At 40.6% G+C, this 72089-nt stretch overlaps 3 long non-coding RNA genes across 3 annotated transcripts; all 3 read right to left on the minus strand.

The window, feature by feature from the left end:
* Positions 1-38440: 38440 nt before the first annotated feature.
* LOC111270684 (uncharacterized) lies at positions 38441-44472 on the minus strand. Its single transcript, XR_002686407.2, has 5 exons — positions 44267-44472; positions 43642-43852; positions 40208-40324; positions 39116-39576; positions 38441-38715 (listed from the first exon to the last, which is right to left on the minus strand). It is a non-coding gene; the product is annotated as an uncharacterized LOC111270684 (long non-coding RNA).
* A 7817-nt stretch (positions 44473-52289) lies between these two features.
* Positions 52290-55804, minus strand: LOC111270685 (uncharacterized). The gene is made up of 3 exons (XR_002686408.2): positions 55731-55804; positions 55360-55456; positions 52290-55061 (listed from the first exon to the last, which is right to left on the minus strand). It is a non-coding gene; the product is annotated as an uncharacterized LOC111270685 (long non-coding RNA).
* A 7501-nt stretch (positions 55805-63305) lies between these two features.
* On the minus strand, positions 63306-66906 carry LOC111270686 (uncharacterized). The gene is made up of 2 exons (XR_002686409.1): positions 65737-66906; positions 63306-64273 (listed from the first exon to the last, which is right to left on the minus strand). It is a non-coding gene; the product is annotated as an uncharacterized LOC111270686 (long non-coding RNA).
* Between the last annotated feature and the right edge of the window lie 5183 nt (positions 66907-72089).

Below are 72089 nucleotides of genomic sequence, written 5' to 3' on the forward strand. Positions count from 1 at the left end.
TATCTAAGCGATGACTGCAGTTCTTCATCAGCAGTGAAGTACGTGGTCCACTTTAGGTATAGTAGAAGAGTGCCAGGTTTCACTTTATCTGCTAATAATATCAGTGACTAGCGCAGAAGTACCGAAATAATTTCGGCATACGGCAGATGGGTCGGAAACTAGTCTGACAACTGTTTAGCAACATAAATCTACATTTGAACTAACTATTTGACATACTCGAAGTATCAAACATAGATAGTAACTCTGATTGAACAAAGCATTTGGGTTGTTACTTATATTTGTCGTAGAAAATAAATGAGAGTACACATTTTAAGGTTTCCTAGGTGTACATAAATCCTTTGTATAAAGAAGCAATTTTCATTAGGCAGGCGCTTGGACGATGATTCTTCTATATGCGTTCGGGATTTTGCGATGCTTGACATGTACAGATAATGCTGCCATTGTTTAAGAAAATTTATGCCTTACTGCTGTAAGAGCAATGCCCATAAACAATACTTGTGGGTTGTGTTATACATTATATCTATAGATCGGTCCAAGGTACCCTAAAAGGATCTCTGCGTAATGCCTGCTGCTGCTATATACTTTGCGGGATTTGTACGTGAGAAATAGAGAACCCGTTCCAAATACAGCGGCAAACGTCTGCATGTTTGGGATAATCGTCACCATTGATATATAAGTGACACCACATTGATCGATCTGCCCGTTCCGAAGTTCAATGATCCGATCCCTCCTATTAGTTGTTGCTTAAATCGGTACGCGCCTATTTGCTTTTTAGTTGACTTTCTGCGACAACCGTTGCAACAACCACTAAGGTGACGAAATTTCGTAGCGAACTGGGATATACAGACATCTGCCTTAGGAACCCTCTAAAATCTATATGCATAAAATTTGTTACTTTTTCATATAGACACAAGTCGATCCTCTCATTTACCGCATACGTTTTGTTATCCGCAGGAAGAATCTCTTCTTCGTAGCATAATGTTGTTGCTGTGGTAGTAATAATAATAATTAACATTATTATTACAGGCATGTATGTGATATTTTCGCCGAACCCGAGTATACACGCTCCCATTTTCGTCCTTGACGAAGGAAAAAAGCACCAATTTTCATTTATTGTCATAACCATGGACTCAGCCCTTAGCCGTCGCAAAAAAATCAACTGTACGATGACAGAAAAGTTTCTCTGATTGCTGATAAGTTATCTAAGCCAATGATAGCCAATTACGTAATGTGCGCAACTTGCGTTCTGTTACCCGCCGAGTTCCGTATAGCAGGAACTGTATGAAATCGTTCGTCGTTGGTCGTGCCAAGGACGCCTTACGTGACTAGCACTGCATCAATTACTCACATAGAGTGCAAAACAAGCTTTTTATACGTATCCTAATTTTGGGCCAAGGTCAGAACCGCTGTGCGAAATTTTCGTCGACTTAAACACTGATGCGGGTGCAGCTGGGTCAAGCAACGTGACGATGACGATGTCGCTCTGGACTAACCCGGATATCTGGGGCGTGAAATTTGTTGTTACAATTGGATGTCTTTTTGACATATCCTCTCTTAATTTCTGTCATTGTGTATGTCTGCAATTTGGCTTACCCGATATGGGCAAGCTTTAATCCAAGGATAGACGAATAGCATCGAGGAAACATGCGGACAATCCTTCCACCATTACGATATTACCGATATTGTGATGATAAAAAATAGTCAATAAACCTGTGCTCGTAGCTTGCTAGGTATTTTTCGGCGATTTTTTCAACTACGCCGAAACATTTCATTTTTGATTTCGTTAATTTACGTACTTTTATGGATACGCGTAAAGCTTACTCTTGTCAACTGATTGGAACAAAATAGGTCCATTAGATATGATAGTGCTGAAAGACTAACCATAAAATGACAGGTTTTAACAGTAGACAATGTATATATATATATATATATATATATTATAAACGCGTTTCTTAGTTTGTTTCAACTACTAAATAACATATGTTAATAAATAGCTCAGCTGTTTGTTATACTGTATCGGCTTGATTAAAGTCGGCCAGCAGTTACTACTGAAGACTAGAGCTTCTACGAAAAAAAATGATGCACCGGATCTTTCATTGGACATTTGATAAATAGTGAGAAAAAGTTTTGTCCCAGATTTATCGTAGATGCAAATCGTCTTCTCTTGCCAGTAGTAAGCCCAATTACCCGTAATTTGTTTCTAGGCTGTTGTTAAAAGATCAAAGATCATGTAAACTAGATTCGTTTCGGACGCTACCAGAAGCCAAGTAACATTGTTCTCCAGCCCCCGTCAGGCGAGAGTTCATCGCCCTGTATGCTTCCTAAGATAATAACTAGGTAAGTAGGAAATGGCATATTGCAGATTCGAAAATCCGCATTGCTTTAGTTTCGCAGACATGCAGCGCAAGTCTAACAGCTGGAATAGGCGCTCCATCGTGTAGTTCAACCCATAGACGCATAAAGAATTGTTTGTATCGGTTGTCCAACAGGTGCGACGAGCCTGTACCACTTGCTCGTTTCGAAGTTCGTAATAGGAAATGAAAAAGAAGTAATACAAAAGTCTTCGTCGGCGTTGACAAGTACGTGGTAAATGATCTTGCGTCTATTAGTCAGTAGGAGATGGCAAACAAGCTATCGTGTTTGGTATAATGTGACTTTATGATGATTCTATGACGAGACTGATACCATAATATGGCATATGTATAGAATTACTCCTACTAGAACCTACAAAATCATCAGATGCTAGCGCTTCTTATTGGCACGTACGACCAACAATTATTAGACGGAATTAATTAAGATATTTAATTTAGTTATTGTACAGGCGGAGTTACTTAGGAGAAAGCGGCAATCCTATTATATTTTTTAATATGTATTAAATCTGGCGACAAAAAATGTTCACTACTCTTGGAAATTATGAGAAAATTTGAAATAACGTAAGTGTTCGCAGGCGCTACGAACCTCGACAATGATTACCTGTAAACGTATTACAAAAATCATTATAGCATAATTGTGTAAGTTATGAATGATAATTTCAAGTTAAGCGTATAACGAAATAAATTTGCATAAATAAAATAAATGACTTCTTGCGGTGAATAATACAATTAATTCATAGAAAAATAGAATGTAAATTCTTTCGGAAAGTAGTAGTAGTAGGCCAATTCAGGCGATAGATAGTAAATTATCTTATACCTGGAAAATATATTAGGCCTGGAGGATAAACTGTCTGATTCTACAATTAGGAGATCAAGCCAATGTAATTGGTTTTGAACGTCTTTCCCGTTAGGAAAAGTCACCGCCGAGACCTTAAAAACATTAGTGTTTACAGTACATCTTGATAGCATAAGTGAATGTTGCTTAAACTTACTAAAAAATAATATCTTTTCGTGAATTCCGCTGATGTTCAGACGCATAGGTAAGATCGCATGAATAATCACTTCCACACATATATATATATATATATATATATATATATATATATATATATATTGCAAAGCATTGATAGCACTTGTCTACTATTGTGCTGTCGTACTGGTATTCGTAAAGAAGGACCACCAGCTCATACGTTGTGCATCACGAGATCGTACTTGGCCGCAAGTGGCACAAAGTGCCGACTTCAATCTAAGAATACATAGCGTAACGTCCTTAGCTGAGACTGTCAATAGTCTTTGGTTTTCAAGCAGCGTACGCGGTTAAATCAGGCTAACGTGAAGGGCATTTCTATTCTGTCCCTTGTTGATACAAAATGATTTCAGCTTTTCTGCGTATTACAGGTACATTGCGCTCTAATTGACTAATTGGGACGTATGATAATGGTTTGTGTCAAGCTGCCACTCGTGCTTCCAAATCACGGATTTCCAAATATTTATTGGAGGCTGTACGTTTCAAGGTGTAGAATCCTTTCGACGTTGAACGCTAAAAGGGAGATTAGGCAGGCACGTGTCAGCATCCATCAATATTCGTCAGTCTACTAACATATTCTGAAAACTGGATGTGTAGTAAGCAAAGCTGCTTCAACCTTCAGCGGTACAAACAAATCGCATACTCAGCGTCTGCCTTATATAAAATGGAAACTTTTTTTTTTATTCGGACATTGTTTTCGTGTTGGACAAAATAATCCCCTAGGCTTTAAGTCGTTCAGATACAGAATGCGTAATCTAACCCGCTCAACCAATCCTATATAGCAATGTTAACCCTAAGGTAATCACTGAAAACCTATAGGTTGATCTGCGCACTGCCGTAAATAAACCCACTAACTAACAGTCGATACGTTTTGGAACACATTAGGAACTGGCTTTTTCACCGAAGCCAAAACTAGCTTACCCATCTGGTCGGCGCCTCGATGTTCGTATTGAGACGGAGAGGAGACCGACTGCTATCAGCCTACGCAATACTTATCCAGCTAACAGAATGGTACCACTTGTAAAAAAAGCGAGACCAATAAATGCCCCCATTGACCATGTCAAAGAACTATTAGACAGATATGTGTTGGTCGATCTGCGTGTGTATCGAAATAGCAGATTCTCCGGAATAGTTGCTACATCAAAATTGTGCGAACGTGATTCTAGCTATGTATTTATAATAATAATTCAAAGACTACACACTGTCAATGTGTACATGTCTGCCTTTAGTAGAAATAGCATTGACCGCCTTATCGACAACAATAGGGATCCTGCCTAATGCCATAATAAAACGAAGAAACATATGAATTAAATTAGCCAAATATGTGTATTATATTCGAGTGTATTCTTATTCTGGTGGGCAGTGAGCCTCGTTTGAAGAAGGACTCAAACAAAGAAGTGACAGCTCTCCTTCACTGGAAGTGTGAAGCACTTCATCTCGGCGAAAACGCGCGAAAACTAAATGCACGCGGTGCGTGATGATACACATTTCAACGGCACGGTATTGCAGTCTCAAGGGCCTATTTTGATATGTCTCTCTCATTGTTGTTAATCCAGACACGCAATTTAGCGAGAACAAAACTATCAATTAGACAACAAAAAGCTATCGGTTGAACAAAAATTCATTCTGCAGTTGACATTGGTACCGACAGGTGGTAATATCGTGACCGCGTTCCAATGTAAAACATAAAACCGGAATTGTCAAATGTTGCCCTTCAGTTTGTGTTGCCTGTGTATGTTAACGAAAGTCAACTTCATACAGAAACAGTTATTAATATATAAGTTATATTACACCTACATGGGGTTATTATTTTTGCAGAGAAAAGTTTTATAAATAAAATAATATAAAAATCTCACTGATTTTCTTCTAGCATCGGTAGTAATACGATCACAAGGACAATTACTAAATATTAACACCTAGATCAATCAATACATAAACAAACAAAAAATTTCAGCTATTTCAAGCAATATCCTTGCTTTCAAACTCTAGCTTGCATCAACTCGATCGTGTGATACGGCAGCAGAGTATCATGTGGCAGATAGATTAGTTAAGACTTGAGACCTCCACGGAATCATTCAAACTCAAGCAAAGAATGAGTAAAATGTGTACTAAGCTTTTTTGATGCTTGCATCAGTGGCTGGTTCGACGCCTAGGAATGGCAATAAATTACGATACAGGGCAAGCCTCAAACCCTTCAACTTACATTTGCTGAAGCATAAAGTTGCCACTGTCGTATTCTAAACATCCGGGGGCTCAACCCCTCCCCTTCAATTTCGAACATTTCGTATACCTCTAGATAGCTAGCTAGCTAGCTAGCTAGTTAGTCGATAACGCTTAAGAATTTATTAAAACATCAAAATCAAGCTTTTCATAAATTAAAGGAACGCATTAGCTTTCTATTCGAGTAGGCCTCGTTTCAGACTGGATTGTCCTAAAATCAGCGATGATTTTAACAGTACATTACGATATCTTTTGTGCCATCTTTAAGTGTGACTGTTAATTACTTAATTAGAAATTCGATATAGGTATATTTTAAAGGAGCCCCAAAAATACAATTTGTATCTTTCATGATAAGTTAGTGGAAAACTTTATTTCGACATAGCTTTTAAGATTATTTTTCATGTATAGTGTTTTAAAAGTTCCAAGGAAAGCAGCATATTGTTCAACTTGCATTATTACGGCTATGCTATGCAGGATACGATCCACAGTCCGATGAACTTGTTTGACTGACTGGATGTTTTTTCAGAATTTACTCTGTCGCAATACCGCTTGTCAGTTTAAGGCTCGTTTATTAATATTATTATGATTCTTGGCATTTATCATTCTGTGTCAAACTAAAATTCCTAAGCTTGCCTCGTTAAAGATCAATATTGTACGGGGCTAAGTTACTCCTCACCAGGCGAACCCCTGAGATCTCCGACTACGTTCCTATTTTCCTTCTCAGAAAATTCGCTCCTTTAACCCAAGGACCTCTAGCAGAGCAACCATGTGTGGCCAGAGATCCTGGGAACCAGCCTTGAGGTTCGACGTTAATTAAAGCATCAAGCCTTAATTAAATTCGAAGGCATTCTATATGAACTAGCCTTGCGTTCCGTCGTTATCAAAATTGAGTCGACACGCGTCGGGGTTTAGAACTCATTCTCACGAAAGGTGGGTCACATTTTTGGTGTTCGTGAGCGAAACCAAAAACAGCAAGCAGGAAGTTACGAAAACACAGTATACTTCCTGTAAAACACTACAGGGAGTACACTCAAAACTTGAATATAGTTCTTGATGGAGTGATAGGTCCCAGCGAGCGAAGGATAGTACCAAGTAGCATCAATACCCTACTAAAGAAGTTGGAATTTGTAACAAAAAATCACGGCATGAAAATGACTGCCTCGTGACCTACTTTTCTTCCAAATCTGTTAACTCATTAAACGTAACTGTTAGTAGCTGGCTAAATAATGAGGAATTATAATCAATCGCGTTTATATTTTCAGCTTCATTTCATTGAAAGTTCCCTAAAGAATTCCATAATAAGAGAAAAGCTTGAAGTATGTACGTGTTGGAAAAATTCCAACAACCTCAAAGGACTAAGTGCCTGAACAAGGCACACAGCGTCATGAGCAAGTGCTTTTTTCGACGCAGACAAGTTCCTTCGCTAAATACGAGAAGTAATTGATTTTTAGTTGGGTCATTAGTTGATATAACGGCAAGTTTTTTTAAAAAGCAATCGTTGATTATCGTATCTACGCATGCTTTGTACCAACAATCAATAGCCACTCACGTTTCAAAGATTTCATTAAACGGATATTTCGAAGACTACTCTCGCGACAGGGTCTGCCCACTGCGATCGCCAAACTTAACAAGTTTTTTATAATATCGAATAAAATATATTATTTACAGAAGTCGTTTTGACCTCTGTGAGTTTCTGTCAGCTTTTTGCCTGACGTACTGATTATTTACATCAAACTTGCACCTACTTAAGGCCACAATGCTCTATTGAATACAAGTATAACCATTCTATTATACGTGGAAGTACTGCGTCCTAGGGACACAGAAGTGGTATGGGTTCGAATATCTCAAGATAGGCATAATTTGACCCCCTGAATTGCTCGTACTGATCCCCCCTCCTACTTACACAGGGCCTTAACGCAATGTCTAAACAACGTCGTATTAAAGTCTGTTGTAGAAGGGATAGCTGAGAAAGCAATGGAGAAACTCGTACTACATCAGTGCACCCACAGCGCAAGGAGCTTTTTCACTCCGTCCCTTTATTGTAGTCAACATGCGTCACTCCGTCGACGATCTTTGCCCCACGGATCTCCTATTCCTGTGTCCCTTTGCATTGTTCCCCTCCCCCTTCCCGCCCGTTTCGCGTCTATGACACACCGCTTGCAACTTGTACAACAGTTACAGGTATGAATAGCGGCTTGTTGTTACCGCTGAGTCAATAGAACGAGCGGTGTTAGTATCACGATACAGTAGAATTTACAGCAGACATTATCACGGCAGTGCCTCGTGTCTTAAAGGCTTTCAAGGGACAATATCAATTCCATTTAACTTACTCCCACGCAACCAGCTGCGTTGATTAGACCTGGAGCCAAGCGAACCCTTAGGAAACGAAGCGGGCGAGCAAAACAGGACTGCTGAACTGCAACATTTGAGATTTCGAATATTCTTCTCTGCTAGCTGGGGCTGGGCATCGCTTGCCTGAGACGCCGCAGTGGCCTAGGGAAGGGCTGCGGATCAAGTGTTTTCTACTCATCGATCATCGCTAGTGGTTCGATCGCTGATGTCGTTATCATGATGGCGCACAGATGCCCTCTATAGCTTCACATGGAAGTCTCTCATGCAGACAGACCTGGGCAACCTGCCTTGAGTTGTTCTAGCTCACTTTCCTTTGTTCAGCACAACAGCGGCAAGAACTATAGCTGTCTGTGTTGATTAGTAGTACCTATGACAGGTAGTATCCACTGTATACAAGGAGACGAAAAATCAAACGCACTCCATTCGCAGTAGAATTAAAAAAATGTATTTTTTTTAACGTTGCCATTTTATGAACAAAATTATGAATCTAGCTGTTGAATGCTCTAACGGATAAACTCAGAGTCTTGTTTATTTAACACATAGTTAAACTACGCCTATTATCTAAAACGAGTTTTATATACATATATATGTGTGTGTAGCTAGCGTTTCCGTACTGAGTGACAACCTGTGAAGCATCCAAATAGAAAAGCTGTGTAGAAAACTGGGCGTCAAGTGATCCCATGCGGATCGTTAGAGAGAACAACGGCGCTTGAGTTCGTATATTTATAGGTCCTATGAGTACCTGTATATACAATATGCCTAATTACTGCATAGCCAAGGAGTGACAGTTACTTGGTCCTCATATCAATAGTGGTTTGAGCAATCTGAATAATAAACATCCTGAATCTTCCTACATTTGCGTAGTAACTTAAATTTTCTGCCAAGCTACACTATGAATTAGAGACGGAATAATCAATTTGAATCTTCTAGAATTTTACTGCTATCCATAACAGAACGACCATATCTACCTACAGGTTTTACCTGAGTAAAAGTGGAAAGGTAGAGGAACTAACGATAGCTACTGCACGACTACTGCTGTTTCGAAGGCAACACAGTCGATAATTTCAATTGCTTAGTTAGGTATCTTATCATAGTTAGAAAGCATTACAGAGTTCTATAGTGTTTCGTTTTCGGTTTGCGCGACGCACACGTTTTTTGCCGCTGAAGCGTCCACCAGTGTCTTTCTTGATAAATATATGGCTATCCATCACGAATCATTCATATCGTTTCCACTCTAGTGATTCTAAAATAATTGAATCATATATTTATGCTATTAATGAAATTTCAATATAAATGTGTTTGTTTTTTACCATGATGATGTGGTTTGCCGCAAAGTTGAAATAGTGTATCTTGCAATGTTTTTCTGTTTGTAAGCTCTCCACATGGGGTCGAACATGCGAAGTTGCTTACCGTAGTTGCTCAGGAAATCTATTAAACAATATGTTTATGAGATAAAATCTAAAAATAACTGTAAAGGTGGAGATTTGGTTAACCAAAAGCACTTCGCGAGTCACAAAGGCTATCTGAAAAATTTGCAGAGGACAGCGGGCAGGCTAGGTACGTCGCTAAATGCTTTGCACGCCGATAGATTCTTGTGCGGTGTGGGTTAGGTCGTCAATGAAATAGATGTATGAAGCTGCCCGACATCCATCACCTCGTCAGATTTTGCTTTGTGGCACTTCGTTCCACTTAAATCGTGCACAAAGATCAATATCATCGTTAATGTGTTTCGTTTAGTTTTTTTTTTTTGTAGCAAGAAGTAAGCATTCGCAAATGTCCCCCTTCATCGCGCGTTAAAAGTTTCTGTTATTTATTACTGATGCTCTACTATCCGATTTCTACAGTTTCTGCATTAGTACAGGTTATTTATGTAGAATACTTGTAAAGAAAATTATGTAGAACAATAATGTAGAAGCGAAGTAAATCTAGGTTTGCAAAAGCCGCCAATGATATGAAACATGAAATCTATGGGGCACATATTGCAGTGTATGATCGATCCGTTCCATACAATAATTTTAAAAATCAATGGTTTATTTGTGGCTAAAACGGCGAAGTTTCGTTTAAAATAGTTAGGTAAAAGCATACTTAATTAACTTTTTATTTTTTAGTTAAATTTCTTTACCGCCCTTAAAGATAGCAGTTTTGCTACACTGACATATAATTATTAGTGTCCATGATAGAACAATCTTGCAATAAGGCACCCCACAAAAACAATATAAACTCAGTTATGTAATATATATATTGTTATATATGTTAGAAGGTCGGGTAACTAATCAGGCTTCCCATGTGAACAGACTATCTGTATTTCCCATCAACCATGATAAACTGCAAAGGGAAATGTATTGTTTCTTTTATATTTGCCACTATAATGCCATAATAAACTATCAATTAGAAACAGACAAATCGTGCCGCTACCGAGAGATGACATATGCGAATCTAATGTGTTAAGTGGTTTTGGGGGCGGCAGCTGACCGTTTTGATCGACAGGATTAACGGTATATAAAACGCTATAACAGCAGCAGATGCAGAACATGAAGCCTTCCGTTGAGGACAGCTTCGCTGTCTTTTTGTCCTTTTGATTTCCCGTCCAAGCTGACCCCTTCGACGAGCTCTTTCACGCCTGTGAGACCCTTTACGCTCCTTTTTTCGCGTGCGGTTCCGGTTCAATTACATTTCAGCTAGCCATACGGAAAAAAGGTGCCATCAATAAAAAGTGCATTACAAAGCGTTTACTAGAACACCGAGTCCGGGATCATGTAGTATGAAGTAATACCATGTTACTTAGTGTAAGCAAGAACAGACATTTTTATTTGCACCTTTGGGCTCGGTTTGTTCAGACTTCCCTCGTCCAGGGACGCGTTTACGTTTTAACCTAAAAAACAGATACAGATATATCTATTTCTATGTTCTAGGATTTTGCTTGGGGTGCGGGGCTGTATGACGAAGGAGAGTGAGTGTCTGTCATCCGGGCTTCTTAGAAAGTTTGCACCAGCACTAAAAATCTATATTAATTCTTTGACGATTTTGCTCGCTTTGTCTTAATATCGCAGCATGAATTTCAATGGAACAAATTGTATTTTTCCTACGCCAAGCAATAGGCAGACTTGAATGATGTTGGCATCGTTTACGGCATGCCGGTCGACGATATTGTAGCAATCTGTAGGGAGGCTGTAACACTGAGCCTCGCAACTCTGCCTGGTCCATTCAACGAATTAACAAAATGTCCACGCATCGAATTAGAAATCGTAACTTAACAGAATTTATATAGAATTTCCTTCAGATAATAAAATTGATTTAACTAGAAGATGACTCAACAGTGGTGTGCAGACCTGATGTAGAAAATCGTAACCCAACATTGAACATTTCGACTCAACAACCCTAAAAACTTGTTGTTGCCCTATGTCTAGTACAAATGAATTCAAATCTAGAAGCGTAGTTGTGGCAATGCCATTGGCTAGAGGATCAGATCGCCATCCACGAAAGAACGCGCCGAGTACAAGATCAGGCAATTAGACAGTACTTTGTTCTTATAGAAACACATTTATAAACCACTGCAGCTAACGACGTTTAGACTAATTTTTAGCAATGTTCAGTTTTGCCAATATTCGAATTAGGAGGCAGATCCAGAGATGAAAATGAAAGATTCCTATATCCTATTATTAAAGAAATTAACCGGATATCTCCAAAAGAAAAGAGGGTACAGCTTCAATTAGGCGTGAAAGTCCTTGCTTGTATCAAATACTGTATATAGATGTTTTTATGAAAGGGTAACGATTTTTGGTGCCTCGTAACATTGGACGATAGAACGGACAATGTTAGCGCTCCAGAAATACTATTGTTCGTATTAGCTATTTTTTTTTGTTTTTACGTTAGTTTTACTGAGAACGCCAGCCATCATTTTTTTGAACGGGAGTTTCTATACCGATGATGAGTTCTACATTACAGGAAGATGACACGGTTTAGCTACCATCGTCTATTGGGCCCTACACATTTGCCTATAGGGACGTTTACACAGAGGGCACCATGTCTAGACGAACTTAATGAGAATAAACTCCGGCGAACTTAACGATCATGCGAAGTTGTCCTGTGGGAACAAGTTAATGCAAGGTCAATTATAGATTTACCAAGAATTGGGTCGAGAACGCCAAATATTATAACAACTGCAAAGACCTGGATCGCCACAAGATCATCTAATAGCCGCATAGAATATGTATTTTACCGTACGGCATAACTTTACATTTGGAACTACTCCAATATGTAGTGATAATTTTATAAACACACTTTAATTTCGTCTTGATGCCGCTTTTAAATGTGTCCATAATGACATTGTAACAGGTCTCGACCCATTTTACTTAGGCTCCTCTTGATTTTAAGGACAATGATCTACCCGAATATTAAAAAGATAAATAAAAAAAAAACATTTCACTAGACATAATAAATTAGCACACATGGTTCCATAGAAAATGATGATTTCGAAATTCCTATAAGACGCACTATCGCTGGTCAGTCCTTTAACTGAACTCAACATAGTTTGTTGTTTGCGTCTTTATTTTGAAGTCACTCAGATGTGTGGAGAAAAATATAAATAGCAATAAAGACATAAGTGTTTAACGACAATTGGTTCAATCATTCGGGACTGCATTCGTTGAGCTATTAGTATCAAACTATAAAAAAAAAAACTTGGTAAAGAGATGGTATTTCTTCTCTGACATTTAATTTCTCTCATTTCTGGTAAACCAGATCTTGCGGCCTACGTATATCCAGATCGGTCTTATTTTCCAAATCATAACATCCGCTATAATCTTGCTAAGGTAAAACTTTCAGTAGATTTAGATAATACGACATAAATAATACCAATTCACCTCAACATGTTGCCTGAAGGAGGACGGTTCTAATATCCTAATGTAAACAAAAATGAGTGCTAGGCCAAATATAGCTATAGGATAGACAATTCACAATCGTTGAAAGTTTAGTACACTACGATATTTTATCGTTTGTCAAAACCAGTAACATCAAAGCCTCTTATCTACTTTGTAGGTCCTTTCCGCTATGCCTCAGGCTTTCTCGTGACGAACTGGGTACAACTACCTTAGTGTTTCTTACCGTTTCTAATGCTATAATCTGTTAACAACATATGTCAGCTTTGCGCTTTACGTTTAAGGGCCTCGTGAAATTCTGAGGTATGACCTAAAACTAAATCACTCCCATGTCGATAAACATTTGCCCAGGTGCTTTTATGTAAGTAGCGATAGTTGATTCTATAATAAGAGTTCGTATTCTTGAGTAAAAACATATACAAGCAAGCTTGCATTTAGATGCTATAACTAAGCAAAAACATGATCGTTTAAAATACACTTAGATTAGTTTTTTCGTACGTTTTCACCACCAGTAATGATTGGCGGGTGTGACCTCTTGAAACTGGCGATAGCATAGCGCTGAGGACGTGCAGGTCATGCAGCTTCATTAGGACGACAAGTTATTAGAATCAATCGAATGCTTAAAGTTTAGAAAACTGCATGAGAGGCTGATTGCTTGTCGGTCTCCTATTGGCCGTCTCCCGTTCTGCCTGCTGCTAGTGGATGGCCCACGGACACCTGTCTTCATCAATTGTCAACCAAGTTCTCATTGAGAACCGAAGGAAGGGTACAAGATGTCGACATTGACTATAGACATCCAGATTGGAATGGTTGATTAGACGAAAGCAACAAAGACGTAAATAGAAAAGCAGCGTAGCGAGCAAGAAAATAAAATGTAAAATTCTATATATTTATCACGGCCGCTAGTTCTAAAAAGCAGGTCATCCTCACTTTGTCCTATTTGGTGACATCGGCCAACACAAACAGCCATGCCTATATGCTTGTCGATCGAAAATATGAACGAATGATACGTTAATTCTGACATGTATGCACTGCTCGGCGTCTGTCGTATTTGATAATAGCGTTATCAAATAATTATTCTCGATTTTCCTTTGAGGCAAACGGAAAAATAACTGATGGATTTAATGATCGGTCGTATACAAGCTGGAAAATTTGGAGACTCAATATTGTAAAGCAGAAAAACAGCCCATGTCAATGCTGGAAAAAACTATTAAAGCAGATAGCTTGCATGTGGTTTTACTTCAACTATGCTACTACGTATACAGATGAACGCATTTCACGTCGAAGCTTAGGCTAAACATGTGCTAGGCCGTTGAACGGGAATCGGTCTGTATTTTGATGTATATATGTATGCGTGTATATGTACTGCAATGAGATAGGAACCAATATTGTTCTGCATATGTAGTACATGTGTACGTTCTATGCAGATGTCCGCTATTTCCTAATGAGACCGACATCTATGCTGATTCCTTTGTGTTCCTATGTTTTTTCGCCCCCTCTTTAAACTATGTTCCCTAGGGAAGAGAGAAAAAGGTGGCTGGTCTACTGTACTCTTTCTCAACACGAGCGGATGAGACACCAAAGGATAAAAAGTTACAGCATATATATGCTCTCTACAGTACTAAAACAGCAGTGTACACGGCTACTGGGTACGTTCACAAACAAGCAATGGTAGTAGAATACACGCGACAGATAATCGAGCCTCAAACAGGCGCGTTAGAGGAATAGCCATTACCGCCAGATCCACTCACGACAAAAAGTGAAGGGAGCTAAACCATATGTATATAGGGCTATGTAAGATGATAATATTCAAAGATCGTGTATATATTAGCCGAATAGAGGCTGCGAAAATGGATGAAGTTCATGTCGGAGCGGAAAAGGCCAAAGTAGAAGCGAAAACACGAAAATTGTGCTCAGCTGATGCTAGAAAAAGGAATTCAGCATTGTTATTAACATTGCAGTTGTAGCGGGCAGACGACCAGTAAATACTGCTCAGTGGTTTCTATTGTCGAGAGGCTAGATAAGGGTCATATAAAGGATCGCACCCGGCAAGCTCTGGTTTTTGAAATTTCGTCAACTTCCTTTTAAGTGCTAATCATACGTATTAGGAAATTGTTCTCCCACAGTCTCGAATTATCACAAGCTGTCCAGTGTCCTCAGCTCACGAATTAAATTAATCTCAGCTAGAAATATCGAGCTGACTGGAGGCAATAGAGCCCTCTATTACGTAGCTTTCTGACATCTCCTATTGAATTTTTTCGCAGGAAAAGGTGCAACGGAATGGTGATGCTGTTCAGTACCTATTTGCCTTCGCCTTTGCGCCACGGTCCCTGGAAGCTCGTTCTTATCCGTTTCATAGTTTTCCTCGTAGGACACCCTTAGCTACAGCTACTGGTTCACTGAGTATCGGTATGTTGTCTCATGTGCCAGCAGTGCTAACTAGGCGATGACGCAGGAAGTGGGCTAAGAATGCGTGTAAGAGGCATCCAATGATCGTGTCCTATATTATGCCCTTATAATTGACGTCATGGTGGTCCTCTCCCGTGCCCTTATTGTGGGAGGAGCTGTCCTTTGTGGCGCAATGTAAACCGTTGTTGGGCATGTTTGACGTAGATGGGGAAGGATCAATAGGTAAGTGAAGTAAATGAGCAAGTGTATTTCAGAGCGCCGGCGGAAAGCCGTAAAAATAACGAAGCTGAATACATTCGAACTTCATTTGTGTTCTAATTAAACCGAAGGATTCGTTGGTAATTTAGATTTAAAAATATCTGTATTTATTTATCTGCAAGCACTTTTTATATTGAAAAATGTTGTGACGAAATGTATTTGTATGGCAAAATACTTTGCCAGTAGAATATTTAAGATATTTTTTGTCCACGCAATCTTACATCGTAACGAAGTTACTAGTTCAGTGTTTACAAAACGATTGCTTTATTGGGATAGCATTTATAACGATGCTAGTAAATATATGTAATCAGCACATTCATAACAAATTATGGCATTGAAGATGGATACTACTTCGATGAGAACCGTGTGAGTAACTTACTTCAGGTCAACAATTATCACCGAGTAGCCAATAATAATTCGTTGGCGTCTTAGGGGCAGAGTGGTGAGTCTTATAGCACATAAATCCCCAACACGTGTTTGACCTCAACAGAGGCAACAACAAACGACAGTGATCGCAGTATCCAGATGCGATATCCGTGCATGCAAACGCTGCCACTTTGCTACGAAACTTTCACCATTGACTTTATTTATCGCAAACCCCATAAGTGTCCATAGACGTTCGTTCCACACGACCAGACCCGCTGCAGATGAATCTGTCTATGGCGTGTTTGCTTGCAAATGGTCAGATGCATAGCCAGCTGGCACGTCAGAGTGACACGCTCTACTTACCACTACTGTTAATGCAAACAGTCACTCTTTATATATATACAGATCAGATACATATGGTACGTCTTGCAGCCGCTTTGTTGCCAGCGCTGCGATAAGGAGGAATTATTGAAAAATGATTTTGCTTTTTTTCCATGAAGCGGACGTGAACGTTGATAAACTGTTACAGTTACATATAGCATTGTGGACCGTCGTTGTGTTGTTGTTGATGAGGTTTCAGCTGAAGCTCGTTGTCTTTCCTGACACGCGCGCATGCCTCCGAATACTATACTTGCTAATATCATAGACATCGGCGGATAGCTGTTGGGTTGCAGATGATTAACGTTGTTTATCGTGCAATGACTATCTTTGCGAAAAAATTTCAAGCGCGAGAGAGCTAAAACAGCATATCCTGACCTATTCAACGACGATGACGCGTATTCCGCGTGAGTTATGTACAAGTTGTGCCTATATAGTAATTGTTCTATTTCAGGATTGTGCGTCGACGGCGTGGTCACCTCAGCTGCTATAGTTAGTCGATCTATAGCGCCGACTTACCTTCCTTCGTGCAACATATCGTAATAGTTGCACCAAATCTGTGTGTATGCCATTATACAAACGTGGTCGTATTGTTTGTTCGTGGTAGCGTCCACCGCGTTTACCGTGCTGCTTACAATTCACCAATACGCTTTCGTCAGTATATTACTTATTTGTTTTGCATCTAGATGGACGATCACGGTAAGGACGAAAAAACGAGTGAGCCACACGTCAACCCGTAGCAGTAATAGTGAAGGCGATTGTTGCTGATAGCGGGATTATCAGAGCGAAGCCAGCTTTCGCCATTGTACGACAATGGCTAGAAACAATACGATACATCGTAATATATATGTGTGCAGCTTAGTTGTCTCCTTCGATGTCGTAATAAACATTTTTAAATACCTACTTACACCTGCTTCCTACGACCCCTATCGGCAAACCCCATGCCGCCCTCATGTTGCGTTTGTAGATATATTAAAATAACTAAACAGTAACCATCAGTCTTAAAGTTTTTATCGTGGTTGTCGCTGAATGTGCAGCTGTTACTGATATTAACAGCAGCTTCACAGCTGCCGACAGGCGTTTCCTATAATTAACAAAGAAAAGAAATAATAGAACGAAGAGGTCCATGTTCGCTAGAACTGATTCTTCGAACTTCTTCACGCACTCACCCAATAGTCCGTTATGTTGAGCCCACCTATATCCGATCCGTCTAAACGTGAAGAGACGCAGGCCCAAGGAAGAAGACAGAAAAATGGCCACATTTGTTTTATTGAACACAAACTAAATGTGGCTATAATCCGTAACGGAGAGAGGTACGCGGTATAAATTGGCAGATAGAAAGAAACAAATGGTCACGTTTCTGTTTTGCATTTCAAATCGAGCACTCGAATGGAAGCGTGCTTTAACCTGGGGGCATTTTACTGCAGTATGATCCTACCCCGAAGATTCACTGCTCCCTTAGAAGAACGATGAAAAAATAGAATAGATACGTGTTCTAACAAGCAGTTGTTAGCTTTTCGTCTATACCGTAATGGGTCATCGATACAGCTTGAAGACGATAATGACAAGATACATTTTGATGACACCAGGTAAGAAAGACGACGTATTTATGGTAGTCTACATTTTCATTTTTTCGTTTCGTAAAACAACGGCGGCAGAAAGCGTAAATAGTCTTCCTTACAATGCTGCTGTATTGCCTGAGAATGATCTGCGTGGATGAAAATGGACCCTCCCTGCTGGTCCGAGACCCGGGAGGGACAGCTGTAGAACTAAACTAATAATAAGTGTAGGAGTTATACTAGAAGCAGTAAATTTTCTTCGATGTTCTTTTATCATCCTTACAATTACCAGTGGTGCGTGTGCGTACGTATTATCCGTGCTCTGATACAGTGTCCCGTAACAAACCAATAAAGTTACCACTTTCGGATTGTACAGTTGCTCAATACATTGACATTGCCGCAGATCGCAATGTTTGAGCTCACAGCCGCTGCTGTTGCTGCTACTGCCAACAGTACGAGCCTCATTATCTTCTTTTTTTCGTCTATGATTCCCGTTATCTCTAATTATCGAACTAGTATTATTAGTTTATTTTAATTTTCCATATTTGACGTCTGTTTCGAACGCTTCGGGAATTTTGTCTGTATATTTGGGCTATTTGGGCGTCTGTCAATGCTGCTGATAGTACAGTGCCGGCTGTATAAGTCTACTGTACCTTGGGCAAGTGCACAGGGAGAGCTATGCATGAAAACGTTTCAAATCTTTTGCAAATCTAACTTGTAAGATATATAATTAGCTATTGTTGCTATTATTAGTATTTAGTTATAGCTATACGTAGCAGAAATAATCTGGTCCTAAGTAACATAGTAATTAATTGTTACGTACTACCGTATAATTAACCAAGGTTGTGCAAGCACCATAATTATATCTATTTCACGATGTCCAATTATAAACGTTGCATCCTATAATACTTAGGCTTTATGAAATTGTCGATAACGTAAAATTGGATGATGGTAGTAACTCGACATTGTTACATCCAGTCTCAGTGGCAATGCTTGATTTGTTCATTGATCTTTGCTCATTAAATCTAAATTAATCGCACCATATACGTAAGACAGACACTTTGTCGTGTTGATTACGCAATAATAGTGAGCAATTGCGGCTGAGAGCTCAAAGTTTGCCGTACGACCTATACAACAGTTCCAGTATGTGTTGATGCGTGTTCATAGATGATCAGCAAAACATTTTGATATCTATAAGAGCATATATGCTATTTGAAGAGGGTCTAGAGGAAAGCATACGGTAATCAAGTTGCCAGACCACCGTGCCAACCGTGTGAGGATATCAGAAATGTGATGAAGCAACATCCCAGCCGGCGGCTGTTGAGGTCCGCTTAAACTTCGGCGAATTTTCCACAGACAGTTCCTCGTGTCGGATGCTGGCCTTTACACAAGCATTTCTACCTCTGAACTAATATTGTTACTCGGCTAGACCTCTGCGATAACGACAACAACACGACGTTACAGCAACATGTTGTTTAGTTTCACTATATAGCCAGCTACGCATTTGTATGTAGATATAACTGTTTCCTTAACCATGTCAGGCTGAGCGTAGAAGGAAACTAACGATCCCGTCGTTGCCTACAGCCTGACATCCTCCCTCCTGTTGTCGCGGTATCTCGCTGTTGTACGAGCAGTGAGTACCGCTTTCTGCATAGCGCGGCCGACAGTCATACGTGATTCCTGCACAGATGTAGGCAATGTTGTGTTTAGATGGATGCGGTCTGTGCGGCAGCAGCGACGGATTTGCTGACCCTACCCGACCCGGCAACGCGACATCCGCAAAACGCGTTTTGACTACTGAAGGCGAGCTCGACGGAAAGGTGTATCAGCGCCGAGGCCCAGGTTGCGTAACGCGTTACAGACGTACAGCCAGCCGTAACGAGAGGTGAGGGGGAGAGAAAAAGACCGAAATCATCGGCAAAAAAGTACCGGACCAGTGATGTGATACGATGAGCTCAGCTGCACCGTAACGAAGCTAAGTGAACTTTAGTATGCGAGAAAATAACTAAAGTATGACGCTAAAGGTAGCAGTGAACAGTAGACAATAAGCTTTACATCCATATGATGACGTTGAACAAGAGGCTAGTTTTCAAAGAAGCACATTATGACCTGCTTTTTATCTCTTTAGCTATAATGTCAGACCGTGAAAGGAATGACTGGCTCGTGTGGGTTCATCATTTCCGCATTCGCGTTATTGCGTGCCTTAATTTGTCCATCTCACGCTGCGAACTCTTCTATAGATACGGAAGACTCTGAGCAAATCCCCATTTTCCTGCGTAATGATACATTCTCTGTAAGCTTCTACAAAAAAATTAGCTTCCGATAGAATTAACTATAGCATGCTTCTCTGGTATTACTCGAAAGTCATCTTATATAGTTTTTCGAAACCGTGCTAGGTAAGCATTGCTTTTTGAAGAACCTTTAATGATAAAGCCTGTTCTCGCCGGACCCTAAATTTATACCAGTATAACCTCAAACATCTATATATATACTAGTGAGGCTATACTGATATCAAGTTGACATGCTACGCCCATGCGAAATGAATAAATTCAGAGTATAATTGAGCGAGGGGTATACGGCACGAAATAGTCAAATATTTGATAGACATATTTACTATTGTAATTATCAACTAAGAAGAACCAAAATCTCTGGAAAATAACTATGACACACCATAGAATGTTAGTGGGCTGAGATTACGCACACCGCGAACTATTCTTTAGTATAGTTAGGTTGGTCATAATAGACTTTTCCATAAGATATGCCCTTCCTGACCTCGACCAGACACCCCAGAGTATGTAGGCTCGTACTACCGTGTTTAAAGGACAAAATTATGTGATCATTCATAACCGAACGTTAACATTTAAGCTGAGCTTTGCATTTCGCATATATATATATATATGTCTGAGTCTCGGAAAATCATCTCCTAGGCAATGTCGAACAAATGAGATGCAAATGAACGCAAGGATTTATGTCATACACCTTGAACAGACAGACAGACAGCCTGACTGGCTGGCTGCAGTCTGGTCGGGGGTTGATGCGACTTAATCTTGGGGCCGTTCCTGTATGAGCGGGTCGAAGCACTGAACGGGAACCCGCCATCAGTTGGTTTAACCTCCCGTGATAGATCTGGCTTCACTCACTATTCCGTACGTGGCAATAGCTGTACCGGATCAAAGCTATCTAGCAGTCGCTAGTGGACTATGCGACCTGAAGCATTGGCACTCTGCTGCAGTCTGACTCCTGAGGAGATATGGCCTCAGCCCGCTACCCCATATGTCTCCATTCGACTTTCCCATAGGACTACGAGCTGGATCAGTAGTGAATCGTAAAGTAGAATTTTGCACACAGTAAGCTGGTGCAGAACGAAATGATTACACTTTGCCGATATTACATGTTACGAGGTACGTAATATTCTTCGAAACATATTTCCTTTCCGTTCATGTAGGCAGGTATATCCCATCCTGCTGCTACTGCAAGATTAACAAAAAATTGAAACTATATTAACATAAGCACTAGATACTCTGTACATTTTTTAGCACAACAGATCGGGGGTAGTTGGATAATTTTTTGATATCCTTCTTTGGATAGAAACAACATATCGGTAACGCGTTCTAAAAGGAGTAGTGCATTTAGCGAGTTTGAAAGAGATCAACGAGCCGTAGAAAGCTAAGCAAATTCCCGCTTTCAATATATTGTATTGAGTTCGCCCCCTTAGCCTGCAAACAAAGTATCCATAACATCTGAAAGAGCAGAACTGCACGATGGAAAAATATCCAGAATACAATTATTTACACCAGTACTGCACAAAGAGATACGATGAAACAGAATAGGTGGATCATTTACGGGCTATTGGCTACGGATTTTACCCTTATCTATCTAGCGAGAAGCCATAAATGTTTCGCACTGGCTTGTTCCCACCTCTCGGTACAAACATATAGTGGCTAAATCTACAATAGGAACTTGGTAATCATAAGATATTGTCATACCCTCTTTTTGAAAATACTTTATTGTGGTTTATCACATTGGATACTCTGCGAGGTCATGCCGGAAGGTAATTAACAGAATTTTTAGCATTTATCTTATCTTATCTTCAATTTTTAGAATACTCAAATGTACAACACTGTTGTATGTATGTATTATGTTCCAACATAAATCGCGTCAAGAATGTTGATTGAAATTCAATAAATTATAGTACTTGAAACATTTTTAAGCAAGTAGCAGGTCTCAGTATATTTTTTTGCAAAGATTCACTTTTTATATGCACTTCCTCAATTAGAATCATAAATACCGTGAATATCAGGCATAAATCACTCAAGGACACCTGTATTTCTATAGCTAAGGCACTGGCGAGCTGGTCGTGCTTTCATTGTGCGTCCTATTCTAATTCGTCTAAAGTCAACTGTCCTCAATTTCTGTGAAATCAAAATATTTCTTTTCATTTAAATTACCACCATTAAACGTATAGCAACTAACGTCTTGCACGATCCATTCTGGTAAGCGCACGCTAAGCGAAACTACCATGTCACCTGCCGCACGAAACGTATCCGAGTTTCATTGTATTACGGGGTTCGCGCTTTTAAACGGAACGAGGATAGCTAATAGGATCAGCTTGAGTCTCCCAGAAACTTGCATCGGATCAGCTCTGAATAACAAGATTTCCCTTTCAACAATATCTAGACATTACCAAATCAGCCGCAACTCTATCTCTGTCTACAGATATAGAAGATTTATAGAGCTGACATTAACCAGAAAAAGTTAAATTTTGTCCTAGACGATAAAATGTTCTGCTATGTTTTTGGACTAAAGTGTATAATATACAAACGCATTTCTATAACTATGTAAAAACTTAGCTTACAAACTGGCAAAAACTCGCACCTCTACTTGCATGTAGCGGGTTCCATCAGCAGCAACGCCAGTTGGGGAGGGGGAACGAAGAAATATCATAAGCTTGAACCATTTGAAATACCCAGTGACATTCCTGCTCGTTTAATTGCTACCTTGTACAGAATTTCTGTTTGTTTTCCTTGTCTTGGGCCAGTACATTGAGCCCATAAATTGTCACCTAACGGCCCCATTTACTGTTACGACGATATCAGCGATACGGGAAAGCGCCCTTTAGATAACAGCGGTGATACGATAAGGCGTGAACGTATATCGGTTGGAACATGCGTACACACAAAATCATAAACGCGTTCGGTCCATTGACGCTGGAAGACTTTTAGCTAAAACCGTTTTGTGAAACAATGAAAACTATATCAATACTACTTCGTGGTGTACAGATGCGCGACGTCACACAGGCACCCAATAGTCCAAGCGGCTTTCACCGTCGATGCTATAGAAAATACCATCAGAGTGCCGCGTACATACCTGCAAACGTACACCGCTGCCGTCGATAAAATCTTTTCGCCATTTTACTTTAAGCTTTTACGTTATACACTACGGGTCCAAATCAACGCACGCTATATTTTCTATATATATATATATATATATATATATATATATATATATATAACTGCTGAAAATATGCTAATTGTATCGTGTAAAATAAATAAGTTTCGCTGTCTGTCTCAACTTAGTGCTATGGTAAAAGCAATAAAACAAAAAAGTCCAGTAAATGTTTCTCGTCTACTGGGGCTCATAAAGCTAGTATTTGGCACAGTATGTGGTTGGAACTATCGTGCACCGTATACATGGCATGAGAGAAGATCTGCTGCATTTCTTTAGTCCAGGAAAACTTATTTTTTGGCTCTGAATATTTTCTGAATACAACTAGACCGAAGACGTAACTATAAATGTTGTCTTTACAGACTTACCTTATTTGTCAGAGGGTTCTGTTGTCCACAAAGGCCATTCACAGCACCTATTTTACTTCCTTAGTAATCATGCAGCGCAGTCAAGTAAGACAAGCAAAATTATCCTAGCCGATTATAAGATGATGAAACCAGACGCAGAGCTAATTTTAGCGCACGATAGTTTACAGAATATATACGTGCTAGTGAGAAAAATATATTACCTGGTAACATGTAGAAGAGGCAAGCACACCCATAAGGTCTGGACATTATGAAACAGTGTAGATTAGATAATCATGGATGTTTGGAAGGGAAGTTGACCGAGCTAAAAATTACTGAACTTTAATTATAAGCAGGCATGCTGCTTAAATCTTGAACGACTGGCCTTAGATCTGTGTTCCTGTATTAATAACTGAGATCTAGCTAGAATTTGTATTATGTCAATTATGGTAATCGATCGCGATGTGCTAACGTTTCACGCAGGCTCAGCATCGGTTCCTCATAGCAGTCGTGCGAGCACCCGCGGTCTGTTATCATAATAGCAACGTTCGACGACGCTAATGCACAGAAAAAACGTCGCTCAGCTTACTTTTTTTTTTATTGCAATTTTATTGACAGACGGGACTCGTAGCTGTGAATTTTCTGAGGTTGATGTATTTTCTCTTAGCTGTTTTCCTTTCACTTCTTCTTTCCCAACGATTCTGACACGTTTAACAGCATTCGCTCTAGAGATTTCAGTTGAAGCCTAAACAGTCTTTATCACATTGTGCAGACGCTATCGCATAACGAAAAAGGCCATAGTATCCTACGGAGAGGCGTACTAATGCTCGTAGCAGTGGGCGCTCGCAGAGTATTGTCACAATCTGTTAAAAAAGATTCAGTTACATACAAAACAGTTACCACATAAGTGGAAATTCAATTGAAACATTAATGAATTCGCTACTACTTTCGTACTCGTTAAAGAAGTTCCCTCCACAGTCGATGCAAATTAACAAAGCGTCGCCCATTTCGACATGGCTTCAAACAGACCAAGATCCAAGTTGGGAAAATAGCATTCACAAATGCGGAATCATGCATTGCCACGTACCGCTCCAGTGTGCTGCTCGATAAACCCAATCATCTTTTGGGTGTCTTTGCCAATTGGTTCTATTCGACCCATCTTTTTTAACAGCTAAGCAGAAGGGGCCAAACTACGCTTCGTTCTCCTCCGACCGTTATCAACTTAGTCTAGTCCTTAATAATGTACTTTCCGTAGTTGAAATCAGAATAACTCTACCATTGGCTATGGCATTATGCACGCCTTTGCTCAATTTTTTCATCGTCTTGGCCTTAAAAAAAAAGTTAAATAACTGCCATAACTTTCAGTTGTAGCTCAAAATAATCATGTTGGCATCACAATCAGAAAAAATCATCTGCTCCTTCTTTCCGCTTAGTTTTCCCGTAGTCCACTCACGGCCATGCGTGGACCGCGTGCGATGGACGAAAAGGAGACGTGTCAGCCTGCTACGTTCGCAGGCAACCCGGTTTTTGTTATCGAAATCTTCGTGTGCAATTTTAATTTTTAGGTAGTCGGACAAAGTTCATCATAGATAGATAGGTATTGAGACGCTGAATCTGATGACGACTCAACACTAATTTCCATAGTGTTGCCATTGAAAGGTTGTTGTTTTGTTGCTGCTGTTGTTGTTGCTATGCTTCCATCACCGCTGATGATTCTTGGTGGCTTTGTTCTTAGCCGTCAACGACGACAGCGACAGACATAATGTGGTTACTCTGTGCGGTTCTTTGATCACGCTTCGGTGGACGTTCGCTGGCGGATATATTTCTTTGTGTCTATCATAAAAATTCATCTGCATTTAACCTGTAGCAAAAACGGTGGCCACAACAAAGCGCTGGTAGCAACGAAGCGGCCCGTGATACCAATAGCTGCGCCTGTTGGTAACGAAATTGAAGATGAGCATTGTGAGTTTTTTCGTCATATCACCCTCTTCGAGATGAACATCATAGCCCAACATTCAGCGAGTTGTTAATGCTGCTCCCGCTGCTGTCGTATACGTAGTTGCTGGTTGCCACATAACAAATGGCGTGTGCCAAATCGAGCCCACGGCTTGTAGTAGATTTGAACAGAACGATCTTGATGAAAAATTAATTATACGATATGATTAACTGATCAGTAGGACAGTCGAAGTGTTGACCAGCGATCAGTGGATCTCCGGACAGAAACAATACGAACAACAACAACAACAACAACGGCAGCACCGTCACGGCCACGAGACCCCTAGCCTACGAATGGAAGGCACGAAACAGCAGTTAGAAGGGAGGTAGAGCACGAATCGATCCCCGGCATCGAAAGAGAGCCGGACGGAACCCGACGTTTTGTCGCTAATTTTCTAATAACTGCTAACTTTTTCTCGCCTGTTACGTAAACCTCTCTAGGTAACAGGCCACTATCTAAAAACCTATAGCTATGGCATCAGCCACAATAATATCCGACGTAGAAATGCCCAAAAAAAAATAATTTTTAACAATTATAAAAATCAAAACCGGGGCCACTGGAAGCAACTCGTCGTTACGTGTCGGCAGAGAGGCAAAGCGGTTCCTTTGACCCACGGAAAGAACCGGTGGCACAAGTACAACTCGGATTCGTATTTGCAAAAACTGTGTTGTCTTCACTGTGCGGTACCAGCAGGCGGTTTACAAGAGGCATATCGGTGCCGACTTCACGTAAAAGAAAGCTTCACATATTGGCTTTGCCTTTCGACTAGCTTCTAACGACACGACCAACTGCGTAGCGTGCTTGATTATGGTGAGGGTGAAGAATCGGGCAATTTGCTGGCAAATGTATATGTGCGCAAGAGCAGAAACACACAATGAAGGCTATGAAACGGAGGACGCGTATTCTGCGAAACTTTTGGGCAATCATTACTACGCTATGTATAAAAGCAACACCAATCGAAAAGCTACCCATTAGCTAGCTAGAGAAGTAAAAGGAAAGTTGAAACTTACTCGTGTGTTAGCCTTCTTGCTTTTAGGAAGCTAGTGGGCTATACCATACCCGAATAGAAATCACGAAGGCGGTTTATAATGCTCCGATTAAACGCGGCGGCCATAATCAGCTACTGACCACAGATAGTTCCAGCTGAGTGATGCGAGCTAAACTGCTACCAGAAATCCCACTGAATCCCTTGCTGAAAATTAATAGCAAAACCAATGAAGAAATTTCATAACTTGCATCCTCAGTCACAATGAAATTGAAAACAAGAAGTATAATTAAAAACCTATTTCGTTTATATACATCGATATAGGTTTTTGAATCTTTTTTCTCTTAAACCTTTTCGAACTGTTCTGTTTCGTACTAACATGCCGGTTCGAATGCACGACCAGAGACAGAAGCGTCGTGTGTATGTGCGTGCTGCTAGGAGCATGGGTAACGTGTACTAACATTTCACGTCCGAGTACATCGGAGTCCTCGTCGTAAAGCGGCTAATTTTTAAGAGATCAAGTAGCACTTTGTAGCTATCATTGGGTCAGTTTTGTGTGTATCAATTATATGTGTATATTTACCTGTATACTTTTGATTACGAACGCCACCTTTGAGTACAACGTCACAAAAAAAGTATGTACCAAGAATGCACATATGGATATTGACAAATACATGAGTGAAGCCATTAAACAGAAATCTTCATCCTAACGTCGAAGGACGTCACGACGACACTTGTGAGACTCTAGCATAATATACAAAGGCCCAAATTAACTTAGTGCGCCGCGCCGACTTCCATGAATGCGTGGCAGTGGCGTCCATAAAACATTTAGGGGCCATTTAAGCTAAACTCAGCCATGTCAACTATGACAATGAAGATAAGTCGGTAGACTTCGAGAAAATCGTTTAGGCAATCGAACGACAAGATTTCCTCTGTCTATGTACTAAGCAATATGTTTTTGGTGCCCTAGCTATCATGAACTAGAAACAGCTCTTTTTTTTTGGAAAAAAAATTTTGGATATGTATATAGATTATACATATCCAATGTCGGCATCCACTAAAAAAACTATTAATTAACGTAAAACTTGGTGAACTCTACCTAGATGAAGCTGAGGTAAACGAAATGTGAGGATTTGTGCATTTTACTACCGGATGTCTCGTGTCGTTTGCTTCGCTATTAGAATATAAGTAGAAAAAGAGGTTTCCTGGTTAACTGCCAAGGTTGATTACCAGTCAGCGTTACAATTGAAGGAATCGCGCTCTTCAAGAACAGTTTTTAACACTAGTCACTATGCGATGCTAAAGGCGTAAACAATAATCTGATCCCAGAGAGGCAATATTTGACTGTAAAAGGAATAGCATTTATGCCGTTTATCCCGTTCTAGCATTAGCAACTCCGTGAAGAGCAACTGTCCACTATAGCAGTTACCTCCTGTCCAGCTTGAGCTGGGCTTTAGCACTTGAATTATAGAAAACGCATAGATGGCTCACATTCCTATTTTACCATATAATTTACTACCACTGAAGCTATTTCCTCTGGACCATCTTTCGAGCAACTCCTAAGATAGAGAATACGACAAAGACTAAACGAGTATACAGATACGCAAAACTCTAACCACTACGTTCTCTAAAAAGTTTTCATTGCAATAGCAAAAAAAAAAGCCCACTTCCGCTAGATGTTTGATGACCCTCAAACGGCGAGGCAGGAAAGAATGAAGGCGAAGCTTTAGAAAAAAGGAAATGTGACCATCGGTGTTTGTCATACAGTGGTTACTAGCACCTACTAATTGTTCGGCGCATTCGCTTATATAAGCTAGGCAACATCACAGAGGCAGATGCTTACGCCTTATTCAGTAGCAAGCGGAATAATTCCTTATTTATTTTATAGTCGTCAATGTAATCGTCGTAGGTATGTATATTCTATGTATAGTATGTCACCATCTAAGCTTCCACTGCTTTAACGAAGCTCGAAATCTCGACTAATTCGAGCTACTGTATTATCCAGTATCAGCTAAGACGTTGCGGAATACTTTCAAATCAACACGGCAAACATATAATATATGATAAAAAAAAAACCCAAGTTGAAAAATTGTATTTAAGCTTGTTAAGTTACCCCAATAATACCTACTGATTAGGTCCAAACCAGCCAGGTCGCAAACGTCCGGATCGTATGGCAACGTTTCGATATCGCATGTTTAGAACAGCCTATTCGAATCTTGCCCCGAGGTCTAAAAATGTTTATCAGCCATAGCATGCGCGCATACATGGCATGCATCGTATAATGCAGTAAGCTCCATTATATCCATTGTATCTTCTCTGGTTCCTGTGCATGCGATGATATTCGATTGTGGTCACTTCTAAATGATTACGTTGTTGTTCGACTCTCCCTGTTTTTACTTGTAGAAAAATGGCAGTCTGTCCTCACTCAAACGAAAACCGATCCGTGTCTTCAAAATAAACCCAGTTTTTATCGTCTGCCGATGGTCCGAAGATTCCGCCCCGTTCGTTTCAGCTGGTTTTGTTTTACGCTCCAAGAACGTATCCCAAGCGATGAAGACAACGACCGCAGACGATCACCGTCATCTTCACCGCCATCCCCGGAACGTCCAGCTGGATCGGTGATACCGATTTCTCTCGCTCTTATTGTTGTTGTTACTGCCGCCACCGTCGCCATTCTAAGTATCGTCATCCATCGTTTGTTGTGCTGTTCGCTTACATCACGAAGTTCGCCTGCTTCGTTAGCCACGCAGATTTCGAACAAGTCCACGGGTAAACGAAGAAAAAAGGTCTGCAGCGACGACGTTCTTGTTAGCATTTGTTTCGTCGTCGCAGTTATTTTCACGCCGGTGATGATGTTGATTCCTACGGTATACCTTCCTAGCCTTTTCTGCATTTGCGCTTCGTTTTCTCTATCGTCCTACTTGCACCATGTGTTCTACTATCTTTACGAGTTGATATTGCTGTTTCTGAGTTCGCTCAGCGCCGGATTCCATTCGTTCGTCCTTCTTCCAGTTGCTCTTGTTGCTCCTGCTGCTGTTGTTGTTATTGTTGTTGTATAATAATAAATGCTATAGTTGCTGTCGGCGATGTTGACGCGCAAAGAGACTATCCTTCGGGCGATCGGTCGCGTTTCGTTGCGCTGATGCGACGTGGCATCAGACGAACACGCGAACTAGCACGATGTTGTTGTTATTGGTGACGGCAATGATTCTGTTGATGATAGTTTTCTTCTATGAAGCTCACTTAGTCTTTTTCATTCTGTATCTATCCTATTAGCTCGTTCCGAGCACTAGAAAATGGCAAAATGCAGGTTTTCGGGTTTCAAGGTCCCTCCTTTTGTTAGCTCCATAGCGATTTTCAGCGGTAGCAATTTCGACTGTGTTGGCTATTAATACTACATACACACGGCAAAAGTTGCCAGACGCGTGCCATCACGGCCGGAACTTACCTGAGCTTTCACAGTGACAGCAGCGGTCGGCGTCGAACAGTCCGCCGACGTGTTTCAGCGGCGCAATGGAGCGGTGGCAATACATGACCGTGTATAACCGCGATTTTCTTTAGCTGAGTGTCGTTTCGGCAAATCTGTGCTATTGTCCGACGACAATATATTATATATATATATATGCGTGTGTGCGTGTATTTGTCCCTGGCTAGGGTTCGTAGTCACACATTACTGAGGCCCAATCGGTCGATTGATGAAGTTCAACAACGCACCATTTTTATGGTCGTTAGCTGTTTTCCTTTTTGTTTGTCCAACCCCTAAAAGATGATGGTAACGGAAAAAGGTTGATCCAACTTCACTTCATCGTCGCTGCACGATAGATAATGATCTGTGGGATCAAGACAGGTCGAGTGAGCGGCAAAAACAAAGAACCCTAGTAAGCGGACAGATTTCAAAGTGTTCATTGCACTGCCTTAAAAGGAAAAATCACTTTCCTTTTTCAGTTCATTGAATCGTGATGATGATATTATTTGTTTTTGCTAATTAGCTTTCTTCTATTCTGAATTTATCTCCAGTGGAAAAGTTTTTTAGCTAGCTGAGCACAGGAACTACTAGGCGAGCATTTAGAATTCATAGGGAAAAAAACGCAGGGTTCCGCTTCGAAACATAACTATACCTCTTTTCAGGTCAGTTTTCCCTTTGATTCGAATGTTGCTCCGTACGTCCTTTCTCTGCAGCTAGCTAGTGGTCAGTATCATAATCGTGATCCAACACTTCTGACATGTCAAAATTTTCGCAAGAGTCTCCTGCTAAACGTAGTGGACTGGCCACTGAGTGCATGCCCTTCTGGGAACATCATTTACCCTTCAGCTGATGTTGGCAAGGTGGAGGAGCCGTAGGGCGCGCAATGGAATTGCTGCTCACCTAGCCAAAGTATAGTGGATAAACTCAACGTGACAGACCGCACAGTTCTTGTATAAACATTATAAACGGGTTGGCAAAATCGTAAAGAGCACCTTCGAAACTGGGAATTAGAATGGCAGGTAAAATTGAAGGGAGCTCTATACACTGTTCATCGACATTGCAAAGAGCTACCGATCAGACAACACTGAATCAACTTATCTGTATATTAATCTATTCCTACAGGACGCTACGCTGCCGCACAGATCAGTATATTATAATGGGTCGGCATTTGCGATCCTAATCTCCTGAAGAGAGGGTGACAAAATAATGAAATTATTTCAATAATTTATGAGTACGCCTCATAAGATAACATAACAAGCCGATTTTATTATTTGGCTTGTTACGTTATTTTGCTTTTGAAACAACCAGGAGCTATATAAATCTAACCAATAAGTCAACAAATGACAACGTCCATGTTTTCATTTATTCTTTTGATATTTCTATTTTTATGGACTCTATTGGTCAGCCAACTTCCTTTAGACACGTTCAGATTCTATCATTTTTGTTTTTCTACGACAAGCTAGTTATCTATTAAGCCTGGTGATTTCCTTTTCCTTTCTACCAGACAATCTGCTTTAAATCGTCGTGCCTATAATTTGCCGAGCCGGTGTATGTAAAAGCTAATGTAATTAATTATTACGCCATCAATATAAGATTGTGTTGTCGAAAGAGAACTAACCGTTTTTATAACTAGGAGCTAAAGTATTATCCCATCCCAAACAATCTAAGTCGTGTCTGGGTCGGCATCGTTGGCGTATCTCTATTTAGATTTGAAATAGAACGTACTTAAGATGAGTGAAATTTCCGCAGAGACTCATTTGATTTTGATAAAGACACGACTGTTGTTCATGTTCATAACAAATTACCCTGTTTATGGCCAAGGTGGCTTACCGAATTAAACGGTCCAAGGGCTGCACTGTCGCTTTCATTTAGAGATGTCGATATGAAAGGAACTTCTCGTAGTGGTCGACCAATTAGGGAAAAAGCTGATGAAACTATTGCGGAAGTTAAGCAAAGCGGACACGTCAGTAGTTGTGATATCGCCAAAAAAAGTAAACATCCAGCACTAAATAGTTTGAGGGGAGATGGCTACGAAAAGAACTCGTTGTTTGGGTGCCACACGGATTGACGTGAAGTATTCCGACCGTACTTCCGTCTGCGAACCTTCACAAAGTGCCCACAATCACGTGATAAAAAGTAGATTACATACATCAATAGAATGCAAATAAAGAGAAAAATAAATTAACAAAATGTGCTTTACAATCTTTGGCAAAGCTCAGACTGATGCCGCTGGCGTGGGGCTATGTTTGGCGGGGTTGTTAAGGAATCACTCATTGTGAGCTGCTGCTGCTGCGATTTCGCGAAACGATTGACTCGGACCTGTGCTGTTAACAGTTAGCAAGATTAAGACAAGCCATCGAAAAAATCGATGGAAATCAGTGAATGGGAAAGGCGTCGTCAACCATCATGACAATGTCAGACCACGTACGCCTTTGACTACCCGGCAAAAATTGGGAGAACTTAAATCAGGAATTTTAACGCATCGCCCATACAGCCCAAACCTTGCGCCATCAGACTTCCATTATCTGTTTCGGTTGTTGTCGAACTCCTGCAATGATGTTAATTTAGCTTCAATGGAAAGGTGCAAAAATCACTTGTCATAATCTTTTGCCCAGGATCCACAAAGCTTCCACGATTACGGCGTTACGGCTTTACCAGAAAAATGACGGAAGGTCATTAATAAAAATGGCGCACATTTAATTTAGTAGTGTTATTCTAAAATATAAAAAATATTCGCTTCAATTCTGTTTTTAAAACGGCTAAGATATTTTCGACAACAGTATATGGGCTGGAGATACAGACGTTCCTCCTCAAGCCCGACCAATGATCTGTCTATCGGTTTACAGCGTCGTGTATCACAATTCAGAGCTTCCAGAATAGGATATGCGATATGTTTATGTGAGAGCACATGCAAACACTCGTTGTTTGCATGTGCCCTCACCACACGAAAACAGAACGAAATGACGAATGCCAACCAGTCCCCTACATATTCCACGAGTTCGTAGATAAGCAATCTACATTTCGTTAGATCACTGTGACCTGATGTGATCAACAAGTTTCCTCTCTGATTTCTTAGCCTATCAACATGGTTTCCTTGATTTGGCAAGTGGCCATCATTGATTTAGCTATATTTGATGCGCGTACGAACTTTAATAATTAAATGAACGAATGCCCACAGTTACAGCGACGTATGAAGTTTGCACTGAAGAATTAGCGAGACTGCTTACTATGATGTACTTCAGAGTTGAACGGTCATTATTGGTGAGTGCGCGCAGAAGTCATCACGAATCCCGGATTACGGGCAAGGGCCAATATAGAGCCATATAGTTACACAGATAGGCTGAGCTGTAGAGTTAAATAAATCTGTATTTTATCTGCCACCATAATACAAGCAGTAACTATTATATCAGCTCGTACCGCGCACGTCCAATTTAACCAAGAAAGGAATCTGCTTAGGTGACCCCTGTCTGAAGTTTAGCCACTTGAATTGATAGATCGAGTAGACATAGATCGAATTCGTTAATATTGCTATGCTGCCAAATGATCTGGATAAAATGACACAGCAGCGGCTAAAAATTAGTTTAACCATACGCGAAATATACAATGACAATAATGTGGATATAAACATGTAAGCTAACACTCTACCTAGGTTCCACTATTGCTATCTGGTATCCACTTGGCGGTGGGTAAATGTAGGAGCTCCAACATGTTCACCTCGAGGCCGACCAAACGACCCGTCCAACAGAACAATAGAATTAGCTGGAAAGGATGTTGGAGTTTGCAGCAGGGTTCTTTACAGGACTCCCAATAGTCACGTTACCTTTATAGTACTGTAACTTTCATGTTTTCCATGCCAATATCAGTTATCAGGGCTGAGGTAAAATGGAATAGCAACTCGGGGCCATAGGCGAGGCAAGATTAATCTCTTTGAGCGTGATACGTGCATGCCGAAGTCAGAAACAATATGTTATTTTGATGCCTCGGATACAAATTTCAGGTACTATATAATAATACGATAGACTTCACTAGGGTTGCTCTCAGTACGGGCTGTCTTTAGTCTGTTGTGTGTATCTGTAATATGAATAAACGTTTTACGGTATTAACGTCTGCTGCTAACCAACGATGGATGATTAATTAGATGCTTACTAAATACCCTCCACTACAGACAATAGCGGACAACACACGCCTTGTATAGCGATGAGTACATAGCAATAAAATATAATGGGTTATATTAATAACAACAGTAGTAATGGCCGAGAGATGAAAAGAGCACAAAGATTATTCAGTCGCCCTAAAATATGGGTTGGTTTTGAGCACTGGAAAAGCATCGGCTTCCGTAAGGTTACAATGTTTCCTGGTAAGACACCGTACTTCGAAGAGAGATGCTAGCAGTTGTGGAACGAATTAAATCGATCCGGTGGAGTCGGTAGGGAAAAGGTAAATGAATAGCGCGCACAAGCAGAGCGTGACCAGGCACATACGCACGCACGCACGCACGCACGCACGTCCGCTCGCCAGCACGATAAATGGAGATGGCAGAGACGATAGTTGGTTTAGCGAGCAGACCTGGCCGAAAACATCCTGCCCAATTGTTACTCTACAATGTAGAAGATTTACTGTTGACTAGTTGAAAAATTGCTAGTCGAAACTGCTCTACTAACAATCGTTAGATCTATCATGTAGTATCAACCTTCTACATGAAATAGAAGATACACATCTAAAGAAAAATGGACCGTGACTTTTACGGCAGTTATAAGGCTCTATATGTATCGTAATCGTATTGCGCATTAAACGAGCGTCGATATGACAAACAGGTCGAATAACGCACTAGCAAGCTCAGACAAGAGCGGGCCATTTCATACTGCATCATAGATGCGAAATAGCCTCATTATACAATAGAGATTCGTGGAACTTTCAACCTCTACGTACTACAGACTGGTACCGCGTGAATTACGTAGGATTAGGGAGTAGGCGGCGTGTCCCTATATTATCGTGCCAGGTATGTTGCCTTCGTTTAGACTAGATTCCTGTATATTTTTATGTGCTTTCAAAACATCCAATATGTTCTTGGCAGCACAGTTTCCCTGTGAGTTGTGTTGGGCCTTTTCGACGTTCTTTTGTGTATAGAATAAAATTTTCGGTTTTTTACTTCTTAGCCATCATATGACGTATATCAATACAGGTCACTGCACAAACATAGTCCTATATATATTTCAGTAATATAGAAGTCGTTTTTTCGTTTTTATCGCCATGAAATCGAAAGTGTTGAATTCTTTTATTCTCGGCTCGCACCGATCCGACGGGCGCTAGCAACCGCGAATAGAAGTTGACAGTCGGCTGTGTAGATGCAGGACATATCGAGGACTCATTGATGCCACAGAAAATCCATTTCTTCCAGTCGTCCCGTCCCGCCCCGCCGTCGTACCACAAAAAGCACCAGACGCCACAAAAATCGCTCGCCGAGAAGCCACCAAACAAACTGCAAACAAAGCTGAAGTGTGATGACCTTTTTGAGAAACGTAGAGACTAGCCAGCTAGCGGCCGAAGAGGCAAGCAAGATAATGGCTTCCAACTCAGCCGAAACAACCAGCCTCGGCCAACTTTCGAGTCATGTGATTGTGTACAACGCAATACAGCGAAAGCCAAGCTTTACGTAAGTGTATGTGGGTGACCATATTGAAAGCAAGTCAAGGTGGGCCGCCGATGCTGATTCGCGGCCGGAGCAGCCCGCTCCACAAATGCATGGAAACTCTTTTGATGACAAACGGAAAAAAATAACAGAGGCAACAGCACCGGCTTTCAAGAAGTTGGCAAAAGTGTGAACCGACTGATGAGACTCGATGATTCCGTGGTCATTTGAATTCTCCGGATACTCATAGAATAAAGTCTTGGTAAATCCAAATAAAAATTTACCGGGTTGGTGTAAACCAACACTCACGGACGCGCTGTAGTCTGTGACAGGTACAAACGCAGCGATACATTAGGGAATGGATGTTTGTGTATGACAAGTCACGAAATCGTATCAGCCTCGTCTCGCGTAGTAAGAAAGCATGAACGACTTCAGAAACTGATTAGGGGAGGCGAAATATGTCTCGATAGATTTTTCTTGAACATACGAGACTGTATAAATTGTATGCATAACAATATGACAACAATGCACATGGCGTTGTTTGTGATATGAAAAAAAAACAACAAAATAGCAATACCACAACATGAAAACGAAGTGAACGAGCGTGTGCGCCCCCGGCTAGACAATCCAACTACCCCAAGTTCATCAATCAAGCTAGCACCAAGGCACCATTTAGATTATTTATCTCAAATAGTTAGATAATGTCTCATTATGGCTAATTTGTCGCGAAAGGAGACCGACGCATCATAGTTCGGTGGCGTCTCATACGGAAGTATTTCGAAAATTGCCGAATCTGCTAACGATGCCTGTTGCACATAACGACAGCTTGGTCCGTTTTGTACGTTATACTTCAACCTAAGTGATCGTCGTTTTAATGCAATGCCAACATGTTGCAGAAAATACGTACTCGAATCTGAGGTACAGATAGGGCGTGTTGAGCCTAAGCTCTCTTAGAACTGATAGCGCGGATGTTCAAGGTTGGTCACTAGGCCCATCAAATTCAAACGGCACTACAGCGGCAGAATAAGCTTATTCTGATGCTATGCCGCATCAATTTCAATTTGTACGTTTATTTGTCGTCGGATGGACAGGTAACATGGTCCGACTGGATGACCAATACAAATAGGATTCGGGACTGCGAAGAACCTCCTGTTTCATCGAACAGCGATACCTGGTCGTCGTTTTTGTCCTTTTGGCTGTAATAATTTTGACTGTGTTTATTTAATTAACAAATCCTAATAACATTTTTGTAATGCTGCTGATAATTAGTATTCTATTAGTTTATTGTTTATATTGAGGCTGAACATTTTTCTTACTCAACATTATATTCGGCCTAGCCCTCGTGCATAGTCAAATGCCGAACTCAACCACGCTCCTCCAATTCAAATACAGGCCGCACCCCCATTCTACGTATCTGACTTGATTTCGCGTATTGGCTGGTTTATCTAAGGAGAAATACGTAAACACAAACAAGCTTTAGCACAGTTAGATCTATTACCATTTTCTGATTAACGTTAATATATATATATATATATATATATATATGCAGTCAAATGATTTTCTTGCGACAGAGTGTAATACGTTAAAGCAGTCGATAGTTTGTGTTCTTTCCCGTCCAGTTGTGTTCTCGTGCTAGACTAGTTGGCCAATGCCACCGTTATTGACTACTGCTGCCTCGCCAGCTAACTATCTGAATCACCGAAACCGAGGTGTAACAACGCTTAGACTTCTTTCTGTCTGTCTACTTCTATTTGTATCGCGTGAACATAAGTCCTGCGTTTAACTCCGAGTAGCCAGCTGCACGCGTATGCATGCACAGATATCCGGATACGACCGTATTCGTCTCTCCATACGAAACAGAGTCCATCTGTTGCCAGCCGATCGCTGCTCCAGCAGAGAAGCAGGCAATTAGCAGCGCCGATCAAATGAATAGAACTTGGATGAGGAAGCAAGACCGTTCACTTCGATGACGAAAGTGATCTGTTTGCGGGTTGAGAGCTGGCCTGCGTACTTGGGTGTACGTTTCCGTGCAACAATACGAACATACACAGACTCACGTGCACACACGCATACATATAAACACTCTAGTATAGATTGTAGAATACTAAGCTGACGGTCGTTAACGTTCTATGGCTCGTGAGCTTGTAGCGTTCAGTTGAGCACTGCCGTAAATTAAGTATTATTAAATGTCGCAGCCTGAACGAGGCATTACGAATACAGATGTCGGATAAACACATGTTAAACTTTTATGCATCAAGCAAGAAAAGGGTACCCAATACCTCACGCGATGATTACAAACCTGCTACTCTTTTTTAATTGACCTCTAAATTTGTAAGTGGAACGCTAATTCTTCATTAAACTTGATACAATTTCCATTTCTCTTTCAATGATTGTCCTTTATACAGTCATTTCTGCAAAAGGACGACGCAGTTGAAGAGCAAGAATACGCCAGAAGTCATGTGAAGATTTTGGCTCGTGGCAAGTCGACTGGCCATACACGTGGTAAATCCTTGTTGAAAACAATTCTTTGTTTCACGCAGTGTGATCTTTCCTTCATGTTGGTACGATAACAGAGTAACCGAAGAGGTAATATCTAACGAAAAGTGCACGTGGAAAACGTGAAGTTTCCTCCCGCACCCTGCTCCCTACTTACATACATATATGCTAGTCTTTCAGAAAAACAAAGAACGGCAAGTTAGATTTTTTCGACCGAAAGTGCCCAATAAACATACTGCCATTACACGATTACGCGTTCGTGCTGATTTAATTTTTACTGACGATTTCAGAAAGGCAGAAACACCATCGGTTGCATTTAATTTGCAATCGATTCCACTCATGTGGTCGCCCGGCTGTTGACATCAGCGTTTGAGCGAACACTGAACAGACGTTGATTTCCTTCGGAGTCGCCCTTCAAAAAGTTACAGATGACTCGTCGAAGTGAAGACCGGATTTACTGCATAGTTTTCTTCTATATCAGTCTTTTTGTGTCGCCGCCCCGCTGATCTTACGTGTCCAACTGATCTCAACACTGCCTACGAGTAAAAGCAAATCGTTAAAAAGCAGACCATGTAGCCTTGTACTTTTAAACACACAACCGAACGCGGTCATCAGAATAAGGAATTACCACTTTATATTATTCCTCACCAAGGTGAAGTATTGAGGAGAAGCAATGTGTTCGTTCAAGATCACTTACAAAAGTATGGAGTCGTTAGAACCTAGCTTGAATAGATTTCCGTGATCTATTGAGATAAATCCTCCTTCAGCTAACCAAGTTGGTTCGATCGGGTATGAAAGAGGTCATAATATTATTTACGCAACCTTGCTTACCTACTTACCAAAGGACCTACACTTTGAGTTCATATTACATCATATCGATAGATTCGATCATTTTTTTTACCTCAAAATTATAAATCAGTCATATTTGTACTTCACCAGAGTATTCATGTTCCCTGTCATTATTCCTGTTTCATGGGCGCTCTTCTCGATTGTTACTCGAGGGCCTTTATCAGCAATCGCCATTTCGAAGTTAACTCAGACGCTATATATATTGAACAGACGACCAAGACTCTGTCGAGTGCTGCAAACTTATAATCTTCTCACACAGCATAAAGGGCTCGCGTACCGTATGCTAAATTGAGCTCTCAAAACTATTAGACATGTGGAGTGCGCCTCTTCGCTATCAAATTTGCTAATTTACAGCAACGTAGCAAGCTGCGTATTATCTATAGTACGCCATGGAAGCTGCAATTTGTTGGCACCCCCTTCCCCCAAGAAGGGCAGATAGAATAGGTCGTGCATCCGCTCATGGTCGTTCAGTGACGCCACGAACGACAGATGGGTCACGTGAGGTCTCCCTTTCGCCGCTGAACCGCCTCAGAGAAGGTGTTTTGATCCTGACAATATGTAAAGTTATGGTATTACGAAAAGTTACATCCGAATTGGGGTAAACTGAAAGTACCAGAATTGTTACCGATAAATATACAGTCGCCTACTGTTTTAACTACAGGCTTGAGCTGATATACACTGTGGATTAAATTCATGCAGCATACATTCACCATGTTACGACGTTCTATTATCGTTTTAATAATAATAATTTAGTAACTAATCAGGGATTATTAGACGTTAAGAGTTAGCAGAATGAAGGAATTTTTTTTTCCTGTCGTTTCCAGTAGTTCCGATATGAATGGACATTACAAATACTTGCCCGTGCCGACTAAACGCCTTGTTAAAGCATCAGAATCCTTTCACCGGTCGTGACCCGGTGACTATTAAGCGAATGCGTCTGTTTGTGTATTCATGTCGGATCGTATCGTAGAGCTGTTCAACACTTCACGTAAGGGTGGGGGGTTGATCACTTCGTCTCGATACGAGCTGCCGTTCAGTGTTTGAACGTTACAGTTGCTGTTGATCTACACCTCCGTAGAGTTTCAAGCTGGATTAACATAACGTATGTGTGTTCATCCTATTGGAAAGTGCTCCTATTAGAAAAAGAAGGGCAACTCATCTGTTAAGCTAAATACTAACTATCTCTGGTCGGCCAACGTTCGTCAGCTGGTACAGCTACGCAAGGAGCTACTGGCAGCCGGTAACCGCCCTGTTCGAGTTACCGAAATGGCGCAGATTGTAGACTCACTTTCCCGCCTGCAATATTAGAACTTTAGTCAGAAGTTCGGCTGGCTAGGGTTGGACCAACATCGGTACGACCCGACGTATTGCTAGCACAGAGGTGAAACCAGCTTGTAAGCCCAGCATACATTGTAAATTTCGATCTAAATAGCTGGGTCTTGCTTATTAGTTGATCCTTAAAAATGGTGGAAAGTATTTGATAAAGAATTCGATAATTTTGTCAACATAGTGATTATAATTGACATGGTATCTTTTGAAAGTGTAGCTTAATTTGTGTACAGAGTCCAAACGAACTGGAAATCGCTAATATACATACTAATTACAAAGGTTATGACAGCGACGGCAAAGTTTTTATTTATTTATTTAGAGAGAGTAGATCTAAATTTAAACGTAAATGTCTCGCTATTTTACTAATAGTTCTGATATATCCACTGGGTGCAAACGATACTAATTGAACCTGTGGAGGTCGACATAGAATGAAATACTAGCTCTAAAGAACAATGCGGAGATTCTACAATTGATTGGGGCCTATTTGGTTGTTTTCAATAAACATTCCTCAGATATTCCGATGTATTCAGAATGCGACGTGGTAGCCCGAATGCCCAAAAGAACTGGTCTAGCAAAACAGAACTTCAAGCGCCAGTTTATACAAGTCATATTTTTCAACATTACTGACTAGCAAGATGCATTCGCAAATCTAGAAGAATATGGCAGAGATTTCGACAGGTGACAAAATTGGTCTTCTACAGATAGCGAAAGGACCACGTATGGAAAAACATTGACCACTGCGTAGTGAGGCTGATTTGTCTCAGTTTTTGTTCCGAAGGCTCCGAATCAACGTTTTTTTTTCATGCTGCCCCATGGCGCACAGCGCGTTTGCTGGGGAAGAGGTCATACTGCTTGATGGCTGTTGTTGAAAAATCAAGTCAATCGCTGGATCAGCCCATGTCAAGATCGCAAGAGGAAGTACCTCTATTACTGAGGAATTTATAATAAAGCGCGTGAAGCAAGTGAGCTTGAGTTCTAGAAGGCAGTGCCTCCTTGAAAGTGGCTTTTGTCGATGACCCGCTTAAGGTTGGGAGGCACCGGCGATTGACTTGATGATCCGTTCACCTTCGGAGTGTACCGAAAATAAACAGCCCACGTCCCTTTTTCTCATTCGTTCCATCTTGAAGAAAGTAGCTACGCTGCAAATATACGCACATGCCTGCAGATAGATCAGCAAGAGTCTTTGTAGTAACGACAGTAATCTATCAGTGATCACATACGACGACGACGACGACGACCCGGGATCAGGTGCCGTCACGATGGCGACGTAGAGCTTCGTTTGTGCTTTGCCTTGTAGACAGGACCAAACGAGACGTTGTCCTAGGGAGAGACTCCACTAAATTTAATAACTTAAACTCCCATTGTTTGCTACTGCGTCTTTTGCACGTTGCTGTTCTGCCACCGCCCTTCGAGTGTAGCGGCTGTTCAATACAGGGGTGGTAGCAGATAGCGTGAATCGCGCCAGTTCTCCCTGGGGACGCCCTCCGTATTCGCTTAGTATCATGATATCTTGCCTCTCGTTTCGCCGCATTAAATTGCCTTTTGGAGTTTTGGGCGTTTCTTTAAGAAGCGCCACGTACAACTCTCCCTCCAGATGGGCCACGTTTGCCTGGCCGTCGTCACTTATGTAGAAAACATCCTGCCCTAGTCTGGTCTGGGTTACACTAGCCGCAACCTCTTTTTCTTTCGATCTGACAAAACTGTGGGGCAGACGCGTCCACGTCAGTGAGCCTAGTTGTCCAGAAGGTTTCATGTTAAGGAATGCAAAAAACCTCCCTTGCTTAAGCGGGTCAACGCTATGGGTGCAATGTAATATTGACGATGGGCCATTGTGAGTGAAACTACTGCGACGGAACCCAGAGATACACGTTCATTAGCGGACGGACGTTGGGAACCATTACTTGAGTGCGTGCTGCACTGCTTGAAAGCGGGAAGTTATTGAGACTTTGGTGTTGAAAGGCGTAGATGTACGTGCGTGTATTTGAAGCTGAAGTTTCTGCGTCAGCTGACTTTTTTTCGCATTTTGATCTAATGATGATCAGTAACAAGTTTTGTAAGCATCCATTTATATGAGTGCTGGTTTACGAAATATTTAGTATAACATCATGGCATCTTTGTAGTCTTGTAGGGAGTATCGTTTCTGTAGGCAAGTGGCACAACAAGTTTGTTGTTGCAAAAACAACCAAAATCCTGTAATTTGCCGGGGCAGATTTTAGAGTTATCGCTGCATGGATAAAGCAGCAAAGATGAGGAACATGTGAAGCGTAAATTTTCTTTCGTTTCTAATAAACATAAATCTTTCAAAGGTACAAGAAGCTCAAAACAGTTTACTCTTTTTTTCCTAAAAGCAATGAACAAAACTACTTTCATTATCAACAATACGTTCTACAGGGTTTAGCTAGAGATTTTGCACCTGGTTACTATCCCATTCGATAAAAATTCCATGAGAACAGCACAATTTCAGCGACCGTTTTGTTTCGTAATTTGAAGGTAGAGAGAACTTGGATTTGAAGACTGTCTTTGGTATGCAGCCAAACAATGGAAGTGCAGATTCGTATGGTTGTCAGGTTTCTCATGACACCCCTACAGGTCCCGCATCATTATCCTTGGTTTCTGTTAATCTTCAAGATCGTTTTAAATTTCGCCATATCCAAGCGAGTTGGCACAGTCATGTAGAACTATAGATAAAAAGACCATTCGAACGTCATGCGTAGGAATAAGCAAGGTCCTTTGGAGGCCGACACTGCATTTTCCGTTCACCCTGTTTCACGCATAGGACCATATTGGGCTTTTATTTCTTCAACGAATTTCGACAAACTCTATGTTTTTTATCATTTAAAAAAGTTTCCGGCAGTATCGTTGTTCGCTGTGTGAAACTATTAAACAAAGAGAAGAACTTGATTATATCCAGATAGCATCACTATTAGACAGAGGCCTGAATGAACAAAAATGTTGTGACAACAACCTGTGTCATTTATCTAAGTGCACCTATCCATGCTAAAGAGGAGCCTAACCAGCCTACATGGATGAAGTGGTAACTTCAGCAGTTGCATGTTTGTAACTGGTTCGCACAACTTTCTCTGCTTTTTTTTTTCACTGTAGGTTATTTGCTTGACGAAATCATAAAACAAGCGAAACTTCCACTTGGAAAAGGCAAGCTCATTAAAAAATGACGTAGATTCGTTAAAACAACATAAAAGTATGCTATAGACAGCAACGGAACTCGACAAATGTGATAGCGCTCTTTTGAGAACTAATAAGATGGCTGAAACTATGGGCCTTACCATACACGTTCTTGTCGTCATCAGTATCCACTGCCCATAATTTTTAAGTTATATTTTTCCTGCAGCATCCGAACTCCAGCTGTTTGTTTTTGTCTAGAATGAATGGTTATGTAATATCTTGGTGAACTTGAAGAGTCATCAGATGCGGACGAAGAGGTGATTTTGGCAAAGATGCCATGATCTCTTTGTGGCTCTCCCTGTTCGTCAGAACCTTACAAAGTAAATACACTTTAAATTGAAGTTGTCGACGGGAACAACGATCGAAGCGAGCGTTAGTTTTCCATATATACCCCTCCCGCCTCTTAAGAGCAGTAGGAGTCCTCGTTTTGTGTTCGTACAAATTAACGTTTAAATCAGGGCTTAATTTAGCATGTCAATATGGGGCATTACGCCAGCTAGAGAATGTACTCCGATACAAACGTCTTCCCCCTCTGTCCGGCCGAATTTAATAGCTGTATAATTGGACAAGGGTGCATTTTCGTTTACAGGGTGTTCAAGATAAACTGGGACACATCTTGGCTGGATGTTTATCGACATAAGCATCCGCTAATATGTCTAATATATTGGCCGCAAGTAAATTCCTACTAAGTTATAAAAAGATATAAACCCGAAATCAACGACTTACCTCATTGTAAGTAAGGATGCGGCCTTCGAAGCGCTATTCTACATCGGGAAACGCATGACATGACTCTACAAGTATTTGAAAAGGTGCCAAAAAATTATGTTTGCACATTTTGGCGGCTAAATTTAGCGGCCTAGCGGATTCAACTGGTTCACGCGAAGCTAAGGTACAAGTCTTATGCCATCAACGTCAGGAAAAAGTTCGCTTAGTATTATACTTGTGATTTATATATATATATATATATATATATATATACTAGTGACTTCGTCGATGGATATTGCTACTGTCTTCTCTCATGCACGGAACGGCAAATCATCGTAATTTTTTTCGGCTATAAGAAAATCCACCGTGGATGCAAAAGTCGCTTTTATAGGAATAACCGCTTGCTTGAGTATGATCCAGATTCTGTTTCCATTGTACGTTCGACAAAACTTCCACCCAATGCCCACATGCTGATTATCATGATACACCACGTTGCCTTATTTATTTATAAACGCGTATCCATTAGCAGAAAAGTTTTTGAATAGTTCAAAAACAGTAATGAAACCGACCATAGGCTTTTCAATACGATAGCGCATTTGCTTCCACGAATATGGCTGGCCTCCTAAACGCGTAATTATTTCCTGAAAAAACGAACTTATAATTGCCTAGCAGGATAGATTCGAATCTGATCAGGTAGTGCGTATCAGACGAAGCGTAATTAAATTAGAGCGTATTGAGACCCGATACGACAACATCGAACCATAAACTGCCAATGTTAAAAAGTGTGTTTACAAAATCATTTATATACGATTTTTTGGACATCGGCCTGTAAGGTTTAGAAATAACATTAAATCAAAGTAGATAACCTTGAATACACGCGTCCACTGGGAATGTTTGTATCGGCGAATGTAAAAAATTCTGTCTCAATATGCGTTTGTATTTAATGCCGTTAGGTTTGTTATAAACCGACATGGTGGACTGGATAGCTAAGCCTCAGGTTGAAAGGTACCAGGAGTCGCTGCTTCGAGCCTCGTAACGGTGCTTAATATCTCTGCGAGTAAACGAAGCTAATATTTATCCTTTACAGATGTACGAACAGCATAAGCGTCATCAATACAGTCCTTAGATGAAATTGTAGTAAAATTTCTCTGTTAGCCTAACAGCCTAGGCGGTAGCTGATAAGAGTTCAGTAGGTAGCTCTTGAAATGTATGTATCACAGATATGTATTGATAAACCATTGACTGGCAAAGCGATTTATGAAGAAAGCAAAATTTCGAGAGGAAACTCTTGCGACCTTCAAAACAACTCAACAAGAAGCAGAGCTTCCATCTATACGTGACTATTGTAAGCAACACAGTAATGCTGACCACGGTATTAGGCAACGTTCTACTTCTATTCCACGTATAGGTCCACTTGCTTGATGCGTACCTACGATCGCTGAGCAGTTTGTTCTTGATTAGAGCTCCAGAAACTGTTGCGTGTATGAATGTGGGCACGCAAACTACTAGGTACAGATGAGCATTCAATAGAAGACTAAATCGGATTTAAATATGGCAGCTTGTAGACGATGGGTTCTAATGCTGGGAAATTCGAGGACTGATGCGATCGTACGTGGCTGTGTAGCGATAAACCTATCGAATGGATTGGTTCAAGTAGTAAATATCCCGGCCCTTCTTTTTACTCTACTTTGTTGGCAAAAAGAGAATCTATTGCTATACACATTTGTTTCTAGACGCATAAATACTATGCTAACAATAGCTGCGATAGACTCGTCGAGGCGGACAACATTCAATAGGAAAGCATCCAATATTGGGCACGTCCGCGGTATAGCGGGTCACTTAGCTAATTCAAAAGCGCGCGCTGGCAAAAGCAGACAAACTTCAGCCTATTATTTGAAATAACGCTGAAGTACTGTGCATTAACGAAATATTATACATTAAATATTAAAATGATACAGGTGACCGTTTAAAGTATACATACAACAAACATTTAAGATTTAATAAGCGAAACTTGTTAAATCGAAATATTCCGTTCTGTATATCCGCTATGGCTTTCGTTTTCGACCCATAATTGATACTATGCAAACTGTGGTACATGATATACGATAAGGTGGCACTCTTCAAGCTTTGGCGTCGTTATTTGTTGCTATATGATATTTAGAACACTGTTTAAGCGATTAGGTAGGTGGCCTAACGTATGCCACTCAGGTTTTAATTGCATTTTAAATACATGATAATCTGGACCGATACACTATTGTTGTTATTCTGCATACAAAGGATCTGTGCTTTTCCTTCTATCGCCCTCCCACGAGTTGTTTTTCCAGTGTCACTCCCGACTTAACGATGTATTTTGCCCGTCTTCTGTATGGCTTTGATCAATGTCGAGTAGTTACGACAAAGTAGAGGATGCGTGACGATGGTGGATTTAGCAGAGTGCCTGAGTTCGGAAAATATCAGAGGGACCGGCGCGTCGTTTTGTTATAATTTCCGTTGTGTTATCAGCAGCCCAGCTGTACTTTAGTTTACACAAAAGAATCGATCTGAACGGGATCGATTTGGACACGCACTTTGTCAAAACATTTTGCTACTCTACGTTGCGCCCTCTAGGCCATTACGGGGGCAAGAGTGGCGTCGTACTAACCCGTCGCAATTTGTTCGCATAATAAATGTAATTGACACTTAGTACAAACGGAGGCACGATGTGAGATAGACACCACTTATACGACCGTATGAGCGAACGTGCTTTGGGACAGATGCACACGATTCGGTATGATGCTGCGAAGAAAATCTTCTCAATTATGTAAATTGTAAGTCGTGGTCAATACACCAACTCACCCATTAAATCGGTCCCCCGCAGAGTCGGCCACGTATGGAAAAAAAAATATATTGATACTGTAATAGGTTACATAATTGTTGAGTATCATAACTAGACAGGTAGACAGAACATATACTGACGAAAAATATAATTAGGCTGAAAAAGACTCTGCCGTAACTAAGGATCAATCGAGTAATTTGCTAGCATGAATTGAGCTAAGATCGTTACTAGAATTACATAATAATAATAATAATAATAATAGAATCTAGAAGAATTACAAGATGAAGACCATGCATTGTCAAAGTAACGCATTGTTGTCGAAGACTTTGAAAATGCATTTTCTTCCTTAAAACGAAAGTACTCATTAAGTAATACCATACGTATTTGATTTAAACAAGAAAGAAGATAACGCTGTATCCAAGTGCCAGGACGCTGTACCTTTAAACGGTCTATGGTACATCCTAGCCTCTGCTCCTTAGGAAACTTTATGTCCGATGCTTCAACAATAAATGCATTTTATTTTAAAAGATAATTAGCCGTAAATTTAATCATAATGTGAAATTTCTATGGGGCTAGCGTTATCTTCGCAAGGCGAACGACTTGTGGAGCTCGCTTAGCCAACAACTGCTTGTATATATATTTGTCAGGGTTCAACTTAAGTTATGCATGGTTACGAAATAAACAAAATTAACTTTAGTTAATTTTAGAACGTTCCTCTAGAACGAATCCGAAGATACGCTATAACAACTAGATATATAGGGGAAAGAAATCATGCGCCTACAATTGGCGTACGTCAATCATCCGTAAAACATATAGATTTATGGCTGAAGTAAAATTATTGTCTGCATCTTCCTCAGCTGAATGAAAAGGCTAATGGTGCACTATAGTTTGACCAAACGAAGTGAAAGAATTATGCTGATGTCATCGCATAACGTTTGTATGACGTATGTACGCGATATGTTACAAAGCGAGCCTCTGTTTATAGACGCTGAAAATTTGCCTAAAATGCTATCATGCTCTTATTAAACCTTTTTGTTCGCAATCTATTGACAGTATCGATCCCTAAGCTATCAATAAAGTACAAAACGATTCGTTGAAAGTTGTGTTTGCCAATTAGTTTCTGAGTATTGGTGCACCTAGAAAATAATCATGGACGAAACGACACCCTTAAATTGATGATGATCGGTAAGGATCGACAGGCAGCCGGCAATAGATATGGTAAATTTTGTCAAAGAAGACTTTCAACTCGTAAAAACAAGCATTTCTGCTCTCCCTGTTTTTGGCTGTACTCGAACGAACACTTTCAAGCGAAAAATTTTATAGAAAATTAACGAATCTCTCAATGGACGTACGCGTATTCAGGTACTGGACGCACGAAAAGCTTGTTGTCCATACGGTAAAGAGTCAGATATGGGCAAGCTCAAAACTGCTTTCGTAAATACAATAATTACTTACCTGTCGATTTAACATAGTTCCTATCAAAAGTATCCAATAAAAATACAGAAATATCAGAACAGGTTTTCTTTTTCATTTAAGTTCAATTAGGTCTGTGAAAGCTCGTCTTTCTCATGGCACTACACTCAATGTGTCAACGCTTGACGAGCGTGAGTGCCACTATCGACGCTTATTTGAGCGCATCTTCTCTTTCGTCCCTAAATCTTTCTATTTTAGTAAAGAGCTCTGACACACTTGACGCAAGCCAAACAAGACATCTATAATGATTACTGTATCTGTGATTCTCTTAGGATGACACTGTGACATCTCATTTTCCTTTTTATGACGGATTATAATAGACAACAAACACGCTAGTCAGTACTGAGCAATATCTGCATAGGCGCATGCCGCGTCATTCTTATCTAGCTATAAATTTATGGAACTCCTCATCGGAATAAGGTAAAAGGCGAGTTTTGAGGAAGTTCCAGGAGAGCTGACCATCCGCGTGAAACGGTTCTCCCTTCCGTATATGTTTCCTATGCCATTCGTGCCACCTCCCACGAATTAGCACACGTGTCGGCGCGCTATGCCGCCAGAAAGCAAAGACGCGGAAAGAGTCTAGAATACGGAAAAAAGGCTTTCCCACTTCCCCCAAGCAATTTAATCTGTCGCCTTTCAAAGGCCAGTTACAGCTTAGGTTAGGATATGTGCAGCTGCTTATGAAAAAATCGGTTTCTCGTCTATGTACCTTGTATCGTACGATCTTTAAGAGAGGCCTTTTTGCTGTCACAAATCAGAGTTGAAGAAAGAATTACTCAAGCTACACTATCCTATCGATTTACGTCATACTTTCTATTTTGTTGTTATTATTATTATTATTAACCATTTCAAAAACTTGTTTGGGCTTTCATACCATTGATCGCTATAATTTAAAATTACACGCCAATATATCAGTTTCATACTTACAGAGCGAGGTGTTTATTTATAACTAGTCGAAGAAATGGAGCTGTAACACGCACAATATGGGAGCTATAATAGAAAGAAAGACTATTTGCCGAATTTAGAGACAGGAGTTCGGCCAAGATTCCAACCATGAGCCTAAAATTGTTAAGTTTTGACAACATTTTCCTATTCCACAAGCGAAACTTAACAATAATATATCTATTGTAACTAGATAACGATCGTACATCTACAATCGTACACAGCAGTGACCACTCGATGAAAGTCTTAATACTGTGCTACCAACTCAGATAATTTAAATTAAATTTTGCTTCGTATCGTGCCAATTGCACGGCTAAAGAGCGCCGCCGATCTAAACAAATCCCAGTGGTCGGCTGTCAACTAATGAAGATGACCGGTGACAGTGATAAACCACGAATATCACAGTTTTGATTAGATGCCTGATCGTAGGGGGACCTTCAATTGGGGAAACTGTATATTAAATATAGATATCGGTGTACATGTAGCTATGTGCATTAGTCCAGCCGATAGACAAATGTAACTCTCATATGATACGCTCTCAACCCGATAGCAGACAGATCCGCCACACAATCCGAGGATGATATAATAGTAGAGGATAATACATTCGTTATAAGAGCAACTGTAGTTGCAAGAACAACGACGACGACGACGACAGCGCATGGGTTCCCTAATTCGGCCTGCACCGCTATATCGGTAATGGAGCTTGCCTAGCGAGTCGTAACTGTTGCTGGTAGCAGAGCCTCGAAAATAAGGCCAATCTTAGTTGGAAGGCGGCAAACTTAGTTGATCGGGCCACTTCTGCGCGGAATAGACACGATTTACCATTGTTCAATAGTTATACGGCTACTGTCGTCGTAAGCAAATTTATATCAGAACAGAGAACGTATGACAGAGATGAATATATTTTACTACCTCCACAGTCTGAGACACGCTGATGATGTGCTTGAATCGTGCCCACATGCTCGCTTTCATTAACTTTCGTAATTATCCGTAAGAGGGATTAGCTTAAAATGGCATGATCTTGAATTCCGACTGCGACCTGGGCACGCTTTTGGTGACCTTGCTACTACCTCTATAGATTATTGCGTGCGCACTTTTATCACAAAGGGTAGAACGAAAACAGTGTGTTGGTGTAATAAGTAATATAAAGCCTCTATTTACGGTGCGACAACAGCATTACTATATAAAAACAACACTCTATATAAAAAAAAGTTGTTTCGTTTTGATAGATTTAAGATAATTGTGCTATTTGAATGTGTCCTTCAGGGTTACGTTTAAATATATCTGCCAGCTGGCGGTAGAATTAGATACACTGCTCAATATCCTTTGTGTATACATACTTCTGAGTTCTATCATTTCCAGCAAGTTCTGTATTTCGGTATCTAATAGTCCGCTACGTTTTGTCGCTGACTATTGTTATGACAATAATCAGATCCCGTACCTATTTACTCCTGGTTTACAATGACTATGCCTGTTCCTCTGACAAGTAGGATGAATTGATGACTAAGATCGGAGGCTGTAACTTAGCCAGACGATTGTAACGATAACGTTACGCTAGTCTAGCGGGCAGCACGCGCTAACGGCTTCATGTAAAAAAAGAATATATGAAAACAACATTATTGTCTTGTATATATATGGTCGTCCACAAGCGTCACTTCCCTAATCTATCAGAGCTGCTGCGGGAAGCAAAGCTATAGGATAGCTGCAGACCCTGTACAATATATAATGGACGTATAACGGTACAAATTTTCTAAATCTAACATGTTTCTTACGGGATGCTCCATAACATTAGGAAAACTTTCCAGGAAAAAGATGGCCGCTCAAGATGAACTGGCTGACCTTACGATGTACGTTCCCCCAACAGTGATTCCCGTTTACAGCGTTGATTATTGCTCGTCGTCGATATAGTGCCATGATCATCTGAGGGAGCGCCAGAAAGCTATACGTCGTCGCTACCGATCGTCTCCGGCCAGTTTCAATATGCGCCTTGCTGTTTCCGCCAAATCATCAGTTGTGTACTGATAGTTACAGCGGCCTTGTTTCACCTGCTAGCCCTGCATATCTATAGTACTAAGAACAATAACTAATATCATGGCTGTTGTCGACATTACCACCTTGAAGTAAACCTAACGACGCAAATCTATCCATTCCACAAAGCTATCGGCGCGTATTCAACTTGCAAACTATTCACACCCTGCGCCGGATATATGTGGATGGATGGATAGATACTTAATGCGTTGCGGAAAATAGATGACGACCGAACAGATTATCGACAACGACAGCTATCGTCAGATGGTCAAATTGGTGTCTATGTATTACTGTCAAGCACTGAGTTCAAAGCGAAATCCGCGCGCGCTCTGCTCTCCAGTAGCTTTCGTCATTGGCCGAGGCGCTCTGAGGAGACTGAGCAGATATTCACTAATAGTAATGAGATAGGAGACAAGCGAGAAAAAGCAATAATAAAATAAGTCGAAGTACTACATCTAAACAATTCAGCAAGCTTAGTAAATGCGGCAAGACGACGTCGACGACGACGATGATTTTAACAAGCTCTCACATTGAAGTTATCGCGCACAGATAGCTTCAATGTGAGAGCTAACAATGTGTCCGTATCTATTGCAAGCATATAGATCGTTTAATCGGAGTGTCAATCGCCGACTTCGTTAAGCACATGAGGCCCTAACTAGCGTGTCAGAATCGCCTGTGCTGTCTGCGTAAACACAGACATGACACAAACACAATATGAACTAATGTGGCCAGACGGCGACCTTAAAATATAAAAAAAGTAAAAACACTACATGTACTCGTAACAGTGTTTGCTGTATATTTAAATCCTCACTCGCAGATTTTTTCAGATTATCCAAAACTTTTAAGATTAGCCAAGCCTCTATCTATTCCGAGGTGAGCATTTGCGCATGTCGGAAAAATAGATTTATATATATATACAGAACCAAGAGACGACCTGTCAGGTAAGTAATCCTCTATGGAATGACAACGCAATCGCGGTGCTAACACGAAATTATTGGCTTTTGCATCGCCGAAATTTGTCTACGGCATCCCAAAGGGACTGTAGTCCTTATTTATAATTAGATCACAGCACATTAAGGAAAGAAACTACACTGTTATAAACAATAACGGTTAAAGCGGATTACTATCCAATAAGTATTTAAAACACACGTTCGTAGTAACGTGACTAATTATCTGGTCTAAATTTTGAATTTGCAGTCGTTTCTTAATTTCGTTCTAGCATCGGCATCGCTTGAGCTTAACTGCGGCCGCAGTTACATTTCGACGACCAGAAGGGCTACCGCACAGCTTAATGCTATCATGATCGAACAGAATTCTAGAATACGTTTAGGGACCCGCCTTGTTTTCAACAAGTTAACCTTCGTTACCTAATGAGTGTGGTGAAGCTTGTGCCTATCCAGAGGTGCTACGGCGCGTCACCTCGAAAATATAACGTCTCGCCATTACGTCTTCGACTTGGTAAGGCAACGACCCATTCAAACTGCCGTGAAGGATTTGTCAGTCAAATAATAATAATATCCGGATCACTGTGACGAACATTATTTACTGTCGTTGCTAAGCTCGAACTAATCAAGAATTTATTTCAATTATATATACGCTTTATTAATTGGGCAATAAATAGTTAAAAGTAGATACGAGTATGCTTTTCAACCAGTTCGTCTTTTCCACATTGTAGTTCTATTAAAAAGGTAGGGCAGTGGATATAAAAGAAAAGAAGCGAAAGGAAGCAAATCCTTTCTGCTTTTTAATGATTACCCAATTCATCTTCTGAATGTTACTATGAGGCGCCGTCGGTGGCCGAACATCCTATAATAAGATATACCAATTGGGGAGAATATTTTTCTAGCGGTTGAAGCATTTGCCCATATCCGAATTTTTATTAGGACGATGGAGGTCGATTTCTCTTCAAACGGTGAGCAGATCGACGGACAATTTAGGTATCAAGTATTTTACCATATCGTTAACAAATCTTCAGAGCATCGCTCAAGCGCACAAGTACGACAGAGAAAATGCCGTATTTAGCTTTGTCGCGTTGAAGCGTTAGCGTTTGATGAACTGGATACACACGATAGAAGTACAAGGAGGCGCCGCCCAACGATGATGCGTACGTTGGAACCATTTCCAGATATCTCGTGTACAACTAGTTCTTGGTTTTGGGCTTTAATAGTTTTCCAGATCGTTAATGTATTTAACCGACCTTAAAACTATAAAAGCTGAAACAAAATATTTCTAGTCGTACGTATCGACCTGGGTACCATATATTGAATCTCGATAATTCTAAAGTGAGTTAAATTAAAAAGAGGACGCTTGTTTCAGAGTTCGCTCCTGTGAAGTTTGCTTCGAATGATCTTCCTATACAAGATTCGTTATTTTTATTTAGTAAGATTTATAAACGCTTCAACTTTTTTTAGCCAATAACAAGCACAAGTTTCAAAACTGAGATAAATACGTCAGCCAAGAGCTCTTTGTTTGGCTGGCCTCTAGCGGCTTGTAGGCCCTACACTAACAATTTTATTAGCTGTATGACGATTATCGCTGCGCGGGCACCAACGGTACACTTTTCACTTGAAGATATAAGTGACTAAGCGAAAAATGATAGGTCTTCTACTGCGAACACGCCTCGTTTAATCTCTTTAATAAAGCGTCTGATGAATTTAGAATTTAGTGAATCTATTGTCAATTCTTCACTTTTTCTACGTATTAACCGCAATCCAAAAGAAGCTCGGTTGGTCTCTGAAAAGCATTCTGCACTATAGGACCCGTACCAGAATAATAACATTAGAGTCTGGGCTTTCGGAATGACTAGGACTTCTCAAGTACTTTCCCGTAGTAAGCTGGGAAGTCAAATCCTAATTGTGTCACTGTTATTTGCCTTATATGAACAAACAAACAAGCATAATATCGTTCTTATGTTAAGTCGCTATGTATAATCGTGATTTTCTAATTGGCTTGTACAGCGGATTTACCTTTCTGATGAATTGCAAAGCTATATGAAGTCGCAGAAGCTCTAGCAGCACTTATAGACACATAAAATATTCATACAGACTTGAAATTGATAACGATAAACGTCGCTTATCGCTGGAACCTATAATAGCAAGCTCATTCCGACATGCAAAACAGACAAAAACAAGTCCACGAATGTACCAACTGACATAGCCCTCTTCAGTATATACAAGCATGAGGCAGTATACCTGATCCTCCGGCGTATTTTTATATTATTTTCCTTCACGAAAATTAAATTTTTCCCCATATTGTTTTTACCCATCATGTCCCGCAGTCGTTTCCATGGCGGGCTCGAAATTTGTCCGGAGCACAAACGCCAAAAGATCTCTAGTCTCAACGTTGGTCTGATTGTAAACCTCGCGGTCCATTGTCAGTTGCAGGTCAATTTTTGGAAAAGACAGTCAGCTCTCACAAGCAGATCTTGTCCACATGCTTAATTTCGCGGGAGCGCACATTTTTCATTGTCATGCTTTTAGCGATAGCGTTCTTAGTGGATCGCGTATATCAATCGGCAGGTCAGTTGGCTTTGCGGCTTCTCGCTTATTCATAAAGCCTCTGTAACGGAAGTTTTTAGCTGTCTCATCGCCTATACACACATATACAAACACACATTTTCAATCTGAACTTGATCCATAAAAGAGTGTAACAAACAGTTGTTCGGGACATCAACAAAACAAGATCCCAGTCGTGACATACAATAGCAATAATAACAAAATTAAATGAGAAGAGCATGTAAATGTGCAAACAGTTACGTTGACATAACAGCTTCGACAGAAGTTCCTTAGAATATCATTAAGCATTCCTGTAATTGCTGAGGCCGCCAATAGAAAACAAAGTACGAGAGCATATCTACCCAGTCCTAGCTGTAAGCACAGCCTCCATAGCCTTTTTTAACATTGCCGCTCGTGTACGACCACATATTCGAATAGCTGGCGAAGTGGTGAACGAACCTTTAAAACAAATCACAACGTTAAAAAAGATAACAGCTTATTTTTAGTTATATAACTAATTATTTACATACTCGATACGAACTAGCGGTCTATGAGCAAAGTCCGTCCGATCAACCCCATGATTCTATCGTGATATTGGGATTACGGTGATGTGACTGTCGGTAATGGCAGACGAGAGGTAGACGAAACAACCGCATCGAAGACTTCAGAGAGCGACAACAATAATATGAGGATGTCAGCCTCTTAAGCCGTGCCGCGTCATACGATTACCTACATCTCAGTTGTTTCTTCTAACGGTTGACCGCTCTGGTATGATATGCAACATGATAGATATGTTAAGATCCACACATCGACACGCATGCTCAGCAAACTTTTCCTCCCTCCTCTATAAACCTACCTCTCGTCGTTTCGTCTGCTCTCGTGTTGGTATACTTCAGCAGACAATGAAGCTTTTTGTTACGCGCGAACCGCTGGAAATAGTCGCTAGATTCCATATTCATTTGAAATTCATAGTGCAAAGTCGCATCAGGCTTTCGCCAGCCATAGGCATCGTTATTGTTACCGCGAAGGTACTGCACGTTCGTGCGTAGCGTTCTGCTAACCAAAACGGAAATCACCAACCAACCAACCCGATACATAGACTTTCGCGGCAAAGATACACCAAGAAGCAGAAGAAAAAGCTTCTTTGAACGTCAGAACAATACACAAAGAAAATTGATATTTGTATCGGGAACGATGGCGGGATCTTCCCTCTGTGACTCCCTGTTCTGGTGGTGACCAGTCGATTAAGTAAATGCACAAAAGGTATAGATTGCCAACTATTTCAGCTCGAATGTGTCTTATTATTAAATCAATTTTATCACTTTAGCGCTACTATTTTGGCCACTGTAGCTAGTAGTGTTAGAACCTCTACTACTGCCGCTGCTACCTTCGCTGACGGAAAGCCAATATCCGACGTGAATAACTAATGCACGTGCTCTCGAGACCTTATACTTCTATACTGTCCAATAAATCGTGTGTACTTCGATTTGGTAAGCGTATGGTTGCCTCTGGAGTCGAGCATTGCGCGGGTTTTAGCTCTATGTACCCAACCACAATTGCCAGGGAATAAATATAATGTTGTTGATTAAACAATCACTTCTAAAGGGAGAAGTGTTTGGATGTTGTCAAACCACCGATAATAATACTCGCTGGCCTTGTAATGCCCTTCAGTCGGTGGGCGCAATGCCCGTACATGCGTTGTAGGAAACTAACGAAAAAAAGCCTATTTCAGAGTCATTTTAAGGGTCATTGAGCCTGAAAAAGCTGCGTTTAGAAGATGTTAGGCGTATGAACAGAAAAAATATACAACAAAAAGAAGAACGAAGTTACGATTAGCTGACTAATGTTGTATCTATTATTATAGTACCACACAGTTATATCTAATACTCGGAATGATGCGAGTATCAATACGTATTTTACGAGTTTTATGTATATTATTATATTTATGCTGGTATCCGATATGACAAACAGCTAAATCTGGTGAATTCGGTGTACGTAACGGCAAATAAACCAACGCTATCGTTTATTGGCCATAATTAAACTATATCTGAATAAACATCCTGTTCCTTTGTATAAGCATAGTTTTCCAAGGGAAAACTTGTTAGAAAACATAAAGCACGAGAGAGGTACGAGCATCAAGCAGCGCACGAATACTATATTCTAGCGTACTATTCATCGTACAACAATTAAATGCGTGGCTATTGCATTAACTAGAACAGACAACAACGTACCTTCAAGACAAATGCGGTACTTCACTAGGTTTATATATTTGATAGCAAAGCATGTACTGCCATAAAAGTTGTTTCGTTAGCCAAACTATATCATATAAGAAAATAAATACATTTAAGCTGGATCGTATGTTTGCCTATTTTTGTGCCATTAAACAAAGTTAAAATACACGCATTAAGCTTTAGAACGAAAGGGGAAACGGTTAAAACCTGATACCATCATCCCATTTTTTGTCTTCTAATCCCTCTGGGTCATTTGTATGTTACGTATTATTGAAGGGACGCGCATTCGATTGTTATTAAATCGATAACAAGCTTTTTATGGTTCTATTCATCTTGTATTTGGTTGCACTTTACAATGTATATTCATGGTTTGCGTTGGAGATAAAATGTTTGCCATGAAATATTTTATTAGCTAAATATAGAAAATCTAGCGGCAAAAAATGGCTGACAGTGTAATTTTCATGTGTCTGTTTGTCTTGACCTAAAACAGCAGAGGTGGTGGCAAAGGCACAGAGGAAAGGGGGGGGGGGGGTCATAAAAATGAAACGAGGCATCATCCTCTTCCCCCATTTCGGTGGCTCCCTTTTCTCCTCGTATTTCTCTACTTCTTCCGTAACGCTCTTCCCACAACGGACTGAGCGATTAGTGGAGTAGTTGTCTCGCTTACTGGCATGCTGATCCATTCGATCTCCGTAGAAAAACCACTTTGGTCGACCACTCTCCCCCAACCGGCTCGTTCTTTTTACCCCAAACATACATATCTAGCATCGTCCTCCCACATGTGTGTGAGCAGGGTTTACGATGCAAGCAAGCTAAGCCGCTATTACTACAAGTCCGGCGGTCCATCGACCTGGTCGGACACTCGGGGGAAGCTTAAGCTAAAACTACTTAGTACTGAAACGAAGAGACGGGTCTGGCTATCAACTCATTGGCTGAACCGTTTGCTAGTGCTGCGGTTACCGTCAACGTGGCTCGGCGTAGGAAAAGATTCGATCGCGGTGTATACGCTCTTCGATGGCAAGGATGAGCAAGATGTCCATCACGTTCGCTGACACATAGCCACGGTTTAAGTGCGTTTTCGTTCTTTTAGCTTGAGCGACTCATGAACGACTCTATTGAGCTAACCATTGCCGCACACTAGCGTGAACAAGTCCGATATTCCGCAAGCGAGTTCATACACAGGGCGCTACGATAGCAGGTTTACAACCAGCGCGTATTCGTTAAACACGGCGACTTTGGAGATTGTTTAGCGTGCGGTCAACGTCGTAGGTCGGACTCTTCTACTTCTCATTTCGTAGTATGTAGTTTTGTCGCGAACAGATAGCTATCTTCGTACCCGCATTCATACATGTGGAAAGTAGTAGTAGTAGTAGTACGAAATTTAATCTATTTCTGAGCTTGGAATTGAAACCGTATGGCTAATAGCAATGTAGCTTTTTACTGAACAGTAAATCGCTGGCTTATGTTTATGCTTATGGTGGCTGTTGGTGCACACGGAATTAGAAAACGGTTGGATCATTAATTAGTTAGATTTCATTGAACGTACAACATTGAATAGCATTTTTCCAAAGGCAACGATTTGTTGCTAATACTAACAAATTAAAATATCCAGATTGCGAACTATATTCATCTCCCCTTTGCCCTTGGCAACTAACAGCCATAACATATAGTAAGCTTCAGGCTTGTACGGGTAAAAGAAGAAAAACCAAATACAATATCGTATGTAGTCAAGAATTAAACGTATTCAATTGACGGTCGCCTGCTTCGATATCGAGAGGAACTCGCGAGATATTTAGCAATTATTTTTTTTTGTAACTTAAAAAATACGACTGTGCTCAGCTGTTCTGTTATGAAACACATTTTTAAAGACTCGAAAACCTGATCATATCATAATTTTAACTATTTCCATTAGATATTTTATACGCGCGCGCACACACACGAACGCAGGCAGGATTATACTACGGAATACGCGCTTGTTTCAATAGTCGCGCTTCTTATGTCGTTTTTCGTCTACAGCGAGTGGCATAAGCCTATCATCGGCTCGTGATAGCTATGCCTAAAAGTATTCTATACGTGCGCTTCTTGCCCATAACTTCCAACAACTGCAATCGGAAATTATATCGTATTTGTAATGTCGCATACTCTCCGTCTTTGTGCTAAATTAAAACCGCTCCAAACGTATTCATTTTTCGTTATTTAACACATCTAGCAACGTTCTGCCATAATGATTAGTGATATTTAGTAAACTCGATCTGTCAGAAGCAAAAGTTGATGATGGCATACCATTAGAAAGAAGTGGAAAACAGGAGAGTCGGAACAGCTGGGGGGGCGGGCGAGGGGTTATGTTCGTTGTTACTCCCGCGACCGCTGCGGTTATGAACCGATACTCAATGCGTAAGCACTATGGCAATTTGATTATAGATCGGCTGACGTCAGATTGGAGAGGGTGCGTATCCGTTTGATTGAGCGATTTGTTAGTGAGCCGGCCTCTCGAGCGTCCGTTGAGTGTCGACGACATCAACACTGGCCAAACAACGAGACTTTTAATGCGCTTCTCCCATCTCAACCGTAGTTCTTCTTCTCGGCTACAGCCACCACTACACTGTTACGCCCTCTGCGAATAAAGCTCCGTCGCTTTTGACTTCTTATTGAAAAAATCATACATGTGCGCTTCTTATTTCGAGTATTTTCAGCTTGCCTGCCGCCATCGAAGCCAACAGGTGTATATTTGCTATATCTAAGCTTCACACTTCTCTTCGAATAGACATTTGGTCAAAACTCACTGGAAGTGCTATGTGAACCTGGATAAACAAACAGTACATTATTATTATTATTATCATTGCTTATGTAGAAGAAAATGGATGCCAAGTTTGTGGAAGTGGCAGGGCCCAATGTCAGCTTGGGTATTTTTACAGTAAAGGAAATAACGACGAAATGCACGAGTACAAGCAAGCGAAAGAAAGGACGGTATCGAATACGTTTTTACTTTGCCCAGTGATTTAGTTACAGGCGTAAAATCTAGTTATTTACTATCCATGAAATTCGAATATGAACGGGGTTGAAATCTACTCAGCTCTAAGAGATATCTTCCGACTTAGAAGAAAGCGTCTGCTATCGGCTGCATTTGAAATTCGATTTAAATCAACATTAATCATTTTCTGGGATTACGCTGAATTGAAGATGCATTGATACAAAAAAGTCTGTCGGCCTAAAACTGCAGGTCGACCTCAGCTTCACGGTATCAAAATTGGCGTACATCGACAGACATATGCAGCCAATATATGTTCTCGAAGCTTTCACGTTCTATCTACGTTGACGAGTCAAAACGGTGCTTATAATTAGCTGTTAGCGTCCGATCCCTGTCCGCTACCCTATATCGATATTCTTTTTCGCTCCGTTGTTTTTGAGGCGAGTGAAATTCTGCATTACACTGTCATGTCTATCCTCCGGTTGGGCGGTGTCCCCGAAATTTTGGAAGATATCTGGGTTGTCTATGATTATTGCCGTTGTTGTTATTACATATAGTACTGCTATTCTCACCGCGTTAACGCTGAATGATTCGCGTAGTTTCGCAATTAGGCTGCGTTCTACGCGCTAGGTCCGCTAGGTTGCTACAAGAAGCCAACACAAGTTGCTACTACATCGAGATAGAAAAAGGCGACGATGATCCATAAAGGAAAAGGATGACCAATCCTTCTTTGATGATAAAAGAGCTAGCTACCGCAAAAATGCTTGACTATGTGTCGCATCGCAGTATGCCCAATGCAAAGTATAATAGACGCGGGTTTGTTCCGCTTCGGCCATCTTGGGCTTCCTTCACGAAGTCGTCAGCGCCATCAACAACAGCACTGACGCGAGCAACTACAACCACAGTAACGTCAATGCTTCCATTACAGTCGAAGCAAGAACGAAGAAGGAGCATCGACAAAAAACAAAATGTGATTTAAAATGATTTACCTCAACAACAACAGGACTTGCGGTTGGTGGTCAATAGATACCCTGCAGATCGTTCCAGGACGAAGCGAATCGGATCAGGTAACGAGTGACGTAAATCATGAAAATTGCTAATATTCGAATGGCAGCAGCATTTAGAAGGCAAGGAATGACCAAAGTGCGCATCAAAAATATAGAATTTAAACAAACGTCGAAAAATACAAGTAGTAAATCGATCGATTTCTTTTGTTAGAACCATTGTTATCATCATCATATGGCCGCTTCTTAATAATGTGTTAGCCACATTTTCGAACGAGTGCTTGTTTATTCTAATCTTGATACTATTGGTAAGCACTGAGACCGTTCTCAAAAGCGCCAATCGCAGCGATACGATCCTTGTGTTACTGAGTAACAGTGATTCGGGCTTCTTCCAACGTTTAGCGGCTTCCTAATTCTTAGTAGGTGATACAGAGGAGTAGGTTTTGTGTGAAGAAGCGTAAGTTTATTTAATCTAGAAAAAAAAAAAAGCTACTCTATTTCTATGGCAGACTGAGCTAAATAATGGGTCTGGATTTTGATTAAGTTTAGGTAACATTCGATATTGAAATTACCTTTGTTCCTTTGCAACCAGATTTTTGACTTGCCTACGTTTCCTGTCTTTTTAGCGAACTTTAAGAGTGTTCATGTTCCGATTTTTCCGAGACATACTGTCACATGTTTAACTAAGGATCGAACAATAGAGTGGCTTAGACCCTTTTGTATCGGAACTTCTATTCGTATCTATCTGTTACTTATGAATTTTCCTAAGACATCTTGCCAGAGTGTTGGGCGCATCCGAAAAAAAACATATAGCAATATAGATAAAATTCAAAATTGATAAAAAAAAATTGTTCCATTTACGTCTAAACAGACCCGTGGCAACGATAGGTTATGGTGGCAACTACTTTGCTGGTAAAGATCAGGCCAGTGGTCGCCGCTCCAGTCATTCAGAATTCATCTGGCTTCTCGTGCGATTTTGTACTCTTCCGTACAAAACTTAAAGATAATTTTATAATACCGACATCATCCGCCCTTTTTCAAGAATCGCTCGTAAACGTTTGGCTTTGCCTGGGTAGATACATGTTTGCTATGGCCGAAGCAAGCTTATGCCAATAACTACAATAACATTAAGGGTTACATACACAGTCCTGAGCGCACGGCAATATACTCTAGATAATGGAACATTAAGATTTTTTGAATGTTACGTCGTATGGCACGGCATGACGGCTAAATGACAAATGAGCTGCGGGCCGGTTTGCGAAGGCACCGAGAACACACACTAATTGGTACCTGGGAAAATATAAAGCAGATCGAAAAATATAGAAATTACGCGTTAACTCAGAAAAGCTGCAATAAAACAGTGCAGCCATCTTTCTGCATAACTAATGTTTTAATTGTGTATTAATTAAGTAATCGCTGGAACAGTAAAAAGATCCGAGCTAAAAAAAAAAAACATAAAAAAGCAGCCTACACTAAACGCGTCTAGTACGTCAGGTGTCCTGGATTAGCTTACCTAGTACCCTACTAGAGATAAGATTGGCGGACAAACCAGGAAATGAATTGCTTTAGATTATGCACGCAAAATGTCTCCAAATCGTATGTAAATATGGAATTCGATTAGGAAAGTAAGGTTAACTTTACATAAATGTTAAAAATAATCGAAAACATATGTTACTTATCTGGCCTACCTGCAATTTCCTTAGCAATAACGGTTCTTCAGCTAAATGTAACTGGCAGTATACAGGGGTACGCACACGCGCGTACATCCGCTCTCGGCATAGAGACCGCAACGGGTTGGAAGTTCTTGACAATATTTTGACAATATCTCTAGACATTGGAACCAATCATGTTTTTAAGACGAGTGAAGAACTGCGCCTTTTCAGGTAAGCTACGGCTCCTTTACGAAAAATCGGGTCAACTTGAAATCGGCAGCGCTTCGATAAGTTCGTTGGTCTAAATATTATAGGAAATTTCTATAAAAAAACATCTGCTATACCCTGTATGTATGTTACGTGTAGAATTATTTGTTGTCGTTAACTAGCTCGATTATAAAAAAAAAAAGCTTATAATTAATCGTATCACTATCTATATACAGCCGCACGGGGTTATTTATGTATTGAATAAGCAGTTCTTTTATTTTTTTTCTCTCTGATTCAACGAGTGTTTTTATGTAATTTTTTGTTGCTTGGAAATGCAGCAGAACCTCATTAGGTGTCTATTTCAAAAACATGAAATAATGTTTGCAGGCCAAAGCCTTCGTATGGTTGTTGTCTCAATTGAACTACATATCAATTCTAATTATCTTACAAGCTGAAGAGTAGTATAATTTGCAATTCTACCACGCATCTGCTATAATTGTGATTGTCAGCTCAATCTAATTTGCAGCTACGGTGAAGTACAATATTCATATTATCTTTCCTATTGCGTGAACGAATTTAATCATCTTGGTCTTCGGGGCCAAAATGTGCCCTAGACATTTTCAACGCGTTTACTTAATAATCGAACATACTGATTCTCATGATGATTTACTTTACTACATCAATTTTTCTAGGTTTATATTTTCCTTGTCGCTGCTAACTATCGTAGCGGTAGTAGCAGTAGTGCATCCACCATTCGCTCAATGACCGTTTGACCCGCTTCATGTTCGAGGCTATTCGTGTCCCATCACTGAAATCCTGTTCGGTTCACGGTCTTCTTAGCGTCTATTTATTGTTACAACATATGTAGGTACTTCGCTGAAAACATCACTTTGCCGGCGTATTCAAAATTGCCGCTACTTGTAGCAACGGTCCAATCAGCAACGGGAAACGAGAAACAGTGCAGCAGTTCATTTACGTTGTTTTCGGTTACCGCCTTTCACAAGCAGTTGTACGCTTGTCCCCCGAACGCGGTTTCCCACAGCTGAGGCTGTGCCGATGAATTTGACAGTCCGCACCGTCCGTTTCCGAATAACTGGAAATCGTGGAAGTCGCGACCACTGCTCCACCCGCCACCTAGCCGACATCAAAAACTAAAGATAGGTTGCATTTATGCAGTGCCAGGAGAATCGTATTCTCTAGGTATAGCATTAGTCCTGCAACCATAAACAATAAAACACAATATCATTTCTTGAAAGTGTTACTTGAGCTCGACGAATCTAGAATATCTACATACATATATATGTGTGCGCAGATCGACATGTCTGTGAAAATTATTGTAGGCCGGGTGGCGGTGAAGCGAGTGCCTAACTCCGCGCTAAATTCATTGATACAAAAACAAAATGGTTGATATGTAAAGACGACATAGTTATCTCAACGAAGCATCTGTACGGTACACGAATTTTTTTTAAATATCAAACTTATTTGTATGGGGTAATATAGAAATGAAGTATCTTATCACCGTGTTTTTTTCTTGTTAATACAATACAGAAGAGTTGAGGTTTATGCTCAAGAACGATCTTGTAATTTAGCGAAATACCCAAATTAATTACAATTTCTACAGTATAATTCGGCGTGTGAGCCATTCATAAAAGAGTTGTCTCCGAAGATAAAGGTGTCGAGTAAGCGTAACAATGTATCTTTTTTGTATCTTTTAACACTCTAAGCTCCGTAAGAACGCATTTACGCGAGAAGAATACCTTGAGAGAATGACACTTGCAAGCCAAACCGTTAGACGGGAAGAATTAATGATAAAATAGATAAGTATATAGATAGAGTCGTATGCAAATCAAGCGCGATCTATCCTTAAGGCTATAAGTATATTTTATTATGCCATTATGGCAAAATTAAGATGTGGGTTCTTTAGAATAAGGTACGAGATCATACAGAATCGGCGATCGACATCCCCGTAGTATATAAAACTTGCCTATAGAAAGCAGTGCGTCATCCTGCATCGAATCCAAACATGACAATCTGGCCAGCCTTAGCTTGCCAGGTCATTTCCTAGATAGATTATATGATCGCAATAGAAACTCATGTTATTCTTTTCAGTGTTTCTTGCCTGTTCTAATGTACCTGTACATATATTGACAAAATAAAAATGTTTTGGCCTTCTTATACCATTTATGCCTAACACGTAAGTATATCAGAACCAGCACGGCAGTTGACCGGATGACTGGTCGCACGTTTGCATAGACCTCCTCTTTTCTTGCTTTGGGAGATCTCAATTAAGGGAAAGTTTTTATGAGATACATTAGGGTACTGCGCTCGAAAGCAATCATTATCGTTAGATCTAGAGGTGAGATTTTTAAGGGGTAGAAGATCGTTTAAGTGTTCATTTCAATAAATTAAATAAATTCTATTTTTGTCGATTTGAAACAGCAGCTTACTCAAGTAAATGGCGTCCCGACGTTTTCAGAAGAGGGCATATTATGTTTTGAAATTCGCATATGTATTCATCGCCAACATTAGAATTACGTACCGGTAGTTCTAAGTGAGCGTTTACTCATTAGATAGAATATATTTAATAATTATGTGTAACTAAAGGTACATTTATAAATTATTTAGTATGTATGAGTATGCTTTATAGCTTTTTAGAACATTTCGACTATCAAGTTACCTTTCGAGACAAACTCTATGTCTATAGCGTTATATATGCCGGGTTGGCATTACCGCAGACAAGGATCGTCATGCTCCGGGACTATCGCCACGAACCCACTGCCATTTGGTCCAGCTGTTTTTTTCCTTCTCTTCTAACCAAGAGCAGGTCAAAACTCGTAACATTAAAGCATACTTTATAGTCTATTGACTAACGTGATATTAGTCTACCGATTCTCGGGTACTTGAGGAGGTAGCTGTTGACTGAGATTACAGCGTACCCCTAAAATGTACAAGTCTGTCTTTCCTGTCCTTGGCGTATAAGCGGCTGGTTTCTTCCACGAGTTGTAGTACCTCTTATGGTCCCGCCTGACCGTGTCGGGTCTAACTGATTCCGGCGCAAGCCAAGACGTTCGTTCCGCAGTAGCAACTCTGCTTAACGTCACTGGGCACACAACGATTACAGTCGAAGAGTCCGTCCTCTTTAATGACTAATTTCTACTAACATTCCTGGTGTTTGTCAGCTGGCCAAAAGAAGATGGCGCGCTCTCTCTGGAGTTGGGGACGTGTTTGGTCGGAACCGCCTTCGCGAATGGTACTGCGACGTTACATTGGTAGTCATTAATGGCTTCGTCATTATCCTTCCGTAGTAGATATACTTCCGAGTAGAAAATGTGGCATCTAATTTTTTGTCATGGCTCCTTTGGGCGTTTTTGGTGACCGAAATTAGGACAAAATATGTTTATGAAGGAACAGAGGACCCTGAATCCGTAGCAGCGGCAGACAGCAAACCTCAAACAATTATTGTCACCTTGCACATGATCAGTCATTAGGAGAGTCCACGACCGATGCAGGCTCTGACTCAGACATCCTGTGGATAGGCTCAACGCACTATATTTTCAAGGGGCACTGACACAAACACGTGCTAGATGATGTCGACTGCTGTCGGATTATAGCCCTTTGATGCGCTCATCGTTTTTTATCTGCCTGCTATCCTACCTCTGTCAAAAACAGGCAAATGTATTGAGCAAACGAAAATATTTCTGTTAAAGCGCCACACAAACCTAGTGGACTCTCTCCATTTGTAGAAAAATTCTGTTTTTCGATACGAGTGATATCACTCAATTGGCAACTAACCGTTGAGCCGTTTTACCCTCATATAGTTACATACATAATCGTGCGCATATCTACATCTGGACCCGTCTGCTACGAGTGTATGGAACCCTATTGCTTGCGACTAGACGAATGAATGAATCCGACATACCGCTATAGTCGCTACAAGCACTCATATACACTATGAGCTACTTGTATGTCTACTATCACCCACTCCCGCTAGCGAATAACAATATTTCCAAGATGTGCGCGTACTAATACCGCAATGGCCATTTGCAGTAAACGATAATCTCTTATTGGTCCTCCTCGCTATCCCGTATCCCAATGGTTCCGACGTGCTGTTGGCGTTTACGTCAAGTGCAATCGATCGCGTCCACAGCAGCCACCAAAGATTGAGACTGAAGAAGTGCCAGCGCTCGCTATCGCTACTTCAGTGGCGACGCAAACACATTCGGTAAGCAAACAAACTGGCAACCAGCCGCAAGGAAGCGAGAAATCGACAGATAGATGAACAAGTACAAATATAATATATACACAAACACATATTGAAGGCGAACTTTGCTCAATAGCAATTAGATGAATTTATCTTCTGTCGCCGACGCTCCCGCCAGTAGTAACATCGCTACCAACTATCGCTGCTCGTCGTGTCTTCGAACAAGCACGAAGGGACACGTGAGATGGTCTAGGTTCGATTCGAAGCCCAGACACAGTTCGTTTCAGTGGTACGAGAAATAGTGCGGGATTGAAATAGGGGAATTGGACCTAAGATCCGAAAGATCAGAAACATCTGACACTATCAGGTACAATGCAGAACCGATGCAAAGCGGAACGCGAAATACGGTCACACGAAAAATATAACATCGCATTAGGTACTTGTATTTTAACCTAATAAACGTTTCGAGTGTTTACGTTCAGTATCGTCATTGGGCATTACTTAACACCTTTAACCCCTTCTATCATGAAACGAAGTGTGTTTATTCTGGGTTTTGAACTGAAACTATCTCCCAAATTTTGAAGGCAAACAGCTACTACTGCAGCATCACGGGGAGGCGTGCGTTTTAATCTGAGAAGTTACAAGGTGCTGACCTCCAGGTAAATAGCATAGTGAACGCGAAGACGCACTTGGGTATACAGACTTATGCTAGAGAAAATATTATGTACGGAAAAAGCTGTCTTAGAAATAAGCTGCATGTCTATTGATATGTAAGCTTACAGCATCAAATCCGTTGCAAAAAAAACAAATTATTTTATATAAGTATTTGGCTTACTATTCTTTAACGGTATTATATGACTGAAAATATATAAACAGCTAGTGATGCAGCGATATTTATAGCTTCTTCTTTTGTGACTCCAGAACGTAAAAGCGTTCACAGCTTCACTTATTATTTATGTTGAAAACGAGGTATTTTGTAAACATTTTAATAGCGAAATAATGAAAACACACTTCTGGTCTTATTTTCTCATATACTTATAAGTGATTATTGATTGAAGGAAAACTGCGAGAATTTACCGTGCTTTACTCATTGCAGTGAAATCGTCTCCACAGATTCATACCGTAGAAAAATTCATCACGCTCATCTTTATCACTCAAAGGGCAATTATATCGGCATGATCCCGAGTAGACTCTTCGAAAACAAATCTTTACTTTTTCACCTGATAGAAAAACAGAAAAAGTTTATCGCGTAAATGAAACTGTAATAACTTAGAGACATCTTAAATTCGTGCGCGGAATTCAAGGTATATTATAACATTAAACTACAGCAGATCTCCTTCCTCATAAAAACAGTGATTTATAGTTACAAACGCTAATTACGTATGGCAACTGATTTTAAATATTTAAATTTTTCAAATAAATAAAAAATAAATTTAACAAAAAATTAAATATCGACGACCAGATTATCATTATTGGTTTGCTCCACTGCACTGAGTTATATCTATATCTTCACAAAAGTGTGGGTTATCTGATATCATAGGCTAATATCTTTAATTAGTAAATATCCTTTGAAAAGGGAAGAACCCATAACGATTGCAATGTCTCGAGACTGCTGGGTGGGTTTCTACTGTGTTTACGTACAACGATACCTTTGGAAACAAATCAAACCGTAGAGACTATTAATGATGGATTAAATTTTTTTTTTGCACAAATAGGTGCATTTGACACTGCATTTGTGTGTGTGTGGTTAAAAATGATATATGATACAAAAAAATCAACAAAAATTATTTTTTACTTCTAATGAGTTCTAATTAAGTAATGATATCAATCGATACCAAATGTAATCTATCTTCTATCCATAAAAGTACGTTAAGTGGATTGTAACACGTTATAAATATCAAATGCGGCCTTTCGAAGGGTCAAACCTTTCATTCATTGTGCTCTAGAATGATAGATTACTTTTACTTAATGTTCAGATTAGATAATTAAGTGTTAGGGCTACCAAAATCAAACAATTAACAATCACGTTTTGTTAATTACGCCATTGAAAAATTATACAGTTTAAAGCAATATCTGAGGTGTCCATACTTCTAGAAATGTCTACTTTATATCTTCATTCATTTGTTCAATAGCAAAGGTCACGGACGAAGAACCCAGACATCACATCATCATCAGTCGTCATCAAATGAACCAACCGCGATAAAATCAAGCCGCTGAATTGTAAAGCCGTTGATGGCGTAACATCGGCTCGTGACCCTCTACGTTATTTTTAATCCGTTCGTCAAAGGATTCAGCTTCTAACTCTAACCGTAACTACTTGGCAACGAGGTCATTTACATCTCCATCTCCATTTTTATATGTGCATTGATGTCTATGAGTAGTTGTTATCATAAGAATGGTGTAATAGCATTTCCGACCATATAGACGCGCCCATACCGCTGAGAGGTCAAACGCTGGTTGGTTTGGCGTCTCGAATCGCGACGATCTTTCGCAGCTGGCTTGGGCGCACAGACGTGGGAGTAGATTGGCAAGGCACCAAAGGGGTGTTTGGTGTTCAAGTCTCTGGCCGAGGACGGCATGTCCTAGCGACTGAACAATATATAGCCATCTGTATTGGACGAATAAATATATACATTAGAGGCGATTAATAAAGATACGGTCTGTAGCCTCGGTTGAGCAACGTATTGGCAGAAACTGCAGCGTCAGAATCTCCTGTGCTGCGAACGAAGCGATTGTCAACGGGTAACACGAGCAGGTAATTTAAAGTGTCCCTGACGTGCTGTACATATGATTAAAAGGAAACCAGTGTCATAATAACATTCAGCAGAGTAAAATGTTTGTCGCGAATATCCGGACAGAACCTGCATGAGAAATACGTACGCATGTCTGTGTAAATCTGAATTTTTGCTTGTGACGGATAGTTCATCTTCATTTTATGACAGTAGGGCAACAAACAACACTTTTGCAAACTTTTCTACGACGTATAAACAGACATTTTAGGCTAACTCGGTTCTGCTCGGAATCTGGAGTCTACGTTTCAGCAGGGGTATTAAATGAGATTTATCTTGCCACGAACAAACGAACGCCTGATATAAAGTTGCTGTTGCTGCTGCTGCTGTTGTTTCTACTAACAACAATCAAATGCAGCTGTGAATCATGCCCTGACTACTACAACAATGAGTTCCGTGCTAACATGAAACGTCAGCTACGGCAACTATGGCCCCGCGAAAAGATCGTGCCTGAGGAGTCCTTTTAGTAAAGCACATTTAGGTATCGCCCCGCGGGTGGGCTGGAAAGAGTCCTACACTGCAAACCTAACGCTTACGGAGAGCAGTGCTCGTTGAACACTGCCCAGTCGTAGCAGCGTGGCTCAATTGATTCTGAATATTGGCGATAACCGGCAGCATTCGTAAACACGAATGACACATTGCGTGAGTGCAGGAAGTCGTGTTACATGGCGCTGGCCTTTACAGATAAACAGCACAAAAAGAAACAGCACAAAAACGACTAGACCGCCATAAGCGGTACGTTGCGCCGTGTGTCGTACAGGAGGAACCTTTGTTTGACGTGAATAGTAGAAAGTACTGCGTGTATCTCAAGCACGATTTTAATTGGAAAATGTTTGCTTCATTTTCTGTCTGTGCATATGGGCAATCCGGGCCATATTAAGCAGACGTCAAACAAAGGATCGAGCTTTGATAATAAGCCAATATTTAATCTTTAATGGCTATGACCGACCGTGGCTACGCAGTGTACCGTTTCTAGCTTTGGAAATAGGAGCCAGCAGCTTTCAGGGCAGGGCTGTTTCTTAGTAGCGTCTATTCATAGTATAGTTTTTCAACCGAAGAAGCTACGAATCAATGTAGGAAAGATGTCAGTTACTTTCAGAGCGTACATATTTCCAAGCCTCATTTTGTTTTCCGCGTGACCAGCTCAACTCATAAAATTCTACGTAAACTTTATCTAATGATCTATAATTGTTTGTAAATGCTAGTGGAAAACTAGCTGAGGCCAATGAAAACAACATACTATAGCAAGCTTTATGTAAGGCGAATTTCTATTAGACAAGGTCTATTACACGACGTATTCGTACATATCAATAAGAGATTTGATTCGTAAAAGTTTTAATTTTTATCATAGTTACGGTTTAGCGGTGATGAAGCAACGAAAAGTTCTAATTATAGTTCAGCCTGGCCAAACGTTGGCGGCCACAGGACAGTTGTGTGTTATAATCCGTATCAACAGAACTGAGCATTGTATAGAGTTATTGCTATGGTTTGGCTAGTTACGATTAGATGCCGTAAATAGCTTTGAAGGGAATGTTTCTGCTACTCTGTTACCAGATCGATCAGGCCGAGTTGCTGCAGCGCGGGAATGGACAAATTTCTGTGAACGTGTCCTTGGACTGCCCCTGTCCAGACTGCAAGAGTCAACGAGGGGCTTTGTTTGCTTGATATTTATGGTATACGCAAACAGAAGGAGAGAGAAAGGGACGGGACGGAACGCCACGTTCTCTCGGAGACTGCTTGCAGATAGCAAAACTCCATTGACAGCGAATCTATCGCGCATTCTGGAGACGTCCAGGTTCAAGGCGGAATAGCAATGTAAACGGTCGACGGTGGGTAGGAGCATTAAGGGACGGCAAGTTAGAAAAATTCCCACGTCAGAGAGTTTGTTGGTTGCTGAGTTCATAAAATGTTAAAACAATATGACATCTATGCGATTTGTGACATTATAGTATGGGTTACTTGAATCGAAGCACAGGATCGGCAGTGCCAGACTGCTAATATGAGGAAATTCATTTTGTACTGTAATATGTCGATGGCGTT

The sequence above is a fragment of the Varroa jacobsoni genome, unplaced genomic scaffold (genome assembly GCF_002532875.2).
Source record: "Varroa jacobsoni isolate VJ856 unplaced genomic scaffold, vjacob_1.0 contig00058, whole genome shotgun sequence".
Taxonomy (NCBI): domain Eukaryota; kingdom Metazoa; phylum Arthropoda; class Arachnida; order Mesostigmata; family Varroidae; genus Varroa; species Varroa jacobsoni.